At 35.3% G+C, this 72,089-nt stretch overlaps 4 protein-coding genes across 4 annotated transcripts; all 4 read right to left on the bottom strand.

Moving 5' to 3' along the window:
• Positions 1–14,510: 14,510 nt before the first annotated feature.
• On the bottom strand, positions 14,511–17,330 carry LOC128205970 (dual specificity protein phosphatase 23-like). Its single transcript, XM_052908068.1, has 3 exons — positions 17,177–17,330; positions 16,312–16,418; positions 14,511–14,723 (listed from the first exon to the last, which is right to left on the bottom strand). Exons 1-3 carry the CDS (start codon positions 17,328–17,330, stop codon positions 14,511–14,513), a joined length of 474 nt encoding a protein of 157 aa, XP_052764028.1.
• A 3,432-nt stretch (positions 17,331–20,762) lies between these two features.
• On the bottom strand, positions 20,763–24,076 carry LOC128223764 (dual specificity protein phosphatase 23-like). Its single transcript, XM_052933137.1, has 3 exons — positions 23,901–24,076; positions 22,459–22,565; positions 20,763–21,878 (listed from the first exon to the last, which is right to left on the bottom strand). Exons 1-3 carry the CDS (start codon positions 24,067–24,069, stop codon positions 21,636–21,638), a joined length of 519 nt encoding a protein of 172 aa, XP_052789097.1. The 5' UTR covers positions 24,070–24,076; the 3' UTR covers positions 20,763–21,635.
• Positions 24,077–26,890: 2,814 nt separating this feature from the next.
• Positions 26,891–30,910, bottom strand: LOC128246673 (uncharacterized). Its single transcript, XM_052964992.1, has 3 exons — positions 30,794–30,910; positions 30,609–30,649; positions 26,891–30,221 (listed from the first exon to the last, which is right to left on the bottom strand). The coding sequence occupies exons 1-3, from the start codon at positions 30,798–30,800 to the stop codon at positions 28,365–28,367; spliced, it is 1,905 nt and encodes a 634-aa protein (XP_052820952.1). The 5' UTR covers positions 30,801–30,910; the 3' UTR covers positions 26,891–28,364.
• A 7,729-nt stretch (positions 30,911–38,639) lies between these two features.
• Positions 38,640–62,890, bottom strand: LOC128225123 (uncharacterized). Its single transcript, XM_052935155.1, has 13 exons — positions 62,778–62,890; positions 60,345–60,405; positions 59,409–59,552; positions 58,288–58,485; positions 56,560–56,682; positions 51,837–52,102; positions 49,841–50,024; positions 48,969–49,104; positions 48,705–48,847; positions 45,916–46,059; positions 44,145–44,162; positions 40,384–40,515; positions 38,640–39,367 (listed from the first exon to the last, which is right to left on the bottom strand). The coding sequence occupies exons 2-13, from the start codon at positions 60,370–60,372 to the stop codon at positions 38,652–38,654; spliced, it is 2,232 nt and encodes a 743-aa protein (XP_052791115.1). The 5' UTR covers positions 60,373–60,405; positions 62,778–62,890; the 3' UTR covers positions 38,640–38,651.
• Positions 62,891–72,089: the final 9,199 nt, after the last annotated feature.

The following is a 72,089-nucleotide window of genomic DNA, read 5'->3' as shown; positions in this document are numbered from 1 at the left end:
ACATTATGAAACTGCCTGATATAATACATACTCAGTAAGCATATAACAGTTAAACTTACAAACTGTTTTCAATACGTGATATTTTTTTTTACAGACTATACAATTGTCTGGTAATGTCAGAGTTGAGTCGGTCACATGAGAGCCTAACTGAGCTTATTAGCATACTTAACAAGAAGTCGAAACTGATTATTGTCTTATAGCTGGTGTCCGCATTTATTTGTTTCATTTTGTCAAAAGTTGGACAATCTTGACAAAAATGGCTCTTTAAGTGGGGAGGACCCCTCTATAAGAAAAAAAAACATCAAAAATACCATCGCTCTTCAAATGTTAAACAACCACACCTCAAATACTTCCATAATGGCCAAGTCGGAACACATCTGACTGATTTCTAATTGCCGATTTGTCCAGAGTAAAAATGCACTTCAACATGTGTCAACGTAATTCACCGATAATTTGGAATGGTATGACAAACTAATAAACCTACCAATAACAATGTATGTGTCTGTAATCCGTTTGTCGAAAAAAACCCGATAAAATTGTGTTGTTGTTTTTCTTTCAGATATTCATTAAAACAACGTCTTCCAGCCCCTGGACGACGTTGACTGAATTTACTTTGAAAGAAAAAAACAACACTATTTTATCTTTTTTTTCGACGATTTCAGTACAGGTCTATTTTGAACTTTTAATGATGTTTTATCATCAAAATATATTCCGAACATTTCACTCGAACTTATTTATTTCAATGTGTGACCCTTATCACCTGAACGAACCACTTTAAGTGCAAGAAGCGTGGGTGTGTCTGATGTTTCTTTAATAAAGTAAATTATAATAACATTTCAATTCTATCTACAGTTTTCAAATTCTTTGTCTTCTTCAGGAAATCTTACAGCATGGTTTGAAATTTCTTTTTTATTATAACATATACAGTAAACTTCTTTGTATCATCAACAAGATCTCCTGTGCTGGATTTTACTCGGGAAATGAAATCGAGTGAGATTACAAGATGTACAGGTGTGGCCTAATACGAAGTGGTTAACTTTGCAGGATTTATTTAAGCAGTCTGTTTAAATGATTTAGCAATTATTATCTATTAATCTATCAATTAATAACATATTTAGAACTTTTGACATTTTACCTTTATTTACACAAAAATGCATAAAATACCGTGATACAAACGTACATAAAGAGATCGACCGACCAACCCAACAACCAACCAACCAACCGTTTTTGTAACACATCTGGCTCCCTTTAATATCTGTTAGGATGGCGTCTAATTAACCAATGGGATCAATGAAACACAAAAGTCTCTCAATTTCCAATAACGTCCAATTTATATTTTCATTAACCAGCTATTTATCTTCTCGGTGAATAAATTATATCAGATAGTGTATACTAATGTTAAATCAAATTTAGTTTGTGTTTTAAAAAGTGCCTACCAGTATGGGAACCTTATATGGCAATGCCATTTTAGGATCAAAACAGGATGGTGTAGTTTAAGAATGTTTAATGATCGAAATGAATTGTTCCACTGTTGTTGTTGTTGTTGTTGTTGTTGTTGTTGAGTGTATAAAGGTCTACCCGCACCCTATAATGGCTGCATTATGGCTTGACCCCGTCACATCCCCAAGTGTGACTTAAACAATAAATTTCAGCCAAAGGGGGAGTTTTACCCCCATCGGTTGATGGGGAGATTTGCCAAAGGAATAATTTTGTACCCAAAATGCCACAAGACCTGCAGTGAATGACATCTAGAGTGGCCCCACAGCTCTGACTATTGGATATGGTTTCATTTCTCTAGGCTTAACTACAATTGTAATTTAGAAAATTGATATAACATTGTATCATAAAAACCATCAATTTGTAGGAATGGTATATTTTAAAGGATGAGCAAGAACGCGGTCAGTTCATTGACAAGAAAGTTTCGCTCACTTTATGTATATCTATAAATGAACTGACCACTTTGTTGTCGATGCCCGACTATTGCCTCACTATTTAATTATTGAACCTTCTTCAAGAATAAGAGTGCGTTGACATTATTTGTTTTAATTACATGTTGTTTTAAATGTACATATATAGAGACGGTTACTATGCTTATCTTCTTTTTAATTTCTGATTTATTTCTATTTTAATATGCATGTGCGGGATAATAATACATGATATACTTTCTAGACACAGACATGTAGCCCCTCGTCCAGTGTTTTCTCTTTTTTATCAGGGGTCGTAACAATATATTTTTATCAAAATTTCAATATCTTTAAATGAATTAATTAGGGCTAGGATTATTTTTTTTCTAACAATGAACCTGGATTGTTCCTCTGTTTTGTTTATTTTGAGTTTATCAAGGTCTGCCCGCGCCCATTGGCTGCATTATGGCTTGGCTCCGCCGTGACGCCATCACGACTTAAATTGTGTTTTAATGCCATAAGTGACATGATATAGAAGAGATACAAGAGATCCGGATGCGATACCCCAGCTCTTTGCGAAGAAACCGCTTGGTTTTTTAACGTGCTCGGTGTAAAGCACCGATACACGGGATACAACTTTCCTGGGTTGAACCAGTACTGAGTACACCATTTTTCCAAGCACTACCCTTTAAATGCCGAGCGCCAGGCAAGGGGGCTACTTGCACCAACTTTTAACGTCTATTTCGGTATGACGCGGCCCGGGATCGAACACACGACCTCCAGCTCCGTAGGCGGAAGCATTAACCACTAGGCCACGGAGACGATCTTTTTTGTTCCTCTGTAAAATTGAGCCACCTTATATACTCGACAATCGGTTAGGATATTAGGAACTAAGAATTCTGACCAATCAGGAATTTATCAGCTAATGGCTGTGATTCTTAGAATTTCTAATCCTAAAAAGGCAGTACGTCGGTCTAGTTAACAACAAGGAATATTATGCATGAACATTGAGTTAAGCATACACATATGAACAATGGGCAGTAACTGTTGTCATGGAGATATCAATATAATGCTTTGTGACATTGACTCATTTGCAATAGTCACAATCAACATAATTTGATAACCTTTAAATTTACAGTTAGGAAGGCGCGAATATTACAATGTATCAGTTTTCATTTAACAAATTATCTTGTAGGACAGAATAAGATTACATTAAAAGTTGTAAATAACATTCATGTTTGGAAATAAAACGATGTATCATGACGCACTTGCCAGTTCCCAGAAAACAAAATGGCGGAAAACTATGAATAACCACTTATATTCACGTAGTATCAGATTATGTATGGGTGAACATATATGCATGGTATGTATGAAAATGGCAAATGGAATAAGAATGCTCTTTTGCAGAATAAATATGTCGATTAATCATTTGGTCATACTTTGTATACAATTATATTTATAATTTAACCTTGAAAATTGCTGACAATCTCATACTTATATTGAAATATTCAGAATTGCTAGATGGGTTGAGGTTCAACTTTATTACAACTGTCAGGCAAATCATGGCAAGATGTACATAATTCTCCTTTTTAACAAAAAGCGATGTTTAAAGCATTTTTTTTGTATTTTTATTGAATGGTTACCATGGCAACTAATCTTTTGTTTGCCTTTAATCTTCCTATTTATAATACTATTAATTGTAAAAATGCAACAGTCAAGCAGTGAGTGGAAGAATGTAAATGTTCTTTGTCTTTTACCTTTTTCAAGCTCATTCTTCAAAATATAAAGCAATTTTAAAATTTCTTAAAAATGGACGTTTTTTCATCATTTTTTTAAAGTAAAATAATTTGCTTAAAACTTTGTTTAGGTTCTGATATTTAGGAATGTGTATTAAATTTATAAAAAATAAACAAAATGTGTTGTTTGACATTATTTATTTCATTTAAATTCCGAAGTTTTGAATTTGACCTATTTTGGCAGAAAAATTGATAAAAATGTAAAATTAAAAGGGCCATAATTCTGTCAAAAATTGATGGATTTTGAAAAATGTGCATATTTGAGTTTGCAATGACGTAACCTTTAAAATGATATATCACTTTAATATACCGCATTAGATTATTTTTTTACGTTGTTATTGCTAATTATAGTATGCTTATTCTATATACCTTAGTCCCCAGATGTACACCACGTAATATAGTGACGTCATATGTGTCTTTATCCATCAAAGTTAAACCGTGGTCAAACTAGTGTAAACATTTGCATGAGGAGCGATATCAAATATGCTAATAGTCTCTTTATATTTCTTTTGATTATTATAAGATCCGAAGTAATTATGCTTTGTGAACGTGTATCGTAATTGATCCTTCAGTTGCATGTCATTCCTTGCCAATTCATGACAAGCCTTTTTCTGCAACTCATTAGGCTTGTTACAGTAAATGAACTTCTTGGTTTTGCATGCATCTTTTGACGGAACAGGAGGTTTTATCCAGCGATCACACGTCGAGCTGTTGCTGTTGTGTTGTTGACATTGTGTAATGTTCATGCCTTCATCCCAGTACGCACAGGCTGCTATTTTTTCATGAATTTTATGTACTGGAGAAAAGGTATTCATAAAATAGTGTGTGTTTGGAACATAGACTAACCGATCGTCGATTTCAGTAGGCAACTTCAGCGCTTGATAAAAGTACGGCTCGGTTGCACTTAGCTTGTTTGTCGACGTCCTCGAGTGGTTCATGATCTTTTCCATGACTTTCATGTATTTACCGTATTCCTCAGTAACAAACGCAGGACCTGCAACTGCAAGAATTTCTTTTCGTGTTGCCGTCTTCTCCAAGTCATGCATCATGTATTCCAAAAACGGGTGACCTGGCTTACACAGCATAATTGCGTTGTTAATAATATAAGGCCAGCTGAGACCAAATACACTGTTGGGAAAAGGTTCTGGTGGGAAAATACACGAAAACTTCCTTGTGACATGGTCGAGGGGTCGTAAGCATTCCATGTCCAGGTCAGCGTATACTCCGCCAAACTGATGTAAAATGAAATACCTCATAGCGTCCGCACGATGCATGTAATGCTTGTACCTATCCCAGACTTGCAAGAAGAATGGGTATCTGGCTGTTAGCAGCTTCTTGGCGGAGTCGTCCGTCCAAAAATAATACGTCCAGTTAGGGTTATGGTTGATAAACGATCTGATGAATGGCTCGGCTTGGTTTGGAACATTAGTATCTTTATAAGTCTGGTGAATAATATGGGGTATTTTTGGTTGCTGTCCATCTGCAGATGGGAAGTCTGTATGTACGGCTGGTTCGAAGAACAGCTTATCTGAAATTAACCGTTACGGAACTTCATATGCAAATTTCACATTGTAAGCAAGTATCTCCAAAAATATTCATGTGGAGCAGGGCTACTATTTTGTCGAATTATGCCCCTTGTTTGGTTAAAAACAGACTAGCACTTGCGTTTAGTCCGCGTCGCTCTTGTTTTAAGTGACGAATTGCGTGACTGATGTCGTTATCGGTGTATGAATGCCGTTTGCCCGGTGAAAGTGTGAAGAGTCCGAAGGACCCCACGCGTACTTTAAGTAGTCCAACTGCGTTTTTTCTCAAGCATGCATTATATAGAGCAGCCCGACCGGTTAACACATTGTATATAGCTACGGACATAAACGGTCCAAAAAGAAAATCATTTATAAACGGTAAATTGAAATGTTAATGACAACAATGCATTTCACAAATCATTAATTAATTATTTTTCAACATGGCTTGCTGAGTGCTGACACAATACACACAAGAGCACGCTTTTTATATTAATACGCGTTGATTCGCAATCCGAAAATATCCGAAGATGTTGCGTTCATCGAAAAATATTCGCAATAGCCGAAAAGCCGTTCTAGGAATTAGAGTAGGGGAGTAAATATATTTCTTGCATACCGGACGTGTGTTTCCGGTCATGTGACCAGTGCTGGAAAAACCCATCTTACACCCCCATGTAAGATGAGTCACGCGCAACAACGCGCCACTTCTTATTTCTTTCATTGCATGGTTTATGAAAGAATAGTATGCCATTTCAATAAAGCGCAATCAAATATATATGTATGCAAAACTTTAAACTTAAATTGAAATTAAATAATCGTAAAATACGCGATTTTAAGTTAATTAAAATTACTGCGTTTTATGACGTCAGTACACAACGTCGCACGCGCTTTTTGGTGAAGTATACAAAAGTGCGTTTTCTACGTCAATTTTTCCACAAATTCATAATTTTAAGTATGCAAGAAAAATGATCGATCAGGGTGCGGGGTGATACAGGAATCCAGTGGATTTCATGTGAAATCCACTCAAAACGTGAAATCCACTCAGAACTCAGTTATTTTAATTAATGATTTATTTTTTTGAATACATATTGGAAAGTGCCTCATGAAGGGTTTATATTTCAAATTTTATTGAAATTGGTAAAAAAATAAAGAAGTTTTTCAATTTTTTCCAAAAATAGATCGGAAATCGAGGTGAAATCCAGTTTTCGAGAAGTGAAATCCACTCCTAACTCAGTTTTATTAATTAGTAATTTTTATTTTTTGTATACATTTTGAAAAGTGCCTAATGAAGGGTTTACATTTCAAATTTTATTGAAATATATCAAGAAATGAAGAAGTTAGAGCAATTTTTCGGAAATCGAAGTGAAATCCACATTTTGACAAGTGAAATCCACTTTTTGAGACGTGAAATCCACTCATAACTCATTTATTTTTGACAATTTTTTTTGTTGAACAAATAATTGAAAAGGCTACATAATGGGTTTATATTTCATATATTATTCAAATTGATCCAAAAATAAGAAAGTTGAAGTTATATTGTGAGGGCGTTTTGTTGTGTATGCATAATTGTTTAATTTTTTTTCATGATAAACACAATATCCATACACATCCAGGCCATACCACGTGGAGGCGCCCTCAATCATGGCCCTTTTTTACCTTCGAATTTTGAAAATATTAAAAATTTAATAAATAATCCGAAAATTGTTTTGTATTATTTGTTTATGCCAGATATTTATTTTTGGTTATTTATACATGTACATTGGTTGATATACCTAATCATAACAAAATTAAAAAAAGAAACAAACAAATACAACAAAACAAAGTTACACCAAGTGAAATCATATGTTTAACTTGGTTTACAATAATGAGAGATAATGAAAAGGTATGTTCACAACAGTGAAGGAAAATAATTACACAAAATAAACAATAGCAAAATATGAAAAAAATATACACAGGTAAACTTTGAACATAGCCCCATGTGAAATTTTTAAAATGGAATAATTCGTGAGGGTGTGCACTGCCACCCGTGCTGGGCTTCAATAGTGATTCTCGGCGTGTGCACATCCATCATCGGACACCCTTAGAAACATAAATGCACAAAATGAAAAATATACATATACTAACTTTGAACATAGCCCAATGAAAACTTAAAATGAAATTTCGTGAGGATGTGCACTGCCACCCGTGCTGGGCTTCAATAGTGATTCTCGGCGTGTGCACACCCATCACCGGACACCCTAAGAGAAATATATGCACAAAACGAAAAATGTACAGGTAAACTTTGAACATAGCCCCATGTGAAAAATTTAAAATGGTATAATTCGTGAGGGTGTGCACTGCCACCCGTGCTGGGCTTCAATAGTGATTCTCGGCGTGTGCACACCCATCACCGGACACCCTAGGAAACATTTACATACAGGCTATTTTCAGGGTTTGGGCCGTTTTGTCTTTGGCAACATTGTCGTCTTTACATTTACTTTGCGCTTCCTTGAACCTGGTTTTTTAACCATTTGTTCGTGGTTCAACCACGGTCGATTGTCCGTCGCTGGAGGTAACCAAATTGGGGCGTTTAACTCTGTGCTGTCGAAACCGCTTATAATGGTTTGACCGCTGGACCAATGTCATATTGAGCCATCCTTGTTTTGATACCAAGAATTGGGAATGGCTGTCAGACAACCGGAACTCACCAGACCCAATGAGTGAAGCTCTGAGGTCTGACGACTGTCCTTTGACTAGGTCTTCGGCTAATTTAGCAAAGACAGTTAGGCCTTTTGCTTTCCATTCAACCGATTGCTTGAGAACATGGTTCATGGATTCACAATGTTGTTCGTCCAATTAGAAGTAATGAGACCTTGTCGCGATGGGACATTGACCTTCTCTTTAATAAGGGGCTTTAATCTACTTTGGAAATATCTGAGAAATGTTTGAGAAATATCTTAGCACTTGTTCTCAATGTCTGTAATTTCACAGATTAATACGAGCTAAAAGCAATTATTGTGATGTTAGTTATAAATATGCTTATTGTTGTAGTAATAATAGTTCGCAAATGTGCTTATAAAAAACACGTAGTTATTAATTTATTTTTGTTATATAGTTGTTGTTATTTATGTTTTCAAATGTGCTTCATTCATTCATTTAAAGATGTAGTAATATTTATTCATGATTGTTAATGTGCTTTTAAACTTATTATGAAATATATTTTTAAAATGAATAAATATTGCATTAACTCATATAAAACGTCTCCGTTTTCAATAATAAGCATATTATATATCCCTAAATTTCGATGTATAAAATATGCTAAGTATATATTTCACTTACCGATTCAGTGCTGCTTTGTAGTTGTACTCATCCCCGACACAAGCACACTTTATACACGCAAACTTGAGATGAGATTTTATACTTACCATATCTTCTCAAATTCTTTTTCGGCATGAAATAATTACTGCCATTGTACTTAACTTCTTTAATTTTACCGCCGAGTATGCTATGTCAACTTTATCGGATATTTGATGTATCACCTTAACCGCTAAGCGCGAAAGGCGCGAAAGTAACGGCACGTGAGAGTCGTGATCCTCGTCTTTGATAGATATAGATCAAAGACAAGAGTAATTATTAAACGATATTATAGAACTAATATATTGGATAGTGGTTACTTACAGTAAAAAACACACCAAAATATTGCATCTCAACTGATTCAGATATTAGATCTAATGTTATATAAGAGATCACGACTAAAACGGATTAAATGATACTTATCATATAATCATCGGACACAAACTACTACTGTATTAATATTAAGATACTTGATTGAAATTATTTCTTTACACTTAGTAGATTTCTTTCCCAAATACATGTATTGGATTTCACTTGTCAAAATGTGGATTTCACTTTGCTTTCAGATCTATTTTCAATATATTTATCTAACTTCTTCATTTTTGGACCAATTCCATTTAAATTTTAAATATAAACCGATGGCAATGCCTTTTCAATTATTTCTTCAACAAAAAACATAATTTGTTAAAAATAAATGAGTCATGAGTGGATTTCACGTCTCAAAAAGTGGATTTCACTTGTCAAAAAGTGGATTTCACTTCGATTTCAGATCTATTTTAAATATATTTATCTTACTTCTTCATTTTTTGACCAATTCCATTTAAATTTTAAATATAAACCGATGATAATGCCTTTTCAATTATTTGTTCAACAAAAAAAATAATTTGTTAAAAATAAATGAGTAATGAGTGGATTTCACGTCTCAAAAAGTGGATTTCACTTGTCAAAATGTGGATTTCACTTCGATTTCAGATCTTTTTTTCAAAATAGGTCTACAACTTTCTTATTTTTGGATCAATTTGGATAAAATTTGAAATATAAACCCATTATGAAGCCTTTTCAATTATTTGTTCTACAGAAAAATTAATTTGTTAAAGATAAATGAGTTATGAGTTGATTTCACGTCTCAAAAAGTGGATTTCACATGTCAAAATGTGGATTTCACTTCGATTTCCGATCTTTTTTCAAAATAGGTCTACAACTTTCTTATTTTTGGATCAATTTGGATAAAATTTGATATATAAACCCATTATGAAGCCCTTTCAATTATTTGTTTAACAAAAAAAAAAATGTAAAAAATAAATGAGTTATGAGTGGATTTCACGTCTCAAAAAGTGGATTTCGCTTGTCAAAATGTGGATTTCACTTCGATTTCCGAAAAATTGCTCTAACTTCTTCATTTCTTGATATATTTCAATAAAATTTGAAATGTAAACCCTTTATCAGGCACTTTCCAAAATGTATACAAAAAATAAAAATTACTAATTAATAAAACTGAGTTAGGAGTGGATTTCACTTCTCGAAAACTGGATTTCACCTCGATTTCCGATCTATTTTCGAAAAATTGCTTTTACTTCTTCATTGTTTGACAAATTTCAATAAAATTTGAAATATGAACCCTTTATGAGGCACTTTCTAATAAATATAATAAACATACAAAAACAGAAAATTATTTATTAAAATTAATGAGTAATGAGTGGATTTCACTTATCGGAATCTGGATTTCACCTCGATTTCCGATCTATTTTTGGAAAAAAATGAAAAATTACTCTAACTTCTTTATTTTTTTACCAATTTCAATAAAATTTGAAACGTAAACCTTTTATCAGGCACTTTCCAAAATGTATACAAAAAATAAAAATTACTAATTAATAAAACTGAGTTAGGAGTGGATTTCACTTCTCGAAAACTGGATTTCACCTCGATTTCCGATCTATTTTCGAAAAATTGCTCTTACTTCTTCATTGTTTGACCAATTTCAATAAAATTTGAAATATGAACCCTTTATGAGGCACTTTCTAATAAATATACAAAAACAGAAAATTATTTATTAAAATTAATGAGTAATGAGTGGATTTCACTTATCGGAATCTGGATTTCACCTCGATTTCCGATCTATTTTTGGAAAAAAATGAAAAAAACTTCTTTATTTTTTTACCAATTTCAATAAAATTTGAAAAATAAACCCTTCATGAGGCACTTTCCAATATGTATACAAATTTTTTTTATTAATTAAAATAACTGAGTTTTGAGTGGATTTCACGTTTTGAGTGGATTTCACGTGAAATCCACTGGATTCCTGTATCACCCCGCACCGGATCGATCATGTTATTCCGGTCCGGATCGAAAAATCCGACCCTCGGCTACGCTGCGTGACCGGCAACTCGGCAGGCCTCGTTACCAGCTTACGCGCGTGCCCTCGGGTCTGACTTTTCTATCCGTACCGGAAACACATAATAGATACAAATAGATAACATTTGAGTTGGTATTCATCAAATGGTACATGCAAAGTACAATGGCAAATGCAGGTAGAGTTGTTTATTTATAGCTATACATGTGCTAAATAGTTTTTGCTGTATTCCAAATTATAACTAGCTATAAATATACAACTGTCTTTTTAAAGTACACCTTTAGCTTTAAATGTACAGCTGCAACGATTTTGTGGGTCTTACTCATGTAGATCGTACACGCTAAAGCCACTTCATCGCAATAAAATAATCACCAGCGTTATTAACGAATCCCTTTTTACCACCAGCTGCTGTCCTCGGCTCCTCTTCTAAATTCATTTTACTTGAAGACTTAATCCGAGTGCCTTTTAAGCCAAATGAAGAGAGTTTAAAGTATGATATAACTGCAAGAAAAGCTCCGACGAAAATGAAATAACACACCAATTGTATTTTACGTGTCATATTTAAAAAACAAATTTGATTAACTTATGTCAAAATCCCACATTTGATAATAAAGCGACGCATACCTGCTGAATACATTTTCATTACAGGACCGGTGATACCAGAGATAAAACTCGAAAGTGATCCGCATGACAACCCACGTGAGACCTTTGATATTTATCTGTTTTACATTCTTAACCAAGCCACATATTGAGTGCAATTGCTTTATCATCCTCGTCAAATGTGAATTAAAGTCACCATTGTGAATCCTTCAGATGCAGGCTTCGATAACTTTAAGTCTCTACACTTGAACGTCTCCTGCTCACAAATGGCATGTCTGTTGTTTTTTTTCTAAATTCAAACCATATTCGAATTTTATTTCATACATGACAATGACATTCGAGGCATATTCAAGTTTTCTGTTAATTAACGTACACCGATTCTGACGAATGCACCAATAAACAACAAATAGTCAGAGTCAATACATGACGATCTACAGATGGCCGATGTAGCCAGCTCTTTTTTTTCTGTAGCTCGTCATGGTTTGACATAACATAATATAACATAATTTTAAGATAGAATTAAGCATAGCTTATCATCACACTATTATTGACACACGTAATATATAAAAAAATGCTACCTTTAACTACCAACACTTGGTCCAAAAGTATAAGAGGAGCTAGAGGCACCTGATGGTGGCTCTTACCAGGGTTACATTCTGTCTGTGCAGTATGATCCAAATACCTAATACGACTAACAACCAGAACGGAGCACTCGCCGAATGGGCAAGGCCCGAGTGCGAGTATTAATAAGCTTACACACCACCAAAATAATTAAGAAATAGTATGGACAACTGGGGGCCTTGTATTGTCGTGACCGATCAGTCAGCTCACACATATTGCACGGACCGAAGCTAAAGCAACGGCTTAGGTACATTCAATGTTTAAAGTTGACAGGATGGTAACTATAGTGTCTGGTGGTCCGAACTGTTCTGAAGTCTTTTTTTTACATCATACAGCACTTTATATCTTTGCACTAAAATATGATTTTTCTACAGACAGTATATCTTATTCTCTATAACAAGTATATTTTGTTTCTTGTTAAGACTTGTACTCTTAAAGTATGTATCTGGTAAAGTCTGCTCAGTGGTTACACAAAACTAGTCTTCAGCAGGCCTTATTTATAAATAGTGAGCGGTCACTAGTTTTTATAAACCCGGCTTAAGCAGATGTTGAAACTTATAATGTTTTAAGGCCTGCTGTCAATTATAAGCTCAGAAGGAACATAATGGATTGATACAAGAACCATAGTTTTCAACGACCATGGTCAAAATGCTTTCTGACTGAAAACTCCGTCGCTTGGACACTTTTTCGGAGCATTTTGTCCACAATTTGTACACAATATTTATAATCTTGATGTAACTTGGGCACAAGGTTGTGTTTAGTTATAAGTTATAAATCATGTCGAACGTCGGTGATATGGAGTCAGAAAATATACATTGTTAAAACTCAGGGTTACAGGTAAGCAGAAGAACGAGATAAGTAGTTCATTTGTTTTAATACTTGTACTTTGGGAGGTACACAATGTGTAATATGATTTACGAAATGTAGATTTTAATCCTCAAGTGAATTTTGATACGGCAAAAAAAAAAAAACGAAAAAACAAAAAAAAACAATAATAAAACGACAAGACTGCGATTAATTAAATTTTCCTACTTATTGACATTTCATTTATGCCCGCTTTTTGCCTTTTTTCAAGGTGGGTGCAATATTGAATTTTAATGATCAAACCATTTCGTTTTATTTAATAAATAAAAATGCGGGTTGTATCCATAACGCTTATTCGATCTTAAAGCTGCACTCTCACAGATTGAACGTTTTTAAAACTTTTTTTAATTTTTTGTCTTGGAACGAGCCAATTTTTGCGAACGTCAATGGATACTAGGTATATAAGACTGCTGACAAAAATTATATCGCAGATTTTTATATTCAAGTTCGAAAACTGATGTTTTATGCATTTTCCTTACACAGTTTAAGCCAGAAAACATTCATTTTCGAACCGAAATATGAAAATCTGCGATCTGATTTTTTTGTCAGCAATCTTTTATTATTGGTTTGCAGATATTTACGCAAATTTTTTCCCTTTCCAAGACAAAAAAATGTGAATATGGTAAATCTGTGAGAGTGCAGCTTTAAAATTTAAAATAGTGTCATAAATAGGAGAACCATCTATTATCGAGGTAGAAGGTTATATGTATTTCTTTATTAATATTAATGTAAATAAATATAATGCATCATTATCTTTGCTTTGTGTATTTTAAAGTAAATACGAAGAAAAAAACGAGAGTAATATGAGTTTACTACAAAGTTGCCTACTCAGTGTGTGTATACCACGTGATGAATTACGTCATATATGCTACGTCGGAAACACATGTTTTGCTTAAAATAAAGACTTAAATCAAAGATATATTTTCCTTTACTACACCATTTTAAATAAAAAACAAAAGGCAGGCTATGCCGCTTAAATAGCCCCGCCTTCGTTTTATTACCGAAGTTTGATGAAATGATTAGTTTTGACAGTGCTCCGTCAGACGGCCGTATTGTGAAAAGGTTTGTCGAAGTGTTTGAAGAAACTAAACTCTCAATCAAACTCTGGTAACGGACTGATAGTGGGGCTCCGTAAGCGGCGTAGACTGCGCTACGTTTCATTTCAAATGGTGAAGAAGTAGTGAAGTTATCTTTGTTTAAAGTCTTTATTTGAAGCAAAATATTGCCTTCCGACGTAGCATTTATGACGAACTTTGTCAAGTGGTATACACACACTGCTACTTGCAGTTATAAATTCACGAGCCATCTTTATGACAGGAGCGTGATTTTAAGGTAGTGCGACCCTAATGGGCATCATTTCAAACTATGATCAATTTGATTACTTCTAAATGTGTATCATTTCCTGAATTCAAAAACAAAAAAATAGATTTTTAACATAGTCTTTAACATTAAAATTGAAGAGTTTAAAGTGGAGGTTTTCATTGCGGGTGTGCTACCTTCATGTTTATATTTGAGTTCTTTATTAGTTGTTATTTGATGTATCTGAGGTAGAACGGAGGTATTCCTCGTACATTTTCACCATGTTTTCTTGTTCTTCTGTTTCCACGGAACCGGGTCTCATTCCTCGTAGTGTTTCCAGGGACGCTGTGGCGGTCAGTTTGAAATGCTTCACCATGTAGCAGGCCAGCACGGTTCCCGTTCTACCACACCCATGGGCGCAGTGGACTCCAACAGGCTGAAAACAGAATAACAATTTTATGTTGAAGAACACTGTGTCTGTGAATATAAATGTACATAAATTTGACTCCCCCTTCTTGAGCGTTTATTGAAGTCGTTTTTACTTCCCCGTATATATGTGTTATAAGGGGCTGGTGATACCGCTTACAAATAACTTGTCAAGAAAATTGAAGAAACGTTTTCGACCTGTTATTTTTGTTTTAAATATATTTATAATAAAGGTAGTGGATGTCGTATTATTATCATCGTTGGCAACCACGGTACTTTCTTCCGTTACACTTCAAAGCATATCGTAGTGTATATCGGGGGTATCCGACGATATTAATATGGATAAGTGAGAAGTGTTAATGGAAGACGTATTTTAACGGCGTATTTTCGTGTGTTTATACATCACTTTTCAATCACAATTAGAAACAAGTCATACCACACTTATTTGATATATCTAAGGGTACTGAATAATGGACCATTTGTTGAAAAAATAACGTTATTGCCCACTATCGATTATATTGTAATAGTATGGTTTGTCATTTGTCCGAAATGCATGTACGAAATTTATGTAACTCGTAAATCAATATACCTGTTTGAAGTAAGTAGATGGAATTTCCACTGCTGCATCACATTATTATAATCCTTAGTAATTGTATGAAATGTCTAGCAAATGCTTTCTCCATAACTCTACCAGATTAACTCGTAGTTTTGAGTGCCAGCATTGAGTCAATACTGTGCACTTGTCAAACTTGTCCGCCATTTGCATTTTGTAGGTTACAGCGAAGTAAATTCTTCAAATCAGTAAATCGAGTCATTTCTAACATTTAAATGTGATGTTATATTGTATTTATGTATGATTTATTGTATTGTTTTAAATTCATATTAAAATATTGTTTGTTATTTAAGGTATCATCCCAGATCTCTAATGCTGGGGATCACTATTTCACTATTGTTCTTGCGGAATGCTGGTGTAATGCTGGGCTCACGTATCTTATAAGCGTCACTGTTTTACTTCAAAGAAGTTAATGCTGCATTGTATTGTTAAAGAGTATATGTTAATTTCTCTACTTCAAGACCTTATATTCACATTTTAAGTGAATATTATATTATTTATGTTTCATACAAAATATGAGCCGCATTACTCAGCCAGCGTTGCTGGTGAAAATACCCAATTCTGATTGGTTGCCAGCAACGCCAGCATCAGCAACCACTATATAAGGCGATGAATTTTTGCGATGGAGTCAGTTGCCAGTAGTCACTCGTCTGTAGTCAGTCATCAGAGTAACCTACACTTAATTAAACCAGCCATGAAAAAGAGCTTTGCTGGTAATTTCTACATTATATAAAATTCTAACTACATTTAATACCTTAATTAACTACATATATACCTACAAAATACTACTAGCATACTTAAACAATTAAAATACAAAACTGACTACTGGTTCCATTGCTGTCTCATGTAATAAGTAATTGACTAGAGAACGTGAATAAATTAATAGAAATCCTGACAAATCTTGAGTTTCGATATTGAATGATTAGAAATTTGAACCGCCCGGCTTACAATGTCCTAAAATTGAAAACGTTTTGAAGGCACTGACCTCATACAAATCATTATGCTTCTCGATGAACGCGATACATTCTTTGATTTGATGCAGGGTTGGGGGCGTGAAGTCTTGAACTTTGCAGAATAGAACCACGAATTCTCCTGAAAATTTATAGATACTGAAAATGTTTGTTTTTCATTTGACCGTTCAGAGACCATAGCAATTCTGTATAAAAAGATTGATGAGAATCATAAACTTATCACATTTAAATACCAGTGTGTGTAAACCACGTGATGAATTACGTCATATATTCAACGTCGGAAGCCAACATTTTGCTTAAAATGAAGACTTTAAACAAAGAAATCTTTTTCTTTTGCTACACCATTTTAAATAAAACAAAGGGCTGTCTATGCCGCTTAAAGAGCCCCGCCTTCGTTTTATTATCGGAGTTTGATAAAATGATTAGTTTCATCAAACACTTCGACAAACCAGTTTCCAAAATAATGTTTAGACAGTTCTCCGTCAGACGGCCGTTTTGTGAAAAGGTTTGTCGAAGTGTTTTAAGAAACTAAACTCTCAATCAAACTCTGGGAAAAGACCGAAGGCAGGGCACTGTAAGCGGCGTACACTGCGCTATGTTTCATTTAAAATGGTGAAGAAATAATAAGTTATCTTTGTTAAAAGCCTTCATTTGAAGGAAAATACTGCCTTCCGACGTAGCATTTATCACGCATTTCGTCACGTAGTATACACACACTGAATTCACTGACAAATAAGTATTATTATATCAGAATTGCAACGTTTATTTTAGTGAAGAAGTTACTTCATCGATTCATCATCTGATTGAGTGTTAGCTACAAGAACAAACTTCACTGACAATTTTATAGTACTTATCCAGCTATTATGTAAAACCTCACACCTGGAAACTTCTGCAGGATTTCTAGTCTCGATTCTGTCAACGAAATTAGTCTCTTAACTCCGACCTTCTTTAAAAACTGGATCTCCTCTATGGTTCCCGGCCAACCAAGACCAGCTAGTCTGTTGTCAACAACCCAGGAAAAGTTTTTTGGCATCTTTGCGTAAATAGTTTCGTTCATGATGACGAAAATAAAATAATTTGCAAGAATTTTAGATATTGTGTTTAACAAAAAGAAACGAAACAGTTAAAACAAACAGCTACAAAACAATTGAACAAATCAAGAAATGCACACTTTAGGTTTCCACTTGTTATTTCACCACCTGTACAAATTTTCCAATGTTTTCGATTTCTTAAACTTATATGATTGTTTGTTTTAATATTTTCAGTTATATAATCTAGCTTTTCCCTCTATTTCACACTACAAAATTACAACTTGTACACACCATTCCGTCGTTTAAAACATTTAACATTACTTCCAATCCATTTCAATTCATTATCATTGCCTTTTCATACTTTTGAACGCCAATACTTCAATGCTTAAACCATGTTACTATTACTTGTTAGTACAATTGTTTAAAAACAAAGAATAAAGATGAATCTCTTCCGCATCTCAATCACTTGAAAAGGTAACATATGGAGGAGGATTTCAATGTTAACCAAAAATATACTGGTTGGAGTGGTACATGTTTACTTTATTTCCATAAAAATGCTATTAAAGAATATTGCGAATGTTATTTTTATTAAAGATGCACTCTTACTCCCAAATCAGATTTATCACAAATAATAATGTTTTAATATTCCCAAAATGATGAACAAATATCGAAAACAATGGCTCTTATGAAGGATACCGAGTTTGATCTGAAAGAAATGGGCATAACACACGGTATTTCTACCTTATGAGACTATAGCAGAACACATTAACTTTTTAACCATTACCAATCATTTAATATATTCGCGCTTTCTGCTATTAAATACACGGTTCAATATTGTTATCAGTAATAATAGTTTCCATAAATGCATTATTTAGTAAGTAGTTAAAGGTTTATCACTCAAAACGGATGTTTGTTTCAATGTGTATGTATTGATTTCGAATAAGAGAGTCACTTTAATGCATTATTCTTTAGGTAAGTATTATTTATTTATGAACCAATGAAACGTTAACATTCAACACATAAAGATGAGTGCTACATTCACTCATTCGCATCGTTGATCATAGAAAATTGTGAAAGTGAAGTTTCGTTACTATGTCAACTTCACACGTAAATGGTTTTACCTCATCTAAAATAGAGCAATTCAGTTTTAATAGGTCCCTAGTTAGTAATAAACTAGTTATGGTTTCGCATCGGTTTAACGAACTGTGTATGTCTTGTTAACAGTTTAAAAGAAAATGAAAACTGGTTTTATAGTTCGTTTTACGAAAATCGACACAAGTTTTTGAAACTATCGAAACCCCCTCCGGAGGCGGTGTCGTCAGTTCGTTCTATCTGAAAACGCGCCTACTTTGAAAAACAACAACAACAAAACATGGCGGACAGTGATCAAACACGTGTGTTGACACATCATTTAATTTAACCATTTGCGGTATCATAATTGAAGAAATTAAGAAATAATGGCTACATGCCGAAGCTCCATCATGTTCTTGAAGCTATACTACACAAAACCATGCTTTTTTAACTTCAAGCAAAACTTAAGAAACCTTTTTCCAAACCGCCGAACTCTTGTAACCAAAACTGATATTGGTTTAGTATCAATTTAAACGCCGAAAGGCTCCGCCGTGTTGTTGAAACTGTACACAAAACCATGCGTTTGTAACTTCAAGCAATACTTTAGAAATAGAGGTTTCCAAACCGCCGAAACCATTGAAACCAAAACTGAATGCCGCGGTACTCTTGTTACAAGGGTTCACACCCAGGCGTGCTGAATGTCGCGGTACTCTTGGTACAAGGGTTCACACCCAGGCGTGCTGAATGTCGCGGTACTCTTGTTACAAGGGTTCACACCCAGGCGTGCTGAATAAAAGCCACGCAATGAATACGTTTTTGGAAGAAAACAAAACACGTCTGTACTGTTCAAATTTCTATTAAAGAGTGCATCGGTACAACCACACAATATATGACATAATACAAACATAAAATAGAATATAACTGAAGTTTACCTGAATAAAAGCCACGCAAAGAATACTTTTTTGGAAGGCAACAAAACACGTCTTTACTGTTCCGATTTCTATTAACGAGTACGCTGATTCCTCATGCAAATGTAAGAGGTTAAAGTTAAGGCTTTATAAAACGAAAGTGAAAGTATGATTATGAAAGTGAAAGTATGATTAAGAAAGTGAAAGAATAATTACACACAGCAGACTACTGACCCTTGTTAGTGTAATACAGTGTACGCATATGTGCACGGATGGACGTTTATTTTGTCTCGATCATTTCATTACTAGTTAAAATGTTACTAGTTACCATACTAGTCAATGCAGCGATTTTTAGGTGAGTTACTAGTGCAACGTAATTACAGATCCTCCTCTACGAAATCCACGCCCCTCCCTTTCTGAAAATGTCTAATAACCAAAAACGCGATACGATTTTTGTTTGCAAAAATGTCGCATTATTTCCTTTAAAAGCAAAACTAATGTGTTTTCATTTGAAATTCGATAAAAAAGATGCGAGATTTGCCATTTACCACGATTCATCTTTCTTTTGTAAGTACGTCTCACAAATTAAAAAAACAACAACAAATTATTGTTGCATCAGCGCATCTTTTGTCATTGACTACCTAAATGCTTATACTATATAAAGCAGTTTTCAAACTGAAAAAAAATGCTACAGTTTAGCAAACAAATAATGCGGGTTTTTTTTTTTCTTGGACATTTTCTAAATGCAAGGGACGGGATCGCAATGACCCGAATATGATTCTATACTCATGTTTTAAATTAGGTAATTTGCGTCTACAAGATGCTCAGTTGTAGCACATATTTCTGTTATAGTACACAATCATAGTACTGCAAATTTAGAGATGACTAGAGCATAAAACTGGTCTATATGTGCCCACAGCAAGTTCCATATACCCAAATATCACGTCTCCAACATCAATGACGCAATGCCATTGGTCCAGGACTGGTCACGCGGTGACTCCATATTTTTCATATGGGGTCACCAAATTTATATTGAACCAAAATGGCTTATATTTTCCGATTCCGATGAATATTCCGATGAATAAATGAAACATTTAAACATGGAAACAGGTTACATTATATCGACGTGATATATATGTTACGGGGTTAGTAGGTGACCCGATATGGGATATATGGGGCGAAGGAAACTATATTCGGTTTTTACTTGATATGGTTTCCTTTGCACCGTATATTCCATATCGGGTCACCTACTTACCCCGTAACTAAGTGTTCGCAAGGGTCTGTAGTCTGGATTTGCTACACATTTCGTTCAATGCCGATGAGAAGCTGAGAAATCAATGATAGCGTCCAAGATGGTCGCCAAAACATTCACACTAAGTGAGTATATAAATTTGCTAATTTCCATAATATTAAAACACAGGAGAAGAATTTACGAATAAAATGGAAGAGATGCGCTCAATTTCAAGAAAATTTTAAGTGCAGCACTTTAAACAAATCCACATGTTTTCCTCTTAAAACCCTCATGGTCAAGCAACCTGCGGGAATTAGGAGTATTGAAACAAATATAGAGTCTATCAAATTATATTTAACACGTTATTTCTAAAGCTTTATGCTTTTTCTATGTAAAGTGCAAGGTTAAACAGTTCAGTAGCATGTCACCAAGTTTTCTTATCCCCGATTTCTGAGCCGGGCCTCATTTCACATAAAATAGTTCACTGTTGCTTTAAAGATCAGTTGTCATCTCTGAGGTAGAAAGCACGTATTCCTCGTAACATTTTGCAATATTTTTGTTCCCTTGTTTCTTCTGGGTAGAGCCTCATTTCTCAAAAAATGAGTTCAGTGTTGGTCTAAAGATAAGTTATCATCTCTATGTTAGATAGCACGTATACCTCATAAATGTTCGCCATGTTTTGTTCCCTTGTTTCTTCCGAGCCGGGCCTCATTTCTCATCGATTAGTTCAGTGTTGGTCTAAAGATAAGTTGTCATCTCTATGTTAGATAGCACGTATTCCTCATAAATGTTCGCCATGTTTTGTTCCCTTGTTTCTTCCGAGCCGGGCCTCATTTTTCATCGATTAGTTCAGTGTTGGTCTAAAGATCTGTTGTCATCTGTATGGTAGATAGCAAGTTTTCCTCATAAATTTTCGCCATGTTTTTGTTTCCTTGTGTCTTCTGAGCCGGGCCTCATTTTCACATGAACTATTCAGTGCTGGTTTAAAGATCTGTTGTCATCTCTGAGATAGATAACAAGTATTCCTATATAATCCTATAAATTCCTATAACATTTCACAATGTTTTCTGTTCCCCGAATTTCTTCTGAGCCGGGCCTCATTCCACATGAACTAGCTTAGTATTGGTCTGAGGATCAGTTGTGATTTCAGAGGTAGATAGCAAGTATTCCTCATACAATATCACCATGTTTTCTTGCTCCCGAGTTTCTACCGAGCCGGGCCTCATTTCCCAGAGCCTATCCATGGCCTCATTAGCGGTCAGCTTGAAATGCTTTACCATATAACACGCAATGATGGTTCCCGTTCTACCCCATCCATGTCGACAATGTACACATACAGCCTGAAACCAGAGTTTGACATTGTATTTGTTGTCTTCAAAAAACCAAGTGATAATAAATTGCTTCTCCCAATAAAGACGGAGTTTTAATAATACTACATAATTTATATTGAACAGTTTTCACAAACTTTATTAAGGGGTTGAACAGTATATCTTGTATTACTTAATGGAACGACTAAGATCCTTAAAAGCTGCACTCTCACAGATTGATCGTTTTGACATTTTATTTTTATTTTTTGCTATCTTAATGAGTCAATTTTGCGTAAATGTCTGGAAAGCAGTGATAAAAGACTGCTGATAAATTTCAGATCGCAGTTTATCATGTTACGTTCCAAAATTGATATGTATGGCTAAAAGCGTTACTAAAGCTTTAAGAAGAATGAGATTTTACTTTTCGCCAGTTTTACAAACATTTGAGATTGTATCGATTGTGAATATTGTGAATTATCTAATATGTCTGAATTGAAGGCATTGATGCCCAAATCAGCCGATTCTGAGACAAATTATTTTTTGAGTGTCAAAACTGAAAATCTGTGAGAGTGCAGCTTTAATGAAGCGGGTTTAGTAAGAATAACCTGCTTACCTCATTTAATTCGTTGTGTCTCTCTATGAAACCGATACAATTTAGGACTTGCTGCATGGTGGGTGGGGTGAATTCTTCAATCTTGCATGAAAGAACGCTGAATTCCCCTGAAATTATTATTAATTGCATCATTCTTGTTCAATTTATAATGTCTAACGGATAAGTTAGTGTTTGTTAATATGCATTTTACAATTTAACATGTACAATTGTAAACCAACGTCACTTTCACTGGATTTTCAAGCTCAATTATATTTTTAAAAAAGAAAAAAAAAAAATCTTGTTATTTCAAACTGAAAATTATTATACAAAAAATGTGAAAAATATTGAAAAGTATTTTTTTTTTAATATAAACATGCATTTTGTACTGTATGCATGCATATATTGATAAATGCACATATACAGTTCAAAATGCATATTTATAAAAAATAAATAATATTTTTCAATATTTTTTCACGTTTTTGGTATTATAATTTTTAGTTTGGGGTTATAATTTAAAAAAAATAAAAATAAAAAAATGATTGAGTTTGAAAATCCAGTGCCAGTGACCAACTTAGTTTCAAATTCAAAAATTAGTTATGGTTAAAGGTTGTTAGTATGTCTGTAAAATAAATAAATGGTTTGATAAAACACAGTCGCATAACCGTTTATTTTGTTAAGTACATGCAAAAGACTTTGAACCTTTTTAGAGTTGTACATACTACCCACACAGTCGGCCAGCCACTGTTTATATCTACCGGTTCATCTGATTTAAATCAATAACGGGTGACAGAGGATTTACTGAAATAACTGTATTGGCAAAACAGAAGTTAGCTGCCTTCTCATTTGACAAAATAATATGTTGACCACTAATATCGGTGGTAATATTTCGATCAGTCATTCGTTTATTAAAATCGATAATAGCTGATTAGCACAGTGTATGACTATTTTAAAGAACACTCTATTAAGCAAAATTTATCATTTCGAGCACAAAATTATGTCAAAATTCAATAAGGAATAACAGTGGTTGATTTTCTAAAAGCAATTACACGTATAACTTGAACACATTTAAAATACAACCTACATTTACAGCCAATGAAATTGCACATAGGCAATCATTAAGAACTAGGCGTTTTCATTATGAATTTCAACTTTCGCGGGTGCTTAAAGATCTGCTCACTGTCACTCGTCCGATACACAATCCCTGCGTCAGATTTTGCGTTGGTGATGTGTCAGGTTGCTTTCTAAGTCAGTTAGATGACCTAAATTAAAATCTTAATGATTAAGAATGACTCGTTAGCTCCTCTTACTCCACCCATTCTTAACCATAAAGATTTTAATTCATGTCATCAAACTACATGTACTATTAAATGAAGAACAACGAGCAAGTATTTAATACAATTTCCCCCCTAATTTAATGTTGCTAACGACGAAATTTTAATATGATACATAAGTACTATTCTTACCTGGAAAGTGGTCCAAGTTTTGCAGTCCATTTTCTGTCAAAGAGATTATGCCTTTAATGCCGGCACATTTCAAAAACTGCAGATTCTCTTTTGTTTCTGGCAGCCCGCAACCAGCGAGCCTGTTCTCAACTATCCAAGAGAAATTGAACGGCTTCGTCGGGCAAATCATGTCGCTCATGGTGATATTATTGTGATTAAAGACGGTATTTATTTAAATTTTATATATATATATATATATATATATATATATATATATATATATATATATATATATATATATATATATATATATATATATATAAATATAAAAACACGTATTCCTCTGGATCGAGTAAACCTCACTGATTGTACGAGTATAATTGCGATTAAAATATTAACCTAATAAGTTTATTCGTTAGTGTCTAAATGTTTTGTATTTACGAATATTTTAAACAACGACTTTATAGATCAAAGTCAAAACTATCTTTCTATATTTAAACATGATCACAAAAATTAAAAGGCAGCTATAAATTAATTGCTAGATTTTCATCCCCGCCCGTCCCTCTTTTTACTCCACCCCTTAAATGTTATCAACTAAAATTTAAATGTTGAACTCGGGTCCGTATTTGCGTATCTGTCCGGTACGCTCCGGAAACGGCGTTTATTCATACCTACGGTGTCGATGTATAACATTCACATGTAAAAAGGAGAGTTGTTCACATGAACAAATATTCAACGGTGAAACAGTCATCTAAAAAAAACTCACCACGACCCTATTTATAAAAAATAAAATTGGATGAAAACCTAGAAATTGATTTATATTGTCCTAATACTCATTCTTGTTTCTATTTATACACATGACACAGATAATGATACCAATATAGATTAGTCAGACACACTCAGTGGGAACAGTATATTGTATTGATCCATACACACTAATAATGAGATGGTATATCACAAGGATAGAATAATGCTTGTATATAGTCATTGACCTCAATTGGAACGTTGTTTGATCTGGTGGAGCCGAATGATAGATCTATATATAAATGGGTAGATAGTTATACACTTGCTGTGGAGTAAGTTGCACTCTCAGAGTTTCACCGTTTTCACAACGTTTTTACTTTTTGTCTTGGAATGAACAAATTTGTGAGTTAATATCTGCAAACCAGTGATATAAGACTGCTGACAAAAGATCAGATCTCAGATTTGCATATATCCGTTCGAAAATTAATGTTTTATGGCTAAAAGCGTTACTTACGGTTTAAGAAAGAATGCATAAAACATTAATTTTTGAACTTAAATATAAAAATCTGCGATCTTACTTTTTGTCAGCAGTCTTATATGACTGGTTTCCATGCATTTATGCATAAATTGGCACGTTCCAAGATAAAACAAGTTGTTAAAACGTTTAATATGTGAGAGGGCAGCTTTAAAGTTTCTATTCTTTAGATTTCATAGAACGCTTGTTCGATATCTATATTTTATAGAACAATTTGACTGATTTTTTTTTAAAGTAAATGAATTAAAAAAAAGTACGAGCGTTTGCTGTGTGTGTATACAGGGGCGTAGCTAGCCCTATATTTACGTGGATTCATAATTGTGCTAGGGTGGTTCGGGGGCAAACCCCGCGGAAAAAAAATAAAACCATGGTGCATTCTGGGCGTTCTGAGGTGCCTTTTTAGTACTGGAAAATGGACAGTTTTAGGATCATGAAGTCAAGAACGCATACTGCAACTTTGGCTGAGTTTTTTTCTTTGTCAGAAGCCTGTGTATTCCGACACGTACTCGCGAAAAGCTGATACGCGCCTGATGTATTGATGTTCAAGTAGTTCGTAAAGTTAATAATAATGGTATTAATTAATTGAAGTGTTTTAACGCGTTATTTGTGTTATACTTAGTCTAAATTGATTCCCGGTGAAGTGTATTATTGGATGAACAATTAAGATCCTTAAGTGTAATGTCCTCAAAGGCTTAACTGCTAAGTTGAAATTACTACGTGGTCTACTTGCAGCGTAGATAAATGTAACGATTCTGACATTGTTAACCATCAATACACATATACATAATAGCCGAATAAAACCAAGTTGTCAAAAGGGTCTGACAGTGAGGGTGCAGCCTTAATGTTCTTGAATGTTATTTGAATTGTTAATAAATACATTTTGTTTTCAAAGTAAACCATATTTCAAGTTTTCAAAAGTGGTGCTTTAGCCGATTGGTGTCTACCGTATATCTGCCGTACACCCGTACCCGAACAGTATGAAACGGATTAAACTTCTTGTAGAATAATAATACTTTATGGCCGATTATACGTGACTGGTACGGAAGTACGGCGGTCCGGGCTATAGTAAGAGCCTAATAAATACAGCATATACGTTGTACAAAAACCCCTAATCAGTCCATCCACTCGAAAATCAATACGAAATACGATTTAATATTTCGTTATCACGAAAAGTTTAACGATATTACGAAATATTATTTGGCAATCACGGAATAACATTTCGTAATAGCGTTGTACGAAATAACATTTCGCAATACGAAATATTATATCGTAATTACAAAAAAAGTATTACTTTTTCCGTAACATGTGTGTGTAATATTTCGAAATAATATTTGGCAATTAAAATAAAAGTGTCGAAATCACACATTAGGGGCAGAGCACGAAATGATGTGTTCCTACTTTGCCAAACGATAATTTTTCCTATAGAAATCGTAGGTGGGGTTGGGGGATGTATTGTTTGTGGTAACAATAGAGTTGATAAGTGTTAATTGGTGAAAATGCTAGACTGGCCCCATTTTTTATTTAAAAGGTTTTAAAACAGTTTAGCCGTAATAGCATTTTTAAATCAGAATGCATACTAAATGAGTTTAAATCACAATGTCACAACGAGTGTTCATTCTTTATTTTTAAATAAACAATACTCAATACAATGGACATTTTACATTAGTATATTATTTTATTGGTATCAATATATAAGCACATAGCACATATTGAACATTTTAATTTTCATTCTATTTTAAACATTCTGAAAAACATCACAATACTTAAACAACAGTATATACATATGTACATGTCAGTAAGGAACATATTGTCCAAGGTATTATTACTAATATTTATATAGTTTTATACATAAAGCACATTCAATGTAATTTAACTAAGTGTGAGACAGCATCAACATAGGACATAGTGTCCATCTCACCCATACTCAGTTGGTCCTTAAGGCGGGCGAGCCTTTCTTCAAGTTGGCGGTATACTCGCTTTCGTGGGCGCTGTTTACCACCGTTAGCATGCTGGAATATTTTGGCCTCATTTGCTGCCTGTTCCTTCTTGATGATGTCTAGGAGGGTGTAGATGTTGGGATGGCAGTGTTTCAGTTGATTGTTAATTTTATGGTGCCACTCCTCCACATGGTTTGTCGTCCTAGGGCCGTCGTTGTTGAAGTGTTATTGTTTGTTTCAACTCACCCGACCGACCCTATTTTTCCTGCCCGACCATACACTTGTTTTGCCGTAGTGTTTTTTCCGGTATTTTCTAAAAAATGTGCATTTAATTGAGTGAACATGTTAAATTTGACCATTTTATATAACAAATTTCTTAAAATAATAATACAACCTGATAAAGGTACAAAATCCCGGCTTAAAATAATGAAAAAACAACAACAACAACAACAGAACACCACCCACACCCCAGTTATGTATACCTTATTACCCAATTTTTTAGATTTTCATTCAAAACGTGTACGGTGAGAAGTATTCACTTGACTGTCTATTTCGAATTTGATCTAAACAAATATTTCCATTTTTAAACTAAAATTTCAATTGTTCAATGTTTTTGTAGTGATGGCAAACTATTGCAAATGACCTTTCATACAAAAATAAATTAATTATATTGCATCTACATGTCTTTAAAAATGAACCATGCGAGGCTAAACCAATCAATCTTCCTCCATATTTTATGTCGATGGTCCGTGGTCTAGTAGTAACACACTTGACTGTCAATCCAGGGGTCGCAGGTTCGATTCCACGCCGCACCACTATTCAATTACCAATCGTCCTCCGGGATGGTCGTTAAATGGGGGTCCCGTGTGGCAAAGCTATACACTGGTGCACGTTAAAGAACCAGGGTAGCGCTAACCAGTGTTACATTCTGTCTGTGCACTATGCTCGAAAAAACTTAAATGACTAATACCAATCTTAACGGAGCACTCGCCGAATAGGCAAGGCCCGAGTGCGAGTATAAATAAGCTTACACACCCCCACCATATTTCATCACAGTTTTTGATGATAATGGAGCGGAATGATTAGAAAGGAACAAGGGGTTATATACATAATTGTTTATTCAGATCAACAGAAAAGTACTAAAATTTTAAACGAATATAAACAAATCGCATATATAGGTATACATAATAAATAAAAAAACATAAATTGTTTTGCAAACCAGTTCATTTGAAGCTTGCTTGAGACAAAAATACAGTATCTGAACCACATTCAACCCTTCTTGATAAGTTTAAAGAACTTTGAAATGTGAAACCAGTTCATCTGAAATGGCTCCTTTTTGAGTCTATCGGCGGTGATCTCTCTGAAGTAAGCCCCGTCGAACTGGTGTACCTCGCAAATGTGTGCTAAACGTGTCAATGCAGCATTGTTCAGAAAAGTGACCACCTCTTGAACGCTGAGCTGAAAAAAATCATTTCCGACTTTGTTACTGTTTTTCTCATCTTCGGCGGATTCTGTCCTTTCAAAGTTTACTTCACTAGCTCTAGCCAATTTTGGTTTCAAGCTATGATTGCCTATAAACGCTGACTTTGTCTCTCTGTCTACTTGGCCGAGCTTTACACGTGCATTGGCATTCGGGCTTATATCAGTACGATTATTCATATTTCTGTCACCCCCACAACCCGATTGCTTCTTGACAGGTGATGGGGGAACTTCGTATGTTTCGTCTTTCTCCACAGTTGATGGTCTCCAGCCTTTTATGATCTTCAAAAATCGTGAGATGTGCAACCAGGTCAATTCATAAGGCGCTTCTTTCAAATTTCTTGCAGTTATTCCTTTAAAATGCTTGCCATCGAAGTTCATTTCGTGACAGAGTCTGGCGAATTTCGGCAACCCACATTTGTATAAACACTTAACCACTTCCTGAAGGCTGTATGTGAAGAACTCTTGATCACCATTTGTACAATCCCCCGGCCTTTCAAAGGCTGATGCATTCGCGTAGTCCGTCAGCTCGCTATCTTCCTCATTGTCACTATCTATCTTTTCTATAGTTATGGGGACTTCCCTTACCGGTCCATTTAGTACTCGGTAAATGTCGTCTTCTTCCAACATGTGTCGGATACCGGGAGGTGGGGTATCATAATTCTTATCACAGTCATTCAAGACGCTTCGTGGTACTTTATAAATTTCATCTTCCTCTTCGCTATCATCTACCAACCTAGAAATATGTGTATCAGTCAAAACACTTCGGGGGACTTGGTATGTGTCTTCCTCATCTTGGAATGTGCTTGTATCCGTCGACTTTTTAATTAAAGGTGTGTAATGACTTGTATCCGCACGAGCACAAGGCTTTGGTGGTGCTGCTGCAGCAACTGTGTGGTTTGCGTCACCGTTTACAACATGTTGACACATGTTCGTATATTCGGAACCTCCAGGCAGATATTTCAAGTAATCATCGTTGTTGTTGTTGACAGTATTACTTTCGGATTGTAGAATATCAGCTCCTGATTTGTTTCCCATGTCTACGTAACCTTCTTGATTGGAAATTAAATCGTTAGACACTGTTTTGTTATGCGCTTTGTTGTTTTCAACGGCACAGCTAGTATGCAATCTTTCGTTACTTGTCTTGCGTTGTGACACTGGACTTACTTGAATGCTAGTTCTCGCTTTAATTGGTGGCTTTGATTTTGGTTTAGCATTATTAATCGATTCCCCAGTGCTGTGCCACATATCTTTGGATGTCGCAAACTTTTCACCATCAAAGGAGAACATTGTACTCGAGTTGTCAACAATAGGAGCCGACGATGACCGCTCGATCTCATCGCTGGATTCCACATCCTCCTCCTCTTGTCCTTCCGGAATGTAACTCATAAATGAATGGTCTTGTGAGAGAGATGATTCCGAAGTCGAAGACCACAATAGGGTCGACCATTTTGACCGAAGTCCTATTCTACTCTCTGTTTTGTTTGGTTTCTGGGGTTGCGAGATGGAATTTCTGGTCGAATTTCTGGTGGATTTGGTGCTTGTTTCATCAAATATCCGAAAGAATTCTTCGTGAACTTTATCGAAGCCGGCCTTTGAGCGAGCAGCAACGTAGCGGATGTAGTCTGGGAGGTTCTGTACGGGTCGCTGGAAACAGTTGATATTGTATTACGGACATGATGCATATTAAGAATAAAACACTTTCAGCCAGTGAAATTGTAGATACAATCATAAAGTAGTAGGCTTAATCATTTTGAATTTTAACTTTCGCGGATGTTTAAAGGTCCGCCCATAGCTACTCAGCCAATACACACTCCCTGCGTCAGTCTTTGCATAGACAATGTATCAGTCAATGAAGGTGTATTCTACGTAAGTTAAATGACCTGATTTATAATCTTAATGATTAAGAAGGGCCCGTTCGCTGCGCGCTTACTCCACCCATTCTTAATCAGTAAGATTTTAATTCATGTCATATATCTATGACATTGTGAATGTTTTCTTGCTAGTAAGTTGTATTACAAAAGCATGTCTTACCGAATTCTTCTTCTGAACTGATGCGGTACTTGCTCTCTTGTCTGTAAGGAAATAAGATCAATATTCGATTTATTAGCAAAATAACATTATCAAAATAAATTCCAAATGAATTTCAGTCATAATTAAGTCATTTTTAAGTGAAAAAATATCAAATATAACTAACGAAATTCAATGAACAAACTAACCATCCATAATTTACATCTACCGGATAACAAACTGGCGACTTTCAATATACTTTGTCCCTTTTAAGAGTAAGGAAACAATTATGACAACTGAATAGGTTTCACTTCTTATATCCGCGTGGAAATAATGACACTTTACAAACGAGGCGACTTTACAACGATTGATGATTCAATGAACGATAGTCACGTGGTCAAACTTGTATTGATATCTACATATAAATAGTTGTTCGTGACATCAACATTTAATATCCGCAATCCTCAACTTAAACCAATTTGAACTGATATACAACTATCGGGGGCGGATCCAGAAATGACGTGAGAGGGGGCGTAACTTAAGGGGCATAACCCTTCACTGAACAAAATTTCTAAACGTCCATTTAATGAAATTCATTTTCATGAGAACTATTTAATGTATCGACATAAAATTTGAAACTCTATAGTTATGCTTAGTACTCTACCGATTTTTATGAAGAATATTACACTTTAGTTTCGAGATTAACCATGCGAGACGATAGGTGCAATTTCCGATTTTTGACACGAGAATCACGAGTAATATGAAGATATCGCTAAATTTCATTTTAATACAAAACATGTTGAATTTCAAACTCGAAAAACAAAAAAATAGCCAGAATGACCATTGAAGAGCAGGTCACGGCCGTCAGCACGATTGATTCAGGAACCCCGATTCGGCAGGTATGACCAGTTTTGTAAATAAATAAATACTTTCCGATATAATGTGGGAAATATTATCAAAAGTGTACTGTTTTAACCAATGACACATTATGGTATTTATGTTTTACGTTGCATGGCTGTTCAATAGGCGACAATAGAGTATCCGTCAGCTGTGGGAGAAATTTAGAAGAACCAGTCTTACTGACATACGCCGAATGCCCAAACGCATGGTTACAACTCGCCACCAAGACGGATATATGGTTCTTTCCCACCTACGCAACCGTTTCACGCAGGGATACTCAACAGCAAGGCGGCGCGTTGGCACTCACAACCGGCCAAGTTGTCCTCAGACCATCCGCAACCGGCTCCGGGCCGTCGGTATTCGCGCCCGCCGACCACGGAAGGTTCCTGTACTTACTGCGGGGCACAGAGCAGCACGGTTAGCATGGTCGCGACGGAATATACGGTTAACATTATTCAACCTGTATTGATACCGCACATTTAAGCTAATCGAGGCATGATGTGGGTACCAGAAAATTCGCCTTGGCATGTTGCCCGTGGAACTATGCTGGCAACAAACACCATTCGTGTTCTAGATTTTCCGGCAAAAGGCCCAGATCTGAATCCAATATAAAATACGTGGCCCTTGCTAAAGAGGAAAGTTTTGGATGTGCCCCAACAAGACAATGCCGATGAACTCAGGCGTGATATTCGTCGGATGAGGGACATTATCCCACAGAACTACATGCTCAAACGGGACGGGTGGTTTCAATGAGGTCAAGGTGCCATGCAGTAATTGCTGCAATTGGTTTAAATACAAGCTACTAAAATTAACCTTTTTTCCTGGACAGTACTTTGTGACTTTCGATTTTATGGGTGACAAACTTTACCATTGTTATTTTAAATGAGTTATTTATTCTAATGAAATGAAATTATATAAAAGTGTTTGAAATAAAATGCTTAAAACGTGTGTATTAAACAAGTTTGAGATCTTGTTATTTCATTCTAATATTTTAATCAAACACCATGTAGACGTTTAGAAATTTTGCTTAGTGTATACATGCGCCCCTCCCTTAGACCCGAAAATTAAATGGGTAAATAATTTTGCCGAGGGGGGGGGGGTTGAGGGGCACGGCCCCTAGAATGTTCTTACAATTTCTAGTCATAATTGGAGCATTTTGAGTGTGTTTTATTACATTTCCATCCGGTATTGACATGAAAAGAAAAGGATTTAAGATCCGCTTGTGACTATGACTCACATACAAACGAGTGTCCACTTGAACATTCTGAGCACGTAATTACGAAAAGTTAATTTAAGAAACATTTGTGAACTTAAGTTTAAATGCTCAACGATTAAACATTTAATTTGTGTGAATCAATTAATTGCAGACGTGCGATGAACATCCGGGGATCACATAAGTAATCCAAAATGCGTTTGAATTCCTCATAACGCCATGATAGAGGTAGTGTTGTTCAATTGTAAGAGCCATGATTAAGGCCTTTGTGATCAATCTATAAATAGCAATGATAACAATTCTAAGACAGTGTGTGTATACCACATGATAAATTGCGTCATAAATGCTACGTCGGAAGGCAACTTTATGCCTCGAATGAAGACTTTAAACAAAAATAACTTCACTATTTCTTCACCTTTTTAAATGAAACAAAGCTCAGTCTACGCCGCTTACGGAGCCAAACCTTCGGTCTTTTACCAGAGTTTGATCGAGAGTTTAGTTTCTTAAAACACTTCGACAAATCTTTCCACAATACGGCTTTCTGACGGAGCACTATCAAAATGTAATTTTGAAAACAGGTTTGTCGAAGTGTTTGATGAAACCAATCATCTTTCGGTAATAAAACGAAGGCAGGGCTCTTTCAGCAGCAAAAACTGCCTTTGTTTCATTTAAAACGGTGTTGTAAAAAAAAGTAAATAAAAATAAACTTTGTTTTAAGTCTTCATTTTAAGCAAAATGTTGCCTTCCGACATAGCATAAATGACATAATTTATCACGTGGTAAACACACACTGAAAGAGTGTCATGCTTAATGTCTTGATGATATATCTGTCTGTAGCAAAAGCGTCATTCCCTTATGATGAAAAAGGGTCGGCACTTGAATATAGAGCATGAATTTAGTTGTTGCATTTATTGCTTGTCTAAATATGTTTATGTCAGTGAAGACGAATTTCACATGTTTATGATTCGCCCTTTGTATTCGGAATTGTGAAATGAATATTTCAAATTTAAGTGTATTAGTCAAAACACTTCGGGGGACTTGGTATGTGTCTTCATCATCTTGGAATGTGCTTGTATTCGTCGACTTTTTAATTAAAGATGTATAATAACTTGTATCCGCACGAGCACAAGGCTTTGGTGGTGCTGCTGTTGCAACTGTGTGGTTTGTGTCACCTTTTACAACATTTTGTCACAATTGAGTATGATATTATTTTATTTGTATAACTATTTTGCTAATACTATTTAACTGAATTTTTTTTTGAATACAATTTTAATCTTCCAGGTTCTGTGTTGCATAAATGGTATGTTATTTGATTTGCATTTTGTCCGAAAATACCTATGCGAGAAGGTGTTGTAATTTATGTAGATCAGACTGGAAATAAACTTTCTTGTATCACTTGTATCTTGTACCGCAAGCGTGCTATATTTACAGCAGCCTGTTTTCTATATATACCCACCTTATTTCTATATCAGATTCTATTGTAATTTAGCTATATACAAGTCACTTATATTAAAACATTTGTTTTTTAGATAAAAAAGTGTTTGTACTATTAACTTTGTTATTACTCCGATACCTTATATCACAATAAATTCTATGTTTTTTCGTGATACTTAAAAAATGTTGATTTATAATAGTTGCGTGTTTCAGGCTGTGATCAGCCATGTATATAGCCATGATATCACATTGGTGTTCAGTTCTTCTTGAGCCTTGATTAAGACCTCTGTGATCAATCTTTATAGCGCCATAATGACACGCTGATGTTCATTTCTACTTGAACCTTGATTAAGGCCTTTGTGATCAATTTTAAAGAGCCATGATATCAAATTGGTGTTCAGTTCTAATAGAGCCTTGATTTAGGCCTTTGTGATCAATCTTTATAGAGGCATGATATCACATTGTCTTCAGTTCTTCTTGAGTGTTGATTAAGGCCTTTGTGATCCATCTTTATAGATCCATGATATCACATTGTGTTCAGTTATTCTTGAGTCTTGATTAAGGCCTTTGTGATCCATCTTTATAGATCCATGATATCACATTGGTGTTCAGTTCTTCTTCAGCCTTGATTAAGGCTTTAGTGATCAATCTGTATAGCGCCATTATGACACATTGGTGTTCAGTTCTACTACAGCCTGTATTAAGATATTTCTGGTCAATCTTTATAGATTCATAATGACACACTGATGCTCAGTTTTACTAGAGCCTTGATTAAGGCATTTGTGGTCAATCTGCATAGCGCCATTATGACACACTGATGTCCGGTTCTACTAGAGCCTTGATTAAGGCTTTAGTGATCAATCTTTATAGAGCCATAATGACAAACTGATGTTCAGTTACACTAGAGCCTTGAATAATGCCTTTGTGGTCAATTTTTATAGAGCCATAATGACAAACTGATGGTCAGTTCTACTAGAGCCTTGATTAGAGCCTTTGCGGTCAATCTTTATAGAGCCATAATGACACATTGATGTTCAGTTCTACTAGAGTCTTTATAAAAGCCTTTGTTTTAAAACTATTTAGCACCATAATGACACATTGATGTTCAGTTCTACTAGAGCCTTGATTTAGGCATTTGTGGTTAATCTGTATAGCGCCACAATGACACATTGATGTTCATTTCTACTAGAGCCTTTATTAAAGCCTTTGTTGTCAATCTGTATAGCGCTTTAATGACACACTGATGCTCAGTTTTACAAGAGCATTGATTAAGGTCTTAGTGGTTAATCTGTATAGCGCTTTAATGACACATTGATGTTCAGTACTACAAGAGCATTGATTAAGGCCTTTGTGGTTAATCTGTATAGCGCCACAATGACACATTGGTGTTCAGTTCTACTAGAGCCTTGATTAAGGCTTTTGTGGTCAATCTTTATAGAGCCATAATGACACATTGATATTCAGTTCTATTTGAGCTTTGATTTAGGCTTTGTGGTCAGTCTGTGAAGCGCCATAATGACACATTGATGTTCAGTTCTACTAGAGCCTTGATTTAGGCCTAAGTGATTAATCTTTATAGAGCCATAACTACACATTGCTGTTCGGTTCTACTAGACTACTACATTGATTAAGACCTTGGTGATAAAGGATTAATAGGCCTTCATGACACACTGATGTTCAGTGCTACTAGAGCATTGATTAAGACCTTGGTGATCAATACTTAATATGCCTTCATGACACACTGATATTAAGTTCTACTAGAGCCTTGATTAAGGCCTTGGTGATCAATCATTTAGAGCCATGATGACACACTGATGTTCAGTTATACTAAAGCCTTGCTTGAGGCATTTGTGGTCAATCAATATGGCGCTATTATGACACTAGTTCTTCTAGAGCCTTGATTAATGCCTTGGTGATCAATACTTAATAGGCTTTAATGCTACACTAATGTTCAGTTCTTCTAGAGCATTGATTAAGACCTTGGTGATCAATAATTAAAAGGCCTTAATGACACACTGATATTAAGTTCTACTAGAGCCTTGATTAAGGCCTTGGTGATCAATAATTAAAAGGCCCTAATGACACACTGATGTTAAGTTCTACTAGAGCATTGATTAAGACCTTGGTGATCAATATTTATTAGGCGTTAAAGACACATTGATGTTCAGTTCTACTAAAGCCTTGATTATGGCCTTGGCGATCAATATTCATAACTCAATAATGACACACTGGTGTTCAGTTCTACTAGACCCTTGATTTAGACCTTGGTGATCAAGGATTAATAGGCCTTACTATCACACTGATGTTCAGTTCTACTAAAGCCTTGATTAAGGCCTTGGTGATCAAAGATTAATAGGCCTAAATGGCACACTGGTGTTCAGTTCTACTAGAGCCTTGATTAAGACCTTGGTGCTCAATAATAAATAGGCCTTAATGACACACTGATGTTCAATTCTACTAGAGCCTTGATTAAGACCTTGATGATATATATTTAAAGAACCATAAAGACACACTGATGTTCAGTTCTACTAGAGCCTTGATTAAGGCCTTGGGAATCAGTATTTATTAGGCCAAAATTACACACTTATGTTCATTTCTACTAGAGCCTTGATTAAGGCATTGGCGATCAATCTTATACAGCCATGATGACACACTGATGTTCAGTTCTACCGAAGCCTTGATTTTGGCCTTTGCAATCAATCATTTAGAGCCATGATGACACACTGATGTTCAGTTATACTAAAGCCTTGCTTGAGGCATTTGTGGTCAATCAATATGGCGCTATTATGACACTAGTTCTTCTAGAGCCTTAATTAATGCCTTGGTGATCAATACTTAATAGGCTTTAATGCTACACTAATGTTCAGTTCTTCTAGAGCATTGATTAAGACCTTGGTGATCAATAATTAAAAGGCCTTAATGACACACTGATATTAAGTTCTACTAGAGCCTTGATTAAGGCCTTGGTGATCAATAATTAAAAGGCCCTAATGACACACTGATGTTAAGTTCTACTAGAGCCTTGATTAAGGCAATGGTGATCCATAATTAAAAGGCCTTAATGACAGACTTATGTTCAGTTCTCCTTGAGCCTTGCTTAAGGCCTTGGCGATCAAAGATTAATAGGCCTTAATGACACACTTATGTTCAGTTCTGCTAGAGCCTTGATTAAGACCTTGGTGATCAATAATTAAAAGGCCTTCATGACACACTGATGTTCAATTCTACTAGAGCCTTGATTAAGACCTTGATGGTCAATATTTATAAAACCATAAAGACACATTGATGTTCAATTCAACTACAGCCTTGATTAAGACCTTGATGATCAATGTTTATAGAGCCATAATGACACATTGATGTTCAGTTCTACCAGAGCCTTGATTAAGACAATCAAGCCAATATTTATAGAACCATTATAACGCATTAATGTTCAAATATAAAAGAACTTTAAATACGACATTGATGGTTATTCTTTATTGAGGCATGATGACACATTGATGGTCAATTCTAATAATGTCATGTTAAGGTCTTGGAGATCAATCTGTTTATAGTCACGATGACACACTGATATTCAGTTGTATTTGAGCCTTGTTTAAGCCTTGGTGGTCAATCTTTATCAAGCCATGAAAACACACTGGTATTCAGTTCTATTTAAGCCTTGATTATGGCCTTGGTGGTCAATCTTTATAGAGCCACGATGACACACTGGTGTTCAGTTCTATTTGAGCCTTGATTATGGCCTTGGTGGTCAATCTTTAAAGAGCCACGATGACACACTGGTGTTCAGTTCTATTTGAGCTTTGATTATGGCCTTGGTGGTCAATCTTTATGGAGCCACGATGACACACATGTGTTCAGTTCTATTTGAGTCACGATGACACATTGATGTTCAATTTCCAATATTTACACCTCAACTTTCGTTCCTTAAATGAACTGCCTTTCGGCAATTGCGTTCATCAATCGATGAACGCAACATCTTCGGATATGTTCGGATCGTAATTCATTGCATAACAATATACATGAAAGCTATTGATCTTGTTATTGGTTGTATTGAATCTGCAGGTCCCGTAAAATATAGATCAACATTTTTAAAAGTGTAAGTTTATTATATTTTAAATATATTGTTACCAGAAGTGTTTTAATTTTACGTTTTAAAGTGATTTCAAGTGGTTGATCTTTTCCCGCGTTATTGTGACGTCATTTGAAAAAAATGTTTCCGGTTATAGTCGGGTCGTTCTATTTACAGAATGGGTAAGAACGGATTACTGAAAGGTTTTCTTAAATGAAATAAAGTATTTTTTTAACAATTCTTGAATGAAATAATGAACTATTTGTGTAAATATAAGGAATGAATTGCGGGGTTGATGTCATTATCGGGGATATGAACGCAATTGGGTTGGTCAAAGTACGCGTGGAGTCCTTCGGACTCCACACACATTGACCAACCCAATTGCGTTCATACCCCGATAATGACATCAACACCGCAATTCATTCCTTAAATATACCAAGATGCTCATTATTCATAGAGCCATGAGTAAGGCCTTGGTGTATGCTGCGGCCGCGAGGGCTGCGTAGGACTGCCAGTCTTTTCTCTTCCCATCCACATAGTCACATACCCCCCTGACCACCAGAAAACTTTCATTCCTGTTGCCTTCCAGGGATTCCAGCACTGCTTCAAAGTCAAGGTCAAACGCTCTGACACCGAATCGTTTGGCAAAATCTGCACGGAGCTCATGTGCCCTACTTATCAATTTCCCACTACCGATGACCCCGTGACGCACGTTTGGGGCGTTGACCCTCATGTCGTGTTTTGACGTGGCCATAGGGTGCTCGAAAGTTATAACGTTACCACCAAGCCGTAGTTTACGCAATTCCTTGTCACTTGAAGGTCGCTTGAAGTGAATTTCCTGCCCGTTTAATTGCTCCAGAGCTTCGTCGATGTATAACTCCCATGGCCTTGGTTTCATCCATTCAGAGCGTACAATTGAATCCAGACTAAGTGCTACATTTTGAAGAATCTTGTTTTGGCAGCTGAACGCTCGAGTTTTATAAGAATACAGCCGTCCACGACTTTCCTTATGAATCGAGGCACAGTGCATGTACATTGGATCATTCCTTTCTGACGTCATCGAGACGACTACGTCACCGGGACGCACATGCTGAGAAGGTTCCTCGAGGTTGGGCACGCCCCCTGCGACACCTACGAGAAACACGTGCTCAATCTTGCTAAAAATTCCTGTAAAAAACCCAAACAAATACCAATTGTTTTAGATTATAGTTTGATTTCATTCGATTGTTTTGATAACCTACAATTTGCAGTTACATGTTGTCGTACCCATAAGCACAAACACTTCAGTATCAGTGTGTGTATACCACGTGATAAATTGCGTCATAAATGCTACGTCAGAAGGCAATACTTTGCTTAAAATGAAGACTTAAATCAAAGATAACTTTTCTTTTACTACACCATTTTAAATAAACAAAGGACAGTCTATGCCGCTCAAAGAGCCCCGCCTTCGTTGTATTACCGAAGTTTGATATGGTGATTAGTTTTATCAAACACTTCGACAAACCTGTTTCCAATATAATGTTTTGACTGTGCTCCGTCAGACGGCCATATTGTGAAAAGGTTTATCGAAGTGTTTTAAGAAACTAAACTCTTGATCAAACTCTGGTAAAAAACCGAAGGTTGGGGTCCGTAAGTGGCGTAGACTGCGCTAAGTTTCATTTAAAAAGGTGAAGAAATAGTGAAGTTATCTTTGTTCAAAGTCTTCCTTCGAAGCATAATATTGCCTTCCCACGTAGCATTTATGACGCAATTTATCACGTGGTATACACACATTGAGTATGGGTTGTCGATAATGAAGGTTCGAAGGGTCACAAAGTAGTTCGAGGTAAAACTATCTTATTCATTTAAATGCATTATTTTGTTTAACTCATTTGTGTACAGTTAAAAATATTAGCGATATTTTGGCGCGTTTTTAACTGTGGAATATTGAAAACAAATTGTAAAGGCTAACATTTTTATCCATACAAATCATATTCTCTTATTCATCATTCAAATGAGGCAACATATTAATTCATTAAAATTGATTGTTTTTTTTTGTTTTTTTCATTTTGAAATAGCGTAACAAACGAGAGGGCAACAACATGGACATCTAAGACAGATATATAAGGCAGATTTAATGAAATAAGACATATTTGTTACTTTATTGTTAAGAAATATAGCCTTTCTACAAAACCTTAACATACCAAGAAGCCTAGTGATGGCGTTTTCCGCAGAGATCCTGGCCGCCTGGTTGGAGGTCGGGTAGCGGGCCAACTTCGTGCTGACCACCTTAAACCTCCCTATAGTTCCCACTGTGTATACCTGCGACTCGCCAGCTGGAACAAATAGGACGGGAGTTATGCTTAAACAGTATTTAGATTGCTCACTTATTTAGCCCAGAAAGGCAATTCACCTGCTAGAATAACAGGGGGTCCAACGTAATTTATATTTTGCGGAATTTTAAGTGAGGACATGTTCGATGAGGAACAAATGGCGGATTCTTTGAGTACATACCCAAATACTCAAAGAATCCGTCATTTTGTTCCGCATCGAACATGTCCTCACTTAAAATAACGCAAAAATAAATTACATTTGACCCACTGAAAAAGGGTTGTGACAGTTATAGTAAGATGTTCAGGTTGGGGCTATGTTCTACTCTTGTTCCGATTACCCAGTAGGGAATCAAGGTTTTGGTGGTTTAGAGGAGGTGTAGGGGGACATGGAAACCGGGGAACCGCTTCCAAGATAAAAATTGCATCAGTCTTAAAAAATGTTGCTTTGTAGACGTACTTAATATACTAATCCGACATGACAAAATTGTTTTGAAAGTAAGAACTCCATAAATCATTTTTTTAAATTGTGTTCACATGAAACACAAGTGCTGGAATTAATTGGGATAAAAAAATATATCTTATATTACCAACGGCTCTCAAAGGAAGAGAGTCCAAAACCCCCTTGGGGTGACACAACCATTTGCCCAGGACCAGAGCCAAAGACAATTAGCATAGAGCCAGTTCAGCACCAATTTAGCTAGGGCGTACTTGTCTGTTTTCTCTTTTACGCGGTTGTGAAACGTTTTTAGATGTTATTCGTCGTTGATACTACAACCAAGTTTGGCGCTAACCTAAACTACTACAATTGGCTTAATACTGTTGTGAGTAACTACCCACGTTGGGCTTCTAAATTCCTCATTAAAACTGCGCGGTATCAAGGTGAGGGATCACGTGACTTCAAAGGGGTCACCACGGGTCACAACCGATGTAAACAAACAAGTAAGTGACGTTGATTTCTAATTAACTTTTTTGACAGAAAATATATCAAAATAGATATTAGCCTATAAAAGACTATGCTATTTTTTGCGTCTACATGTGTGAAATATTTTATATTTTGCTTGTGTTTTAATGATGAAATCCTTGGCCAAAATTACAGTGTTGCATCGTTCTACAAAATTCCGACAAGTTGAAATTTTGGCCAAGGATTGCATCATTAAAATACCAGCGTCCCATGTAAATGCATATGCATGATATGGAATTATCCCTGCATGGAAATAAATGATTCTATGTCTTTGGAACACATACTAGTTTTGACACATACATTTAAGAACAAAATTACATTAAACACAAAATAAGAATATCTTAAATAATCTGCAAAGTTCTTAAAAAACAACATTTTGAATAGAAATATGTGCAATTTTAATCTTAAAATGACTGAAAGTCTAGTTACTATGGACTGTAACGCCGCATAACAGCATCGCCGCACAAACGAAATCGACCACGTTAGCGGTGATTTTCAACGCATAAACAGGATTTTCTTATGTGGCAAAAAGGCACACTTTCGCCGCATAAAAAGCAACAATTAAAACACATACTAGTACAATGTGGTTGATAAAGTTTCACCAAGATCGGACTTAGTTTTTTATGTCCACTTAACCAAGCTTTGAACTAGACTTTTAGAGACGTAAATTCTAAGTAAGATCGGTTTAAATTTGAACCAAACCAATTGATTATTCTGCGAAAACATTTAAAATGACGTTTGGCTCGACTGATAAAAATATTTTTCAAACTTTACTTGTTCCAACGTCCATTGCAATAAGTCATGAGGTATGCACATGTGATTTGTAACCACTGCACCAAACCCGGGGAATATCAGGGTGTTTGAACCAATCCCTGGTAAAGCCCCCGTTTTCCCCCACACTCACACCGGGGTAGGGTGGGGGGAGGTTACCATTACGTAGAATAAGCAAAGTTGTGAAAAACGTCAATGGTTGCTAAAGGGCATTGTGTGCCACAAAATAACAAAAAAAAAACATTTTTTACTGACAAGGTCAAGGACTATAGCACTGTCATTGATATATGTATGTATAAATGAAATCTCGTGTGTACAACTTCGCATGCCGGTGAACATTTGTGACTCTATGTGTTATAGGTAAGGAGCTACGCGAGCACTAAAATTATTCTGAAAAGAATATCTTAATTTTGATCGAATCAAGGGCCATAATTATTTCGTAACTGGAACAAAAGAAATAAAAATAATTTAAGCAGGTACACCGCTTCAAACACCAATGAATAAATGTAAGTGACTCTGGAGACTTCCATGTCACAAGATTTCGGGACGGACGGACATCATCATCATCATCATCATCATCATCATCATCATCATCAACGTCATCACCATCGTTTTTGTTGAAATATTAAATCTATTTTTATGCTTTATAATAAATGGTAAAGTTAATCCTCTATATGTGGCTAAAAGGCACAGTTGCTGCCCATATAAGCAATTTCTGTGAACACGTGGTCGCCATGTTTATGCGTTGAAAATCACCGCATTAAAGGAAAAAAAAACACAACACGTTTATGCGGCGATGCTGCTATGCGGCGTTACAATGGACACACATGTTGCTTATAACTATAAATCCGGAAACTATGAGTGAACAACATGATATAAAATTGAGATCACAAAATGGTAAAACTAATGTGGGAAATCACACAAAATTATATTAAGTGAACACAAATCTACATGTTAATTTCTAGAGGAAAGGGGAAAAACATAATTATGCATATATTTGTGGCAACTTGCGGTAAACGTAGTGGTCAGTTTCTAAAACCATATTGGTAATGCAATTCAACAGTGTTAAAACGGTGACACACGTGACAAATGTAAACTTTTGAATCCTGTAAGGGACATCGCGAGAATTCTCGCGTGTTTTTTTTTCGATTTTCACGGTGCGAGATACGACACCGCCATGTCCCCACCGGGATTCCGTAGAACACACGCGGGTAGCCAACAAGCAACTGGGCCCGATATGACGAAAATACTTAAGTCAAATCTCAATGTCAGTCTAAACTTATTTTAAACTGCACTCTCACAGATTGAACATTTTGACAACTATTTTATTTTTTTGCTTTTGAACTAGCTAATTATGCGAAAATGCATGTTAACCAGTGAAATTAGACTGCTGACAAAAAATCAGATCGCAGATTTTCATATACAAGTTCAAAAAATGATGTTTTATGCATTTTTCTTAAACCGTTTTTAACGCTTTTAGCCATAAAACATTATTTTTCGAACGGAAGTATGAACATTTGCGATCTGATCTTTTGTCAGCAGTCTTATATCACTGGTTTGCAGATATTTACGCAAAAATTGGCTCATTCCAAGACAAAAAAAAATCCAAAAATTCTACAGCAAGAAATGTAATTGAGTACAACCTCCATTTACTCTTGTACTTTTTTGTTGTCTATGTTGAAATCTTTACAAACGTTTTTATCAACATATTCTATGAGTAAATACGCTTTAAAAAAAGAGTAAATCATACAATAATTTACATGTTTTCTGTGCTTTATGTGATAAAATAAGTTGAGATTGGTAGAAAGACATTTGACTTGAATATTTTTGTGATAATCAAGTCTGATAACTAAAACGTGCGAACAACAAACTATGGAGGACCATCCGCAAAATAACTTACCCAGAAAGCTACGGCGGACTGAACGAAATAAAAACAACTTAAATATTTATACGAGACGTAAGTTTTGTTTCAAGAAAACAAGTCTCTCTTTGCTGTTTAAAGAAAATTAAATGTATATAATAATTATAACAAGAAAATGTAACAAAGGACAATAACTTTGCAATTAGCTAAAATAGAGTAATGCTTCTTGTACACTGCACTCTCTCTCATTATGTAATGCTCCGGACAAGAAAAAGTAACAAAGAGCAAAAACTTAGTAATTGGCTGAAACATAGTTATGGTTATTATATACAACACTCTTCCTCTCACTTTGCTTTACCACTGTATGAAGTTTGATTGAATTCCATCCAATAGTTTTAATGTTATGCTCCGGACAAGAAAAAATGACAATGGGCAATAAATCTGTAATGGACTATAAAAAAGTTATGGTTATTGTTTACTGCAATTCCTCTCTTTGTACTCTATCAATTTATGAATTTAACTTACTTTCTTTCCAGTAGTTTTCAAGTAATTATTTTTTTAAAGGGCATGACTCTGTATTTGGCTTAAATAGGAGCGTGGTTCTTGTACATGGCACTTCCTCTCAATTTGCTTTACCATTATAAAAAAAACTTTTATTAGATTTCATTTGGTAGTTTTACGTAGTGCTCCGTAAAAGAAAACTGAAAAGGTCAATAATAAGCTGAAAAAATTAGATATATGGTTCCTGTACATTACACGTCCTTGCACTGTGTTTTACCATTGTATGAAGTTTAATAAATTCAAATCAAAGGTGTTCAAGTTACGCTCCGGGCAAGGAAATATTAGCAAAGGGCAATAACTCTCTAAAATTGAGTAATGGTTTAGCCTAACTGCAATTCCTCTCTTCGTACTTTACCGTTTGTAGACTTTCAATAAATTCCATCCACTAGCTTTCATTACCTGGACAAACATTTGACAACAAATATACTCAACAAAGGGCAATGACTCTGTGATTTGCTAAAACGTTATGAGTTCTAGTACACTGCCCTTTCTTTAATTATATTATATCATAACCCATCTATTAAATTAGATCCAGTAGTTTTTAAGTTATATTCCGGACAGGAAAGGTTGCAACCAACCAACCGACCGACCGACCATAGGTTGACTCAAATATACCCTCTATAATCTTCGTTTGTCGGGGATGTCAATAGCTCCTTTTTGCTCTCTTCGACCAGAATTAAAAAAAACTAAACACCCCGAAATATTGTGCAAGCCTTGTATTTCATAAAGGTCATGTGGGATTCCTTGATTTTCTCCAAATATTTGTAAGTTAAACATATTTTGCTTCATTGTTTATAAATTCCTCTTAAAGAACATTCTCCAAAACATTGAGTCTACCTTTAATTTGTCCATATTGAATGTGACATAATGGATATATGTAATACGTCTCATGATATTAGTTTTTTTATAGTTGAAGTTATTCATAACTGGTCTTAATTGGATCAAAGAACGATGTAGCTAATCGGATTGCGTAATATAAATAACTGACCAATACAGTGAATTAATTCAATCATGTATAACCTTGAGATTCGATGTGCATACCATATGCGGCAGTATCGGTCATCGATTGTGAGTACAATTATTTAACAATTTGAAATAATTATGAAAACAGCCCTACACATTTGTTTTTGTTCAAGTGATTGGTCGGTAAGTGAAAGGAATACGTCTTGATGAATGTAAATAATTATATAACAAAACTCATCATGAACCATCCCTGACCGATACCATACTTCGAACTATGGTTTAATACCTTCGGTCTTGTATTTGACGAATGTGACCTTGTCCTCTATCATGGCGTCCATAGCAAGCTTCTCACAGTACAGCGACGTAACCAGGGCAACCGTGGGCTGCTCCCGACTCGTCAGCTGGGGCATCTCTCGTACCATCTTCATTTCTGAGGGAAAGGTTATATTGTAGAGTAAACACAAGGGGAAACGTTACCTTGTTTAGTAAACGCAAGGGGAAACGTTACCTTGTTTAGTAAACGCAAGGGGAAACGTTACCTTGTTTAGTTAACGCAAGGGGAAACGTGACCCTGTTTAGTAAACACATGGGAAACGTGACCTTGTTTAGTAAACACAAGGGGAAACGTTACCTTGTTTAGTAAACACAAGGGGAAACGTTACCTTATCTAGTAAACACAAGGGGAAACGTTACCTTGTTTAGTAAACACATGAGAGAAGTGACCTTGTTTAGTAAACACAAGGGGAAACGTTACCTTCTTTAGTAAACACAAGGGGAAACGTGACCTTGTTTAGTAAACACAAGTGGAAACGTTACCTTGTTTAGTAAACACAAGGGGAAACGTTACCTTGTCTAGTAAACACAAGGGGAAACGTTACCTTGTTTAGTAAACACATGGGAGACGTGACCTTGTTTAGTAAACGCAAGGGGAAACGTGACCTTGTTTAGTAAACACAAGGAGAAACGTTACCTTGTTAAGTAAACACATGGGAAACGTTACCTTGTTTAGTAAACACATGGGAAACGTGACCTTGTTTAGTAAACACATGGGGAAACGTTACCTTGTTTAGTAAACACATGGGAAACGTGACCTTGTTTAGTAAACACAAGGGGAAACGTTACCTTGTTTAGTAAACACAAGGGGAAACGTGACCTTGTTTAGTAAACACATGGGAAACGTTACCTTGTTTAGTAAACGCAAGGGGAAACGTTACATTGTCTAGTAAACACAAGGGGAAACATTACCTTGTTTAGTAAACACATGGGAAACGTGACCTTGTTTAGAAACGCAAGGGGAAACGTTACCTTGTTTAGTAAACGCAATGTCGAACGTTACCTTGTTAAGTAAACGCAAGGGAAACGTGACCTTGTTTAGTAACGTAAGGGAAAAGTGACCTTGTTTAGTAAACGTAAGGGTAAAGTGACCTTGTTAAGTAAACGCAAGGGAAACGTGACCTTGTTTAGTAAACGCAAGAGGAAACGTTATCTTCGTTAGTAAACACATGGGAAACGTTACCTTGTTTAGTAAACGCAAGGGGAAACGTTACATTGTCTAGTAAACACAAGGGGAAACGTTACCTTGTTTAGTAAAAACATGGGAAACGTGACCTTGTTTAGAAAACGCAAGGGGAAACGTTACCTTGTTTAGTAAACGCAATGTCGAACGTTACCTTGTTAAGTAAACGCAAGGGAAACGTGACCTTGTTTAGTAACCTAAGGGAAAAGTGACCTTGTTTAGTAAACGTAAGGGAAAAGTGACCTTGTTAAGTAAACGCAAGGGAAACGTGACCTTGTTTAGTAAACGCAAGAGGAAACGTTATCATCTTTAGTAAACACAAGGGGAAACGTGACCTTGTTTAGTAAACACAAGGGGAAACGTTACCTTGTTTAGTAAACACAAGGGGAAACGTTACCTTGTCTAGTAAACACAAGGGGAAACGTTACCTTGTTTAGTAAACACATGGGAGACGTGACCTTGTTTAGTAAACGCAAGGGGAAACGTGACCTTGTTTAGTAAACACAAGGAGAAACGTTACCTTGTTTAGTAAACACATGGGAAACGTTACCTTGTTTAGTAAACACATGGGAAAAGTGACCTTGTTTAGTAAACACATGGGGAAACGTTACCTTGTTTAGTAAACACATGGGAAACGTGACCTTGTTTAGTAAACACAAGGGGAAACGTTACCTTGTTTAGTAAACACAAGGGGAAACGTTACCTTGTTTAGTAAACACATGGGAAACGTTACCTTGTTTAGTAAACGCAAGGGGAAACGTTACATTGTCTAGTAAAAAACACAAGGGGAAACATTACCTTGTTTAGTGAACACATGGGAAACGTGACCTTGTTTAGAAAACGCAAGGGGAAACGTTACCTTGTTTAGTAAACGCAATGTCGAACGTTACCTTGTTAAGTAAACGTAAGGGAAACGTGACCTTGTTTAGTAACGTAAGGGAAAAGTGACCTTGTTTAGTAAACGTAAGGGAAAAGTGACCTTGTTAAGTAAACGCAAGGGAAACGTGACCTTGTTTAGTAAACGCAAGAGGAAACGTTATCTTCTTTAGTAAACACAAGGGGAAAAGTTGCCTTGTTTAGTAAACGCAATGTGGAACGTTACCTTGTTAAGTAAACACATGAAGAAAAGCAACAATGTTAAGTAAACGCACGAATGAGAGTAGCCATGTTAAGAAAAGCTCACACGGGAAAGATAACCGTTTTAATTGAATGCATTAGGGAAAGTCATCGAACGGTGGTCAGAAATCTTGTTTAAATGAAAGAACAGGGGAGTGTAACCTCGTTTAAAAATCAAAAGGGAAAGTTAACAAACTTGTTGCAATTACTATTTTGAATAACAAAACAAGGTCTGTTTCTGAAACAGACATTCAATAATTGTCATTAATAGTACTTTTTTGTCCAATACCATGTCCTTGGTTTTCAGTAAATACTAACAAAAATAGACTAAAGTTTTGCTAGAAATGTGAAAATGGTTCAACGGGAATGTTTAATTGCATGCTTATCAAAACAATCGAGGGCAACCCAAACATTAACGCTACACCATCGAACAAGTGCGATACCATGTGTAGTTCCGTTCTGAACCTCGTGTTGGAGCCGCATCCAGCGACCGACCTCCACCTCCCGCACGTGCCGGGTCCGCTCCAATTCCTTCATCAACTGCACCAGCGTCCCTGGATCCCCGGTACCGCGATTGCATGTCAGTCTTTGTCGTGAAAGGTTTATAATTATATGGCATGAAACACTCTCTTTATTTCAAATGAAAATGTTGAAACGGATAAAACTTATACCAGAGACATCTAAAGTCAGAAAATTGTACTACATACTGTATTATTTCTTGCACGGAAAGCGTGTTAGGATACACGTCCTCCAGGAAGTGGAGAATACGCTGCTTCCGAGCAGCACACATGATCTGCCGCCTTACGCGCTCCCGGCGTGCCTCTCCGCTGTAGTCGGTGTCCACTTCTTGGCGGGAACAGGGTGTGCAGGGGGTGATAAGGGGGGTATTCAGTTAAAAACAAACAATGGGCCTATTGTTCAGAACTTTATAAAAGTTAACTACGTTGTAAACGTCATAATTGTTAACTTTGAAATCGTTACTGTTCGGTAAATGAAATGAATACACTTGTGGCCTGCTGTATTTTTAACAAAATTTGTTTCATGTGAACTTGTTTATATTCAGATATGTGGAGATAGTTCGCGTTGTCGTTAATTACGTTGTTAACTTTAACTCACGTTGTTAACTTAAGCTTACTTGTTAACTTTAACTCACGTTGTTAACTTTAACAACGTTCTGAACAATCGGCCCAATCTCTCACAGTTCTGAACAATCGGCCCAATCTCTCACAGTTCTGAACAATCGGCCCAATCTCTCACAGTTCTGAACAATCGGCCCAATCTCTCACAGTTCTGAACAAAATCTGATCATGTTGCAGTTGCGACTTGATACACTATTAGTTATAAGTTCAAATGTTCTTTCCTATGTATATGTTTGGGTCACCATCAAATGAAACTAAATGAATGGATTTTCCTGAACATGTTACCGTAATTATTTAACCTTTCTTTCCACTTGTCAAGAACTTAACTCCAAAAACAACAGCAAAAAAGTGACGAAAAAACACTTAACTTTTCTTTCAAACTTAACTTAAAACAAAACAAAAAAGAACAGCAAAAAACACACCGAAATGAATGTTTATACCCAATAGTTCCGCAAACTCAAACTGCCCGTGCGACGTGTTGTCAGTGGCAACGGCGAGAGAAGTGATGTCAAACTTTTTGTTGTCGGGCAGGTCCCAGACCAAGAACCGTCCCTCTCCGTAGTGAGCACCCCGCCCCACTTCGATACAGTGGTTACCCCAGCTCATCCAGAAATATCGAAGGTCCTGAGAGCAAGAAAACAAATTCATTTTAAAACAATCCTGGCAAATACATTCCAAACATCGGCTTATCGATCGTTCCTCCCCATAGTGAGCACCACACCCCACCTCAAAACATGGCTACCCAAGCTCATTTAGAAATATCGAAGGTCATGGAAGCATAATAATAATAATAATAATAATAAATTCGCAAAACTTTCAATAGTCTAAATACTGTAGAAGTGAAAACAAAATAATTTTGAAATAATCTTGGCAAATACATAGATATTCTCAACATCAGCTTAGTGATCGCTCTTGCCCATTGTGCAATCCCTACCCCACATCAGACAAAGCGCATATCCTGTAGTCGAGAAAGAGGAAAAGGTCAAGGTCATTTTGATACTCATGGACAATTTCAAGCAGTTTCACTAACTCAGAATAGGAACGGCCCGTTTTTGCATAGGCCGCGCCCGACTCGATATCGTGTTGACCTCTTACATAGAAAGTCCTAGAGCAGGTACGACAGGTCAAAAGGTCAAGGTCAATTCCATTGTCATAGTTTAATATTTTTTTGGTTATTAATTCAGGTTTTTCTCCTTTATAGTTACTCTGGCCCCAATTTCTCGAAACTTCTTTAGTCCTTTATAACAGGATTAAGCTAAGCTCACTATTTTTGTTTTTCGATAATTTGCGTTATATTTACAGCTTTGAGTTTTTATTCTTTAGAAAGGAATAATCTTTATGATAATCACAATACATGTAAACCATTTTTCATTTATCAACATCAAATGTATTTGGGCTAATTGAAATAAGCTTCTTAAGCCTATAACGCTTAAGAAGTTTCGAGAAATTGGGGCAAGAATGACAAGGTGCCCAGAAACCGGATACATGAATAACTATTGAAGGTTGTGGAAATCAATGAACATCAGTTGATCTGTCATCCTCAAAGCCATAAGTTAAAGTTACTTCTCCCACTACCGCAGTAATTGGAATTATACACGAACGCGAATCGCTAGTGTTGAACATTTTCAATTACTGGTAGTGTGCGTAACAACGGTTTTACACCATATTGCCAAGTTTGTCATGCAATAAGTAGCGCTTGTTTATTGAATTATTGTAATTTATCCCCACGCCAAGTATTGCACGATAATTTAAAAAAATAAATAAGATCTAATGTATAAAAACAAAATCTAGAAAAAGCCTTCCAATGTGGTACAAGCAATCCGTAACTGGACGTTTAAGAAAATGATAAATTAAGATAAATTGTTAAACTACAAGAAGAAAAACGTATGATGAAGTTGTCTAGACATTTGATACGGACCAAAGCGGCACAGGTATGTCCCTATGACAAACCATAAATTACATTTTTAATTTACTGTCCATTTATACAACAAATATTGTTGATTTTTGTCTTTTTGAATTTCAATAGTTTCGCACTTAAAGCAGCACTCTCACAGATGGACCGGTTTGACAACTTTTTAAAATATTTTTTTGTCTTGGAATGAGCAAATTTTTGAGTAATTTCTTGAAACCAGTGATACAAGACTGCCGGCAAAAATCAGATCACAGTTTTTTATATAAAGGTTCGAGAAATGATAAAAGCGTTACTAACGCTTGAAGAAAAATGTAATTTTTAACAGTTTCCCAAACAATTGAAATCTGTGGATTGTAATAATTGCCTGTATTTAAGGTATTGATACCACAATCAGCTGATTCTTAAACAAAAAACTAAAAAAATGACGGAACTATCCATCTATGAGAGTGCAGCTTTAACAAATCGTAAAAAAACAAGTAGTTCTGATCTACAAAATAGTCGAACGTAAACCTATTGTAACCCACCGTTCCACTGAGTACATTAGCAGTGAGTGCCTCCGCGCGGACGCTTCCCTCGACCCCATCTTTAATCATAGACTTGGTGTTCCCCTCCCCGCCAATCAGCACCTCGATTGTCCGTTTGTGCAGCTCGCCGTACGTCGCCGATAACGCTACGTGGACGTCACATTTCGCCTTCACCATGAACGTTAAAAACGTCTTATTGCTCATCGAGATCTCGGGAACAAAGTTGTACTGGTAGATGTCCGGGGTGAACAGGCTAACGAAACTCTCTGAAATATTGTTTATCATAATAATAGTGTTTTGTTTTTAATAAACTCTCTGAAACGGTTGCTTAGGTTAACACTAGTGTTTTTGTTCTTAATAAACTCTTTGAACTTGTGGTTTAGTTTGTTAATATTGTTTTGGTCTTAATAAACTCTCTGAAATTATACTTTAGTGTAATACTATGGTTTTGGTCTTAATTAACTCTCTGAAATTATACTTTAGTGTAATACTATTGTTTTGGTCTTAATAAACTCTCGGAAATTATACTTTAGTGTAATACTATTGTTTTGGTTTTTATAAACTCTCGGAAATTATACTTTAGTGTAATACTATTGTTTTGATCTTAATAAACTCTCTAAAAGTATACTTTAGTGTAATACTATTGTTTTGATCTTAATAAACTCTCTGAAATTATACTTTAGTGTAATACTATGGTTTTGATCTTAATAAACTCTCTGAAATTATACTTTAGTGTAATACTATTGTTTTGATCTTAATAAACTCTCTAAAAGTATACTTTAGTGTAATACTATTGTTTTGGTTTTTATAAACTCTCGGAAATTATACTTTAGTGTAATACTATTGTTTTGATCTTAATAAACTCTCGGAAATTATGCTTTAGTGTAATACTATTGTTTTGATCTTAATAAACTTTCGGAAATTATACTTTAGTGTAATACTATGGTTTTGGTCTTAATTAACTCTCTGAAATTATACTTTAGTGTAATACTATTGTTTTGGTCTTAATAAACTCTCTAAAAGTATACTTTAGTGTAATACTATTGTTTTGGTTTTTATAAACTCTCGGAAATTATACTTTAGTGTAATACTATTGTTTTGGTCTTAATAAACTCTCTGAAATTATACTTAAGTGTAATACTATTGTTTTGGTCTTAATAAACACTCTAAAAGTATACTTAAGTGTAATACCATTGTTTTGGTCTTTATAAACTCTCGGAAATTATACTTTAGTGTAATACCATTGTATTGATCTTAATAAACTCTCGGAAATTATACTTTAGTGTAATACCATTGTATTGATCTTAATAAACTCTCGGAAATTATACTTTAGTGTAATACTATTGTTTTGATCTTAATAAACTCTCTGAAATTATGCTTTAGTGTAATACTATTGTTTTGATCTTAATAAACTTTCGGAAATTATACTTTAGTGTAATACCATTGTATTGATCTTAATAAACTCTCGGAAATTATACTTTAGTGTAATACTATTGTATTGATCTTAATAAACTCTCGGAAATTATACTTTAGTGTAATACTATTGTTTTGGTTTTTATAAACTCTCGGAAATTATACTTTAGTGTAATACTATTGTTTTGGTTTTTATAAACTCTCGGAAATTATACTTTAGTGTAATACTATTGTATTGATCTTAATAAACTCTCGGAAATTATACTTTAGTGTAATACTATTGTATTGATCTTAATAAACTCTCTGAAATTATACTTTAGTGTAATACTATTGTATTGATCTTAATAAACTCTCGGAAATTATGCTTTAGTGTAATACTATTGTATTGATCTTAATAAACTCTCTGAAATAATGCTTTAGTGTAATACTATTGTTTTGATCTTAATAAACTCTCTGAAATTATACTTTAGTGTAATACTATTGTATTGATCTTAATAAACTCTCTGAAATTATGCTTTAGTGTAATACTATTGTTTTGATCTTAATAAACTCTCGGAAATTATGCTTTAGTGTAATACTATTGTTTTGATCTTAATAAACTCTCGGAAATTATGCTTTAGTGTAATACTATTGTATTGATCTTAATAAACTCTCGGAAATTATACTTTAGTGTAATACTATTGTATTGATCTTAATAAACTCTCTGAAATTATACTTTAGTGTAATACTATTGTTTTGATCTTAATAAACTCTCGGAAATTATACTTTAGTGTAATACTATTGTATTGATCTTAATAAACTCTCTGAAATTATGCTTTAGTGTAATACTATTGTTTTGATCTTAATAAACTCTCTGAAATTATGCTTTAGTGTAATACCATTGTTTTGGTCTTAACAAACTTTCGGAAATTAAACTTTAGTGTAATCTATTGTATATCAAGCAACTTATCCATACCTTGAAGTCTCTCACACTTTCGTGATCTCCCCTCCTCTCTCCCTACCTCTCCACTCACGTCCATTTACCCCACCCTCTTTGAATATCCCTACCCAAGCTTTCTGCCTCCATAGCTGTCTCTATACAGCATCTTCTTCTATCACTCTCTCTTTCCTTCTCCCTTCTCTCCCCTACCACCCTTTTCCTACCCCGAATGTTTCCAAACCCTCTCCACCTTACCTCTCAATCTTTAACCCCTCTTACCCCAATGTCAAAATCATTCCTTATCCCCTATCTTCAACTTCCTTACATACCACTCTTTCCATACCCAAACTGTATCCCCCTACTCACTTAATCCTGCCTCATCATATTTCTCCCTCTCATTCAATTGTCTAAATCAGTCCATATCTCCCCCATCTCTTATATGAATCATCTTTGATGACGCGTCTCCACGTGCATGTCTCATCGTCAGTATGTGTATGCCACGTGATAGATTGCGTCATATATGCTACGTCGGAACACAGGGGCAGGTTGCGTTGTTTTGACACACCACGCCCCCCGTCCTTTTTTTTTTTTTTTTTTTTTTATCAATTTTTTTTTATCAAATTTTAGTAAGAACATGATATGGTAACTGTAACTTGTGAAAATTGGCAAATTTTTATTTTTTTATTTTATTTTCTTTGTATTTTTTTGCCAATTTTCACATGTAACAGTAACCACAACATATTCTAACTAAAATTTAATATAAAAAAAATGATAAAAAAAAACGGAAGGGGGCGTGGTGTGTCAAAACAACGCAACCTGCCCCTGTGCGTCGGAAGGCAACATTGTACTTAAAATGAAGACTTAAATCAAAAGATAACTTTTCTTTTACTGCGCCATTTTAAATCAAACAAAGGGCAGTTTATGCCACTTAAAGAGCCCCGCCTTCGTTTTATTACCCGAGTTTGATAAAATGATTAGTTTCATCAAACACTTCGACAAACCCGTTTCTAAAATAATGTTTTGGCAGTGCTCCGTCTGACGGCCGTATAGTGAAAAGGTTTGTCGAAGTGTTTTATGAAACTCAATGCTCAATCAAACTCTGGTAAAAAACGAAGGCGGGCTCCGTAAGCGGCGTTACGTTTCATTTAAAATGGTGAAGAAATAGTGAAGTTACCTTTGTTTAAAGTCTTCATTCGAAGCAAAATATTGCCGTCCGACGTTGCGTTTATGACGCAATTTATCACGTGGTACACACACACTGATCTTATAACGTACCATCATTTTATTGCGATATCATAGTGCTATATTTTTTGCCTACAGTAAGAAGTTCGGTCATGAATATATCACAAACAATGCTGATGTTGTACTTTAATCACTCACACAACTTTGCTGATTCCGTAATTCACTACAAAACAAAGGGCCATTGTTGTAGGACATGGACATAAAGCTTGTCTTCCTTATCAAATAGTAATAATGTGGTTTTTATGACATCGATTGAAGGAGGTTTCGGTTGGAAATTGTGCGCAAAACCCCCCGCCAACCTTGTTTAAGGAAGTTCATTTACTGAAAGGTGTTTGGACCACAGCGGTTAAATGCAGTTCAACGAACAGTTTATATGTTTGTGGTTGCATTTGTCAATTGTATTGTAACGTATAGTCATTTAACTAGAAATAATTCGCACGCACGCACGCACGTACGCACACACGAAAGCACGCACACACGAAAGCACGCACACACAAACGCACGCACGCACACACAAACGCACGCACGAAAGCACGCACACACAAACGCACGCACGCACACACTCACCACACACAAAAGAAGAAAATGACTGTACCCCTTTATGCAAGAGATTTTGAATTGAAACCCAGTTACAAAAGCGCAAAGTTTAGAAATATTTAAAAAAAAGAGAATGCGCCGATCACATACGCAGTGATCTCCCCTGACAGTAAAATGAACCGTTTTTGGTCTAGAAATTGTCTTGGTTGAGTAACCCCAATCACTCATACACAGTTTTTATGCCATATCCATTTCGATTTTGAACGAGTGACGCACGTCTTAATGTTGTGCCCCTAAGTAACGGCCTGGATTCATATTGCTTAATTTGGTATTAGACGGCAACTCCATAGCACTCGTACTCTTTACAGGCTAACGCCCCATATATCCATACTTACTGAGTTTCGGTGCGTACTTAATTATATTTTTTCTTCGATATTGACATAATAAGTAATATCAATAAATATGGACGATTGCATGGAGGTGGCTGGTGCCCCCTCCCACCCCTACCACAGAAACCGCTAGTGGTTTCATATTGCATTGTATTTGTATTAGATGGCAACACAACAACACTCGTACTCTATACAGGCGAACACCGCATATATCCCTACTTACTGATTTTCGGTGACTCCTCGGGCGTGGCCACCTTGTTGACCTGCTCCACCTCCAGCTCCACCCGCTTCAGAAGAAGGTAACTCTTCATAAGCACCATCGCCTTCTTCATGAAACACATGTAGTCTGAAAAGAGGGAAACACATGTAGTCTGAAAAGAGGGAAACACATGTAGTCTGAAAAGAGTGAAACACATGAAGTCTGAAAAGAGGGAAACACATGTAGTCTGAAAAGAATGAAACACATGTAGTCTGAAAAGAATGAAACACATGTAGTCTGAAAAGAGTGAAACACATGTAGTCTGAATAAAATGAAACACATGTAGTCTGAATAGAATGAAACACAGAAACACGTGTAGTCTGAATAGAATGAAACACAGGTAGTCTGAATAGAATGAAACACATGTAGTCTGGAAAAAAACGAAACACATGTGGTCTGAAAAGAATGACACACATGTGGTATGAAAAGAATGACACACATGCATGCTGACATGTAGTCTGAAAAGTTGATTTCAACTCTGTTGATATTTCAAAACATTGGCGTATTTTGTGACCATTTCAATAGGCAATGGTCTTCATTTACATCGCGGCATTAATTCTAGCTCAATTTTTTTTTGTTGTTCAGATTTTTTTATGTTATTTTGAACTTATTTGTAGCTTTTCATGCGCACGTCTGCATAACCGTTGTTACAATTAACGAAGCGAAACATAGTTTGTTATGGACTATTGTCTTTGTCACATTGTCAATGTTAGAATTGAATTTTTTTCTATGAGATCTTCCCGATTAAGAATTTCAACTATCGCGGATGCTTAAAGATCCGCACTATTCTGCCACTCGTCCCATACTCCCTGCGTAAGATTTTGCGTTGACAAATGTGTAAGCCAATGAGGGTGTATTCTAAGACTGCTAGATGACCTAAAGTAATATTTTAATGATTAAGAAGGGCTCGTTCGCTACGCCCACTACGGACATTCTTAATCATTAAAATGTTACTTCATGTCATCTAACTATAACATAGTGTCCATGCGCATGTCTCCATCAATGGGATGAATGGACATATTCACATTTAATCATTGAGGAGAACTCTGACAACCAAAGGATCCATGAAGCCGATTAACACCGCAGAATTCCCATTAAGTATCGAAACAACTGCCGAATTTCCATTAAGTAATTAACTGGTGGTTTTAAGTGTGTTATTTTGAATTACGTGCATGCCCGATGGCATATATAAAGACATCTGCAGGGCATTTTCCGCACTTTCCACTGAACACTAAGAAAGGTAGAATTTATTCTATCAGTCGATTTGTTTGCTGCACCTCGCCGATCTGGTACAATTAATAAAATATGACATTTATATGGTGATCTGTAACCTATACTTAATTATTCGGAGCTCCTCGGCCATTTTTATCGAAAACAACCTCGGATATAGGATGTATTTTGGACGTTTTACATACTCAGAAATCGATTTGTTTAAGTCCGCTGCAAGTAGATCGCGTAGTATTTTAATTTAGCAGTTAAACCCTATGACTTAACTCTTGGGAATCTTATTTATGTTTGTAATAATATACTTTACTGGTAAACAATTTAAACTTAGATCAATAAATACAAGCTTAATCACTACATTTAATTAATGATAAAATTAAAAAAAATACGAACTACAACTGTTGATGTACCGGCATACATCTGAGGTTGTTTTCGATAAAAATGGCCGAGGAGTTCCGAATGACTTACTCTTTGGGAAGTTGTCGGGACGCATAAGGTCCTGGAAATACTGTGTAAAAGCGCGTTTCTTTGCAAGCCCATCCGGCTTTCCCCGGAACCAGAACCGAAGATTCCATGCGTCCTGCACGGGGGCGTTGTTCTGATCCTTGTTGATCAAGTATGCTAAGAATTCGAGCCGAGCTTCGGAGGGGTCTCCGTTTTCTAAATCTGTAGTAAGTAGGAAAAATGAGAGATTTATCAATGCGTACACGTTACAGAAATGCACTATTTTAGATGTTGTGTACGCTGAAATGAGGATAAAATATTGCGATAATCATTGTTAGTAAAAAATCCATTGAAATTCGCGTATTCAAGATCAGAGACAGAAAAAAACAACAGTATTTAAACAATAGATTACATTTTGCGGCCTGATTGCGAGGGTCTTTGTACTGAACCTTGTTCAACAGATATACTCCTCACATAGGTGGCTTATGGCAGTCATCTAAATAGGTAAACCACAAGCGGATCAAGGGGATGCACCAACCCTCTCCCCTTTTATTAGGACATAGAGTAATAAAATAGACAAAAATGAACCTTTTCGGACTAGAAATTAATTTCTCTTTGGGGAGTACCCCCTAACCACCCTGCCAACATCTTATCCTAAATATATTTCGGTTCTCTGGGAGGGGCGCAAATCAAAAGTTAAAGCCACTAAGTTATGCCCCCTCTAAAGCGAAATCCTGGAACCGCCCCTGTAAACAATAGAGATTTTTTTCACATCCTGTGTTAAGGAATGTTCATATATGCTTGTACTCAATCACGTATTGCTTTTACTTTGAATGTATAGAGTTGTCGGAATGTCAACCGTATTTGTCAAAGGTGTTGCGGACTGAAAATATTCATTTTTAGAGTAAAAAGTCATAACAAGTGAATAAGAAAACAATAAACCACTAAATGCTGCTATAGTGTCATAAAGTTCACAGTGATATCTATGGAATTACTTACTATGTGCTTTCTTGTTGATAAGTTGTCCCTTATATGGTTCATGGTCACAGTGATATCCGTGGAATTACTAACTTTGTGGTTTCTTATTTTTAAGAAGACCCTCGTTTGGTCCATGCGTCACAGTGATATCCATTTGCATTACTTACTGTGTGCTTTTTTGTTAATAAGTAGTCCCTTGTAAGGCCCGTGGGTCACGTGGTGTATCTTTGCGCCCTGAACTTCCGGGGCGTGGCGCCGGTCTAGCCGCACCACTGCCTTTCCATCCCGCTTACCCGCGGTAAGGATAATCTCTGTAAAGGAGACATTTTTTCGAAAATTTCACAAGAGTTAAAAGAGTTATATATATTGTTGAAATGTTTTATGCAAAAGACGGAGTTAAGTTAAGTTGAGTTGGCAAAGGAACTTCCCAAAACGAGCTCGTCAATCAGTTAAACAAGGCACGATCGAAATGTCATTATATATCATCACAATATATAGACAGTACTAAGTGAATATATATGAATACAAATATGAGTGCGCCTCTTCAGAAGTTAGTTCCACGTAAAGTGCAGACGATTTACACATGAAATCATTTACCGTTTTCTGTTTCTATGATGCGTGAAATCGATCAAAATGTAAACATTTCATTTAAAATTCATTAGGTGGATTGTGCAGAGTTAAAGCCGTGATCATTTTATGTTCTTAACCTAAAAGCGCGAAGTGAAATTGCAAACAACAACGAGGTACAAAAATAATTAACTAGTATAAGTGTCAATTCATACTTAAAATATTTCGTGCAATGAATTCGCATTTTTGTACAAAAGATTGCCTTCACCAGAACGCGAAACAAATTTCTTCTATGTTTTTATTCGGTCACGAGAGATGATTCTTGTAACAAATAGCCAGTAACGTGCTTGTTGTTATAATAATGACGTACACTACATTTAAAATCCCCCAAAAGGTCATCAATGAAGTCCTTGCTTACATAAATTAGTTGTAAGTTGAATCAGTGCAATTATATATGCAGTATCATCACACACAATATTGGTTTTATTTTCTATTCGTGCATTATATTGTATACAAAACAAACAAACGCCACTTACCTTCGGATTCACTGACATTAACAGTCATCTGGTCCAGTTTGGAAGGCGTTGGATGACAACACTGAAAGTTGTGCATGTAAATTAGTAAATCAGCGTGCATGGTTAAAGATGCATTCTTACTCACAAATGTGAGTAACCACAATTAATACAATCGTTTTTGTATACCGAAAAGGCTAAATAAATATCGAAAACAATGGTTCTTATGGAGGATACTGTGTTTAATTTGAAAGAAAGGGGCAGAAAACACGGTATTTCTACCTTATGAGACGATAGTTGATCACTGTTAATCTTTTAGGACCCACCAGACATTTAACATTTGTTCGTTTTCAGCTATTAAATACATGGTTACAATCTTGTTATCAGTAATTAATATTTTCCATAAATGCATTATTTAGTAAGTAGTTAAGGGTGTATCACTCAAAATATATTTTGTATGCATGCGTATGTATTGATTTTAAATACGAGAGCTTAAAAGTTGCACTCTCACAGATTGAAAGTTTTGACAACTTTTTTTATTTTTTGTCTTGGAACGAGCCAATGTTTGCGAAAATCTATGGAAACCAGTTATATACGACTGCTGACATATTAGTTCGCAGATTTTTAAATTCAAGTTCAAAAATTGATGTTTATGCATATTTCTTAAACCGTTAGTAACGCTTTAAGCCATTAAAAAACATTAATTTTCGAACGGAAATATGACAATCTGATCTTTTGTCAGCAATCTTTTATCATTGGTTTGCAGGTATTTACGCAAAAAAGTTTTCTTTCCAAGACAAAACAAAAATAAAAAATGTTAAAACGGTCAATCTGTGAGTGTGAAATAAAATTGAAATGACTCAACATGACGCCTGTCGCTTTTGAAGTTACGTTGACCTCGCCTCAAAGCTTTTGACAGCTTATTATATAGTTTTTGTTTTAGAAGAAGCCATTATTGCGTTAATATATGAAGACCAGTGATATAAGATTAATAACAAAATATCAGATCGCAGTTTTATATATTTGCGTTCGAAAATTAATGATTATGGCTATAAACATCATTAACGCTTTAAGAAAATTGCATAAAACATCATTTTTTTTATCATATATATAAAAAAAAAATTCTGAACTTTCGTCAACAGTCGTATATCACCGGTTTTCAGATATTTACGGAAAATTTGACTCATTTTCAAGAATTTGTTTTAAAAAAGTTGTCAAACAAAACGTCAATCTGTGAGAGTGCAGCTTTAATAGAAAACTTAACTCTGTTTATAATTAAAATGACTCAGCATGACACCTGTTGGTTTTGAAGTTGACCCCGCCTTGAGAGACTCCTCGCCAAGTTTATAAAATGACAAAATAGCCGTTGGTGATACAACACTTTCACTCGCAATAAAATTGGCAGAAATTTATAACAGAACAGAACAGACAGTTTATTCGACTTATGTAAGTGTATAGCGTCGTAATACACCAGTCAATGGTAATTAAGTATTCATAGCCTTAACAGTTTTTCCAATCAAATCCTCTTGATTGAATGTAAAACTTCTAGTGTAATTTATCACAGTGCCTAAATAATTTAAATTATCAACAACATCGATATTTTGGCCATTATATGTCCAATGCTTTTTATGACGTATTCCATCCCATTTACGAAAAAAAACAACGTTAGTTTTGTCTTTGATGTATTAAATTTTATAGCTGCGCTCTTAGAGATTGAATGTTTTAACAACTTCTTATTTTTTATCTTGAAACGAGCCAATTTATGCGAAATTGCATGGGAACCAGTGATATTAGACTGCTGCCAAAGAAAAAGCCACTTAGCAGATTTTCAGATATATCTTCAAGATTGATGTTTTTATCATTTTTCGTAAACCGTTAGTAACACTTTTAGCTATAAACATTAATTTTCGAACGAAAATATGAAAATCTGCAATCTGATCTTTCGTCAGCAGTCTTTAATCACTGGTTTACAGACATTTACGCAAACATTGGCTCATTCCGAGACATTTTTTTATCAAAACGGTAAATATATGAGAGTGCAGCTTTAAGCCCCATGCATCGCAATATAAGTAACGATTGGTTGAACGGTTTTGGAGTTATCCGGGCGATTTCCCTAAAATGACCATATAAAATATCTTCAAATTGCAACATAATCAATTCAATAGCATCAATACTTAAACCGGAATTAATGCTATCTTGCATAAAGATATGATTCTAAGTACTCTACAGACAGGGGAAAAAGAATCAGGGACATACAAATAAGGATTTTTTTTTTTAAATAATCGTTCATACCGCTCTAACTTCTTAATAACATTTAACGTTTCCACACAAACTCAGACTACTGACATATTGATCTGGATCAGTTTCTGGATACTAGATCAGACTAAATGTATGCTTAATTACAATGTTACGACCATATACATTATACAATATAAAAGAAACATTTATTACACTTACTAAAGTTTACTTCCTCCGAGAACGTACCTAAGCGTAGATTACACAATGAAAATGACACATATTATACCATATTCCAGTTAAGTTATTTTCCGCTTAACCAAACTATCGCCATATTCATCCAGGGCTGCTAGAATGGTTGTTCACTCTGATGTAACATTGATTTCCCTCCAGCGATCGATCTTGTCTGCAACTGAATATCCTACGAGACCTGTAGCAATGTTAAAATACATCCAGAACAAGGATATTGACGCATTAATTTGCACAAAAACAAACACCAAAGAACAATAACCCCCGCAAAAAGCACCGAATAAAATACGATTAACCGTTTATTACATTAAGTCTAGTTTCACAACATAGAAGTACACAGTCGAACACAGATCGCTCGAAATTGAAGGGACCGGTGAAAATACCTCGAGCCTCGGAAAATTCGAGCCAAGCGGGAACGTTTAACTTCAGTAGAAAGAAACCGGTCCTTCACATCAAGTTCGAACCAACGAGGAATTCGAGCCATGCGAGTTCGAGCCAACGGGATTCGACTGTATTTTCATTACATAGAAGTACAGTCAAACCCCGATGGCTCGAAGTGGAAGGCACCTCGAGCCTCGAAAATTCGAGCCAAGCGGGAACGTTTAACTTCAGTAGAAAGAAATCGGTCCTTTACATCAAGTTCGAGCCAACGAGGAACTTGAGCCATGCGAGTTCGAGCCAACGGGATTCGACAGTTAATGATTACAAAGAGTAAGTCGTCTGCATAATAAACTGTATGTGTTTATATTTTCTATTTCATTTTACTTATGCCAAACATAATTTCTTTTATTCTCTCCACTTTAAGTTAAATAAACAAATAAACACAATGCATGTGTTTCAACAAGCAGAGTATTTTATTTCATACAGTCGAACCCCATAGGCTCGAACATTCAGGGACTGGCGGAAATACTTCGAGCCTCGAAAAATTCGAGCCTTGTGGGAATGCTTACCTACAGTATAAAGAAATCGGTCTCTTACATCCAGTTCGAGCTAACGAGGAATTCGAGCAAAACGAGTTCGACCCATCGGAGTTCGACTGTATGTAATTGTAATTCAAACATATGCATACAAGCACTAATTTCTCTGAATGAGCAAAAATTGATGAATATACACTGGATTCATGCTTCTGCGGTTTGGTAATGTCCGGAATTAATGGCCGACACAGCCCTCAACAAGACCAAACTTCGCATTCGTTCATTGGTAACGGAAACAGTAAAAAACTGAAATAGATGTTTTATGTGTTAATGATATTCAACAAACAACTACATCCTATTTTTTGATCATGATTATGATAATGAAACACGCTATTATTTTATAACTTCGATGTTTACTTCACCCTGCTTGCTAGTCAAGTGATTTACAAATGTCATCAAAGTACAGTCTTGGCTCGAACTCGCTTGGCTCGAATTCCTCATTTCCTCGAACTGGATGTAAATGACCGATTTCTATATACTCAAGATAAGCATTCCCGCTTGGCTCGAATTTCCCGGGACTCGAGGTATTTTCGCCGGCCCTTGGAGTTCGAGCCAACGGGGTTCGACTGTATCACTGAATACTAATTTTTAATAGTGCGCGTTATCAAATCAATAAGATAAAATAAATATATGCATGTTCCGGCAGTACAATGTTATGCAAGATAAAGTTTCAGTCATGTGTATGTTGTAGGGATAAGAATGTCCGACCCCTGGGCACGTTGCAGTGCCGGTAACCAGTAAGTCTCGTTACCAGCTTCCGCACGCGCCCTCGGGTCGATTTACATATCCGTACTTTTACACAGGTTAAATACTTATAATACTAGATTTGTGTATATTAAATTATGTTTCGTGAAAGGTACAATTCTATATTCACAGTACTGTAGAGTGTTCCCTGCTTCTTGTTAACGCCGCCCACGTTTTTCTTTTTCTAGTGACATCAACCATCGCATGTCGTCACCAACCCTTTAAATAAAAATATAAAAACAACAACATAACATTATGCTGGTCTTACAAACATACAAAATAAGTGGCATATAATTTATTTAATAAACAGCCTCATATAAGTCTCTTTTTTATTACAGCAAAAAACATTATAAATCAAGCAGTTTCTTAGGAACACAGCAGTACGATTATTGCCCTAAGCCATGCATAGTTTCTCTTTGAAATGACGTCGGCTGCGCAGTTGTTTTCGACAGTCGCGATCAACTATATATTTCGCCATATTTGTCCATCATGCATCCATATGAAGTGTTACTTAGGCAAATCAGTATAGGCCAATTATGCAAAACACGAATATTATTAATGATTAAGAAATATCTCGTCTTTACATCTTCTCATTAATTATTAGGTTTATTACCATCGTTTGCGGGTCATCCGTTGGTTGATCGTCCGAGTTTACAGCAAATATCACTTGCGATGGTCACAGTAATTTATTCACATTGCACAGTCAATCATAAATGTCATTTACTATTTGCAGTCAAGCCTAATACAAAATATCGAAACAGCTAAGGAGTGTAACGTCTAATTTTCGTTTAAGAAGTTGTGCCATATTCCTTTGTTCTGATACTTTCGTTAAAATTCATTTCAATCGGAATAATAAATGACTTGATAAATTACTACCTAAAAGTCGGATGAATATGAACTCTAAAATAACCCAGAAAATGGAATATCGATGTTGTTTATATATTTATGTATTCTCCGTTACCAGTGAATAACAGCACACTTTGTGTTGAAACTGTTTTTGAAGTTACTCAAAAGGTAACAAAAGGGAATAGCAAGTGAAAAGGTAATTAAACTAGATATGGAAAATGATTGCATAAAAACATGAAGGTAACAGTGGTCTAGTGCTTATGTCCCGACTTCTAGCGACGAGGCGATTGCAAGTGTGATTCTATAAACTATCTGTTTTCGGCAAAATCGAGCTACTAGACAGGGACGTAGTTAGCCCTCTATTCATGCTGATTCATATTTGTGGTATGGGGTTCGGGGCATGCCCTCCGGAAATTTTAAAAAGCAATTGTACAATCTGGTGCATTTTGGGCGTTCTGTAGTGCTTTATTTAGTACTGGAAAATGGACAGTTATAGGACCATATATCAACAAATAAACCATTAAGTCGGCAGATGGCTGATGTTTTATTGTCAGAATCATGTGGATTCAGCCGCGTACTCGCCTGCAAGAAATGAGTTTATACATTACATATGAACATTTTTTCCAGGGAAAGCAAAACGGTTGTAAAAAAGTAGATCTATAAGACTTACTTAAAAAAAATGATAAATGAAACATATTTATTAGTTTATTTTCTTCAGTATCTACATAACATGTTAAAGCCCCAATCAATTCTAATGTTCACAAACAAGTAGGGAACGGCAGCTGCAGAAAAGGGACAGGGTGCTAAGGGTAAAAGTGGCACATTGAATCGGGCTATGAAGGTCTTGAAATTTTTGCATTCGCCAAAACTTCTAAGAAATTGTGTTTAATTGGCGTAATATTAGGTTTCAACTGCCAGATATGTAAAATGAGAACGTATTTACAATAAAATTTTAAGTTTTAGGGAATAGAAAAAATATTTGACAGTCTTGAGCACTTTATTATATGAAGGGTACACATGCTGGTTTCCTTGAGGGCAGAAGGGTGTTACAGAAAAAGGACAGGGCGCAACGACCTTTCATAACCTTCTGCTAAACCCCCAAATATAGGAAAACACTAAGGTGAATGAATATGCATCTTCACATGACATGTGTTCATCTCTGTTTCAACGCGGACTTTATGATTTAGTTTGGGTTTCCATGAATTAAATGCCTAAGAAGTAAGATACTTTCATACATTTTTTTATTCAAAATAAAGTTAACACTTAACAATTGGAATAGTGGAATTCACTTCTAAATCAATGTACTATTGACAATCTGAAAATTGTAGTCGAATGGTGCTCCACCAAGTTTGTTTCTAAAGAAACAGTTTGGTTCATAACTTGCATAACTCATATCTGTTTGTTTATCCAAGGTGTCATTTTGACATGAAACTGAGCATTTAGCCAAATCGATGACCTTGCTGTTTAAAGTACAAAGTGTAAGTAATTCAAAACCTTATAAAGTGCAAAGTGTAAATAATTAAAAAAAACAGGAGAATATTCACTTGGGGTTTAATCGCGTCTTGGTTTGCCAAAAAGGTTTATACATGTACAAAATACAATATCAAATAGCTATCGTTCGTCTATCGTGGTTGGACGTTTTGTTTTAAAGTTAGATAGTTGGCTACTGAAATACAAACTACAGGCTACCATATTCACACTATGGTATTTGACTATCTGAAAACAGCCCGACACGTGAGCTGAAATGCCTATACAAATCAGACATTTTGGAAAACCAACCGACTTCTTGGCTGAACATCCTGTATAAAACTGAGGACTTTTAGACATTCTGAAAACCTACTGACTGCTTGGCTGAACTTCCAATTCAGCTCAGGACTAGAACCTTGGCCATCTGGAAGACACATATACTGATTGACTGAACCGCCTATACAACATGTTGTTCATATCCATGTATTTGCGTTTGCAGTATCTTAAATGCATTTTACCGTGCTCATTCTGGTTCAGGTTTTGAAGTGAAAACCTGTTTTTTTATTTCAACTATACGGGCCAAACCTTATGGACACTTTTTAAAGGTCATGAAAAATTGTATTTAAAATTAGGTGCAACAATATTCAAGTTATAAACATCTCTTAAAGTTAAAATAAGAAAAAAATATAACAAATTTGATGCAACTATTTTTATACGATAATGTTATAAATTGTAATTATGGACTGTCTGTTTTTTGTTGATCGAGTATTTGTACCTTACATTGTTTTCTTCTTTTTGTCCTAATACTAATACACAACATAATTTAACACTTGTTATTCATGCATCATACAGTTTAATGTCACATTTTATCGACAACGCCTATGCACACAATTATTTTGTAGTAAAGTAGCCATAAATTGATGACCAATGTGTTTTTATGATAAGCATGAAGAAATAATTAGACTAAATACGTATGCTAGATTCCTCTCTCGGAAAGCTTGACTGACCACAGAGTATCGCTTATTATTGAATCTCACGTCAGAATTGATAGATTTGTATAACGAACTTTACATATTAGGAGAGAAAAATCGTGATGATATAAAATAGTTGATAATAACAGTGTTTGTAGTTTGTTGAAATATAAATGAATCATTCAATCCACCTACAAAAATTCACTGTAAAAAGAAACACTCTAATCTATTTCCAATTTCCTTAAGTAATAGTGATGTATCTATCCATTTGCGTTATAATTTGTAAATTAATATTCATTTATATTCACGTGCCCCTCGTACCTTTTTTTAGAACACTTAAACTTGAGTCTAAGTATATGGTGAAGCAATCTTCTTGTTTTATTCATATGTCAATGGTACTCTGCACTTTCCCAAGGACATAGTTGAATTTAATCATTATTGTATGTTTTCTTTTTAAGTATATATGTAATTCATTGTATTATTACTTATAATTTCTTATAACATAAGAAAGGAACCGTATAATAAGCATTAGAAATCTGGTACGACAATGCAATCAAAACCAAAACAATACAATAACATAACTTCATGCTGTTGATAGTAGTATTTACAAGGAAAATGACCACACTCATCATTGAGTGAAAGTTCATAAATTATAAGTTTTGTATATTTATTGTCCATACTTTTTTCGGTATAAGTACGTTTTTGTCCTATAAACAGCTTTGTGTCTACGTTGTTTATTTAACGGACAGAATAAAAACCAACGTGTCCTCATAGCAAATATGGATTATGATCTCATTTGAACGATTTGACCCATAAACATCGAATGACAGTTGCTTGGTCATGACAGTTGTGTGTTTTCTCTTTTTCAGGCGAGCTACAAATGTCGTTGCTTTGACAGACACCTGCAGTTGCACACCGTGAGTTATCGCACTTTCTTATTACCACGATTGCGTAACACTGGTACATAATATGCCAATACGCCTTGATGTACGGGACATGATTCAATTAATTGTATTTAGTGCAAAAGTAATGATAAACGTTTCTGATCGTGATACAGTTGTTTATTAAAAATCGAATGACTAGGAACTTATTGAGGACAGAACTTTCAGACTAAAGTTCTATACACAATTTTAAACAAGTATAACTTTATCATGGTCGATTTTCCACTTTATCTCTCTGTTTACCGACTATATGCCTTAGAATGTCTATACATGCAGTTATTCTAGTTGTCCATTTTCATGTTTAAAAACATGTTTATGAACACTTTAATTTTATATTGAATTATTATCCTTGCGACAGATTTCTTCTTATAAACTGATTAGAAGTACAACTTCTCAAATTTCAATCAGGAATGCATCAGAGGAAAATTAATTAAACAAACAAACATGATTAAGTAAGTTAAACAATTAAGCGAAATATTTTATTTATGCGCTGAATTTTAGATAAATAGTAAACTTCTTTATAGACCTTAAAAATGACTTTGATAATCTTAAAACATCTTATTGAATTTATATATAAACAAAAACAATTGTTTTGCGACAAACTATTACTTTCATTTTTTAAGATGTATGTAATTATAAAGATGAAAACATCTTCATTTCCAATAAAGGCAAAATAACTTTCGGTGTAACAAAAAGACTACGACAAGGATATCCGCTATCTCCCCAATTCTTCAAATTCGCAATGAACATTAGGTGTTTATGTCAATCAAAAATAATATGAAAAGTAAGAAACATTCTAAAGGAGTTGAATTTGTTTGCATAAAACGTTTCGACCATGTCAGGAAACTTACGAAATCATTTTAAACGTTCATTTTTTTCTATTATTCACCAGCATATATCAAATACTCAACAAAATAATAACATATTTGACCTATTAATCTTTTCATGAGCATTGGTCTGAATTTACTAATGTCCTAAGTGTGAGATTGAGAATCAGACTCAGAAAAAGCTAAAACATTATTTTGTTGTTAAAGAGCTATTATATGAGAATTGTTAACATTGATGTATGTGTTTTAAATAATTTTTACAGTCGGGCACACATATTTTGTCAAAATTAGTTCTATTATAAATAATTTGAAACATTGATGACTTCATTTTTCAGGGCCCGAGTCTGAAACTCAGACTAATGACGTTAGTGATTTCGGACCCATGATTTTTTTGTTTATAAGTCAAAGGTCAAAATTGACATATAACGAATAATTCGAAACAAGCCTTAAAACTTATTGTTACAGCAATTAGGAATCATATTTCAATTCAATTTAAGTAATAAGTGTCCCCTGTTTTAGACGATAATGAAAATTCACATAATTACACTAATAAATGTCGTAATAAAACAACGTCATAACTTTAATAACTATGAATTGTGCACGGTATAAAGCGACGTTTTGGTTATTTAGCGCTGTTAATATTCAAATTATCAAAAACAATATCACATTCGTGCTCATTAATTGCGAAAACAATTAAGGCTAGCTATTTACCAAATTAAAAAACCACAACAACAAAACCCGTTGAATGAATTTGTTTATAGATAGAACATTCTTCATACAAATGGCAATTCACGTCTTAATACAACACACGCAAGTGCCTATATACAACTCATTGCTGGAACACTTTTACTAATTTGTATGAACATGTATATATGGTATTTATATATCTTTCTTTTTCATTTCAGACTTATAATGAGAACACTGCTATCCATATTTATTTCTGTCATTTTCTACAAATATGGTAAGTAGCAACTTTTCATGAAAAATATAAAAAGTAAGCTTACATGGAATTCTAGTATAAACTAAACTTCAAGCCAATGTGATTGATCGCCTATCGGCCTCCAATAAGTAACACGCTAAATCGTTAAGAGCAGCAGTTTTACAACCTAACAGAGATGACGTCATAATTTGGTTATCCGTTTGTTTAAACCACATTATAAAATCGTAACATGTTGTGTAAAATATTGAGTGTCCCTCCGCCTTCTTAAATAATAAGATTTTACATAAAACACAACAACAAAGTAATAGTTGCAATTATTCATAATTATACCTTTATCTTATATATATGATATATTACATAAATTATGTACATATCATTTTGGATATTATACTTGCAAACATGATTATAAACGGTATTAAATAAGTAACACCATAATGTATTCTATGACTATGTACCTTGTGGGTATACGTCAAATAAAGGTATGTTCGGTTCTGTTCTGTATTTCAGTGTCTGGATATTTGCGGGTGTGTTACTACTCCAATTGGTCTCAGTACCGGCCGAACGGGGCGGCCTTCACCCCCGGGGAAATTGACCCCACCCTATGCACGCACATCATCTATGCGTTCGGCAAAATGGAAAACAACACGCTCATGGCGTTCGAATGGAACGATGAGTCGACACAACACAGGGAGGGGATGTAAGTGGTTTACTGTTAAAACTGCTCTCTCACAGATTGAACGTTTTGACAACTTTTATTTTTATTTTTTTTGTCTTCGAACGACCAAATGTATGCGAAAATGCATGTAAGCAAGTGATATAAGACTGCTGACAAAACATTAGATTGCAGATTTATATATTTAAGTTAAAAAAATGATGTTTTTTTTTTCTTTCTTTTTTTCTTAAACCGTTAGTAACGGTTTTAACGATAAAACATTAATTTTGAAACGGAAATAGGAAAATCTGCGATCTGATCTTTTGTCAGCAGTCTTATAATCACTGTTTTGCAGAAATCTACGCAAACATTTGCTCATTCCAAGACAATATATATATATATTTAAAAAAAAAACGGTAAACCTGTGAGAGTGCAGCTTTAAGGCGACTATAGATTTATAGCTTGATTTCCATCCCCATCCGCCCCATCTTTTTCCGCCGCGTCTTAAATTTTATTTACTGAAATAAAAAAAAATGTTGAACTAGGGTTTGTAATTGCGTATCAGTCCGGTACTGTCCGGTACTGTCCGGGAAAGTCCGGTACTGTCCAGGAACGGCGTTTATTCATGCATACGACGTCGATGTATAACATTCACATATTATAAAAGAAAAAAGAAAAATTGTTATGATCGTGTTCTTGGTTAGTCTAGAACCACACGTATATGGTCCCTTACAAAAATAATATGAACATATTCAACGATCGAATGTCATCTAAGAAAATAGATGATAAATTGTCACCCCCGCCCTAAAAATGATGATGAAAAACAAACATTTTTTTTTTTGATAGATTTTTGTATGTTTTATTTTAATGCATTGTTATTTTAACTCATTTGGCTTTAATGAGCAAAACAAAAAAAACCTATA

Source organism: Mya arenaria, chromosome 2 (genome assembly GCF_026914265.1).
Source record: "Mya arenaria isolate MELC-2E11 chromosome 2, ASM2691426v1".
Classification (NCBI taxonomy): domain Eukaryota; kingdom Metazoa; phylum Mollusca; class Bivalvia; order Myida; family Myidae; genus Mya; species Mya arenaria.
This window is presented reverse-complemented; position numbering and strand designations above follow the sequence as displayed.

Coding starts and splice junctions, on each gene's coding strand:
- LOC128205970 (XM_052908068.1), bottom strand. CDS start 17,330: ATGCCAAAAAACTTTTCCTGGGTTGTTGACAACAGACTAGCTGGTCTT. Junction 16,419..17,176: donor AATCCTGCAGAAGTTTCCAG/GTGTGAGGTTTT, acceptor ATAAATTTTCAG/GAGAATTCGTGGTTCTATTC. Junction 14,724..16,311: donor AGCATAATGATTTGTATGAG/GTCAGTGCCTTC, acceptor TTCTGTTTTCAG/CCTGTTGGAGTCCACTGCGC.
- LOC128223764 (XM_052933137.1), bottom strand. CDS start 24,069: ATGATTTGCCCGACGAAGCCGTTCAATTTCTCTTGGATAGTTGAGAAC. Junction 22,566..23,900: donor AAACTTGGACCACTTTCCAG/GTAAGAATAGTA, acceptor TAATAATTTCAG/GGGAATTCAGCGTTCTTTCA. Junction 21,879..22,458: donor GACACAACGAATTAAATGAG/GTAAGCAGGTTA, acceptor CTCTGGTTTCAG/GCTGTATGTGTACATTGTCG.
- LOC128225123 (XM_052935155.1), bottom strand. CDS start 60,372: ATGACTGTTAATGTCAGTGAATCCGAAG. Junction 58,486..59,408: donor TATTAACAAAAAAGCACACA/GTAAGTAATGCA, acceptor TACTTACTACAG/ATTTAGAAAACGGAGACCCC. Junction 48,848..48,968: donor TCCGTGCAAGAAATAATACA/GTATGTAGTACA, acceptor TTCACGACAAAG/ACTGACATGCAATCGCGGTA.
- LOC128246673 (XM_052964992.1), bottom strand. Junction 30,222..30,608: donor CAGTTCAGAAGAAGAATTCG/GTAAGACATGCT, acceptor AACTGTTTCCAG/CGACCCGTACAGAACCTCCC.